The sequence below is a fragment of the Apteryx rowi genome, unplaced genomic scaffold (assembly GCF_003343035.1).
Source record: "Apteryx rowi isolate R43461 unplaced genomic scaffold, aptRow1 scaffold_731, whole genome shotgun sequence".
Lineage (NCBI taxonomy): Eukaryota > Metazoa > Chordata > Aves > Apterygiformes > Apterygidae > Apteryx > Apteryx rowi.
This window is the reverse complement of record NW_020451018.1, coordinates 307377-379465: the sequence shown is the minus strand read 5'-3', so window position 1 is coordinate 379465 and position 72089 is coordinate 307377. Positions and strand designations below refer to the sequence as shown.

General features: G+C 42.6%; 2 protein-coding genes across 2 annotated transcripts; one reads left to right on the top strand and one right to left on the bottom strand.

The window, feature by feature from the left end:
- The first annotated feature begins 20887 nt into the window (after window positions 1-20887).
- On the top strand, window positions 20888-28473 carry PDK4 (pyruvate dehydrogenase kinase 4). The gene is made up of 11 exons (XM_026087782.1): window positions 20888-21038; window positions 21804-21945; window positions 22975-23046; window positions 23621-23805; window positions 24230-24319; window positions 24872-24949; window positions 25630-25706; window positions 26430-26528; window positions 26807-26917; window positions 27631-27744; window positions 28317-28473. The coding sequence occupies exons 1-11, from the start codon at window positions 20888-20890 to the stop codon at window positions 28458-28460; spliced, it is 1263 nt and encodes a 420-aa protein (XP_025943567.1). The 3' UTR covers window positions 28461-28473.
- Window positions 28474-48000: 19527 nt separating this feature from the next.
- Window positions 48001-58961, bottom strand: ASB4 (ankyrin repeat and SOCS box containing 4). Its single transcript, XM_026087783.1, has 5 exons — window positions 58685-58961; window positions 54676-54975; window positions 51394-51884; window positions 49427-49540; window positions 48001-48189 (listed from the first exon to the last, which is right to left on the bottom strand). Exons 1-5 carry the CDS (start codon window positions 58956-58958, stop codon window positions 48001-48003), a joined length of 1368 nt encoding a protein of 455 aa, XP_025943568.1. The 5' UTR covers window positions 58959-58961.
- Window positions 58962-72089: the final 13128 nt, after the last annotated feature.

Genomic DNA, 72089 nt, shown 5'->3' with positions numbered 1-72089 from the left:
AAGACAAGCTGAGTTAGGTACCAAGTGACTTATGTGCTGGGAGATCAGCCTGGCAGGGCCACTCACATATCAAGAGTGAGGCCTGCATTTCGGGCCTCATAAACTGATCATTAGACTCATACCATTGATATGTATCTTGTGGTCCGTTACCCAAAGCTGCAGCCTCTCTCATGTTTCGTGGTCTCTCCCCAGACAGATTCCCAATGTAAATATTCCACTGTAAGTGGTTTTGCTACTTCTTTATGAGCAGCACATTGTCCTCTTCCTCAGAAAAATCAGGATCAATCAAGTCAATCATGGTTAAAGGATGGAAAGTGGTTGGATGTTCAAGATAAAGTGTCTGGGATCTTCCAGAGCAGTGAGCTGATCCACAGCACCAGCTTCCTAAAAGCCAGCTGGCCAGTCAGTTGATGAATCTGCTTTCCATCCTCCAAACCACAGATACTGTCCATGTGTACTTAAATTATGAATATTTCTTCAATCCATGTATACACACCCTTCTCTTACAATAATTCTTATGGGAGAAATTGCTTCACTACCCATTGTATCACTAACCATCACACTTTTCAGGAAGACATCCTCAGTGGATGACAGACTGTGGGTATAGTCCAGGGTAGAATATATACAAGATGTAGGTGAGTGATTGGAACAATCACTGTTCATTTCTTAACTTTTTTCCATTTAAATTCTTGTTTAAGCACTGAGTTTTATGTATAATTTAGGAGATAAGAAAACCAGCCCTAAATGACTTATTATAAAACCAATATTATTTTCTTCTTTCTCACCTTCCTATTTTGACTTTGTTCAAATGCTGTTTTTTTTGATGTGTTTGATACAGTGCTAATACAATAAAGTTATTCAGTATTCTTGGCCCTCCTATTTATTCAGGCTTCTCACTACATATAAGGCTCTGACATTGATTGATGCTTGCGCTTCTATTACTACAAAGGGGGTTTACTACCTACAAAAGAAAAATGAACTCTAGATATCCTTATTAAAATTACTATCCAAGTATTCCTCTTTGCCAGTTCATTAAATTCCATGCACTTCTGTTTTGATAATAAAGACAATAATACTGCCTTATTCTTACATCGAAATGTGAGAATCATAATAGAACTCATACACTAAATATACTCAATTATTACTATATTGTGACACATTACCACTAGGTGGCAGGGCAACAATTCATTCTACTAGGGCAACAGGTTAACAACCTTAATTCCTACTAAAGCCTTCCAAGGATTTAGTGATATACTATCCAACGTCTTACACCTCTCAGCTAAAACGCTTTTAACAACAGCAGTGGGACTGTCAACAATTCTTCAAGTAACTGTACAACTGTTAATACCAGTTATATCCGGGAATTCCTACGAAGTGCTGCAGATGCTCTGACAAGTCACTTTTTTGAAAACTCTGCATACTGGTACACTTCACTCTGCCACACTGGCAACCACAGTGAGGGAGTCACAAAGAGAAATTAGAAGCAAAGCATAAGGAAAGCAACATTGATTAATAATGAGCTAAGGAAAAAAAGGCAAGCTGAGATAAAGAAGAGGAAGGAGTTAAGACATGAAACAATGTCTGAAAAACACAGAAATGAGGAAGTGGATTTGCTTTGTCCATCTAACAGCAAGATTTTGCTAGTGAACACTGAATTATGTTGCTGTTTCTTCCTGGTTATGACATTAGATATTTTTTGAAGTGTATGAAGGTAACCTTAGTTCCACAACAGCATACTCTTCCAACAGATAAAATAAGTGGAAGCTTTGAAGAGTGTAACTGCAAGTATTCTTGTAAAGCTGCAGTACATTATTTCATTGTGTAATAAATTTTCTTGTGTTCACCTGTACTCCCACCCGTCAATGATGGCTTTCTGTCAGAGCTTTCCAAATCCAGCTCACTGCTCTGTCACTGTTACTTTTTGCTGCATGATGTTGCAAGGCTGCTTCAGTATTTGATTTCGCTTTTGAAGATATCCAAAATCTTTGTGGTTAGCCTTGAAACAGCTGAACAGAGAGAGCAGGAACAGTATGCAATGATACATATGTTAATGCAACTATTCTCGTCTGTATCCTTTGAAGTTTTATATACTTTGAACCTATATTGAGATCTGTTTTAACAGTCTCTTTGATGTGATATATCATGATTACTAGAAAAAATTATAGGCAGGTATTCTGTCTGGTGCTTCATTATTCTTCCAGGAATTCTGACGATTCTGCACAATTGACCAGATTCGTCATAGGTAATTTTCAGGCTTGTAACTTTTCAAAAGTGTATTTGAAGTATTTTGATAAAAGATCTACCTATTTCTATGTCAATACAGCAGCAAAGAACACCTTGAATACACTGGAGTTTATGTGATGTGACCACTGACATAAAAATCTTATTTGAGATTATGCACTAGATTGTTTTAATTCCTTGAAAAGCAAGTGGTAACTGGTCAGAATCAATGGTAAATGCCCCCCTAAAAATTTCCCACTTACTTTTCATGTATGTAAATAACCCCACTGAGTGCAGAACAGTGGCAAATCAGGACTGTGTATGGCATAGCAGTGGAGTAACCTTCCCAGTAAGTAAAATGATGTAAACTTTACTGTAACTGTGGAGTTTAAAAGATGTTTTTTATAAAAGAGTTTTTAATATATTAGCCATCTAATACCATTATTATTTTGCAGATGTTACCTTCTAAATTTTGCCTTTATATACCTGTTGTGTAATGTGTTTTAGTCTGCTACCACCACTCGAGTAAGTTTAGCAGTCATTTGTGTAGGATCCACAGAACTACGCCAGATTCCTATTGCCAAGTCATCTGAGGGTTAACACCTTTTTGTGTGAAGGTGAAGGGACTGGGAATGAACCCATTCTATTATATTTTTAATATTATGTGTGTTGTAGCTAAGGATTCCTGTTTTATTTTAAACTCTCACCACCCCCACCAGAAACATGAGTTGGCGTACAATTACCAAGGCAAACACTGGACAAAATGTTGAGGAAAAAGATTCTTTTACTAGGATTGGCAGCAAAAAAGAATCCCATCCCAAGTAATTACAGCCTCTCCACACTCTGTAGGAGTACCTGTTAGTCATACATAACAGTGCTATGATAGGCTGGTTTTTACGACACACAGTGCAGGAATGTAAAAGGCAAAAAATAAGGGACTGTTGAAACAGCTTAAAGACTTTTTCTGAAAATATATTATTTCTGCTCAGAAATCTGCAATTATGATTCAAAGAAACTTCAAAATACTGTTTCTGTAGTGAACACCAAAGGACACTCAAATGACCAAATATAAACACTGAAAACAAGTAAAACTAAAAACGAGAAATTAGAGTCCTAAGTATGACTGAAAGCAACCAGGCAAATAAAGGATCAGCATTATAAGAAGAAAACACTTCAGCATCTCAGCAAAAACCTCCTTGAGCTCAGCCTGTTCCACACAGGCATAGCTAACCCAGGCAGGATTAACTGTCGGTGACAATTTACACAGCCACAGAAATCTGCCAGTGTGGGATGCCTTGATGACTCACTGTAATTATGTCTACTGACTATTTCAAAAGCTTTCAATCTCTAGACAAAATAACACTGATTTTACAAAATTTTGCTTCCTGCTCATTTATTACAATACAATTATTTTAAATGAAGAAGTTAACAGCCAAATTCCAAGTCTTCTCTCTGACTTTTAATTTACTCAGTATTATTTATCAAGAACAGCAACAACATACATTTCTTCTAACAGCCACATACATAAATGATACTGGCAGAGTGCACAACAAGATTTTCCCCATTTTGGAAGTAACCTCTAGTTAAAAAAGCTTAGCAGAGACTTAGTTTTCTTGGCCAAGGGAAGCAATCCTTTTATCTTTTGCAGCAGCTTCCCCAGCAAACATTTTCACTATGCCAAAAATTAGGCATACGGTAGCGTCTGGTTGCTCAGTGTAATTCTGGAAGTCAGCTTTCAGAAAGAAAGTCTATCTGTTCATGTAAGATTTTTTGAGTTGCACTTCCAGAAACTTGGGCATTTTAAATGCATTTGTCGGTTCTAAAATCTTTGGCTTCCATTTTTGCATGAAGAGCCTACATGGAGATTTAGTGGCAATACTATCCCGTATAATTTCTTAGCTGATATTGATTTAAACAAAGGGATAGACTTCCAGTTAGTGTGAACTGGCACTGCTTTGAAAATTTTAGATACAAATCTTGAATGCACAGTATAAGTTCTGAATAAAAATATTGGAATACAATAATGGAACTTGGAATGGAATGGAAAATAAAAATAATGGAAGTTTGTTAATTTTCAAATGTGTAGCATTTTCCCACAAAATGTTACAGAATTTCTCCACATTAAAACAGAAAACAAGTATAGCCTGACCAGAGGCCTAGATTAGATCTGACAACTAGTCTGGAATCTGAAATACATAATCTATTTGTGTGCATGTATATCATGTTTTCCCTTAACATCTCTGCTCAAATGCCCAAACATGAATCATGCTGCATGTGGATACTTTGTCATGCGTACACACACAAAGCTCTCAAACAAACACAGAAGAATCCAGAGTCTCAAGGAACTGCTGCTTTCCAAGTTGGGAGAACAGTTATGGGTTATGGGAATGGTGACACACTGTCAGTAAGAAAAACAATGCATCTTCAAGGGTTTCAGACGTGGGGAGGGGGAGAAGTAGATGGAATTGTAATTAGATATTTCTTTTATTGTATTCAGTTGCAGGGTGATATTTAAATACTCTCTCCCAAGTAAAATAGGAATATCATGCAATTGTATTGCTGCATAGCTTTCATAAATAGGGTATTTCTAAGGAATCAACACCTGTAACTCGCATGCTTCTGACACAAATTATTTTGTTTGAGTTATGTTTATACCTCTTCCATACCTTTCTTACACTGAATATTTTCCATTTCTGTGAGACAATAGCTTTGGTTTTCTTATGTCATGCAGCAGATGTAATACAGGCCCTATACAGGTTCTTATTATGTCTATATTTAGTTCAAATGCTCACAGTCTGTTTTCTTGGAAACTAGATAATAATATACTATCTTGCTCATTGTGCTACCCACATTGTATCTTTAGTGCAGAACTACACCGAAGTTCCTTGCAGAACTGTGGTCAGCACTCACCATTATTCTGTCAAGGAAAGGAAGTCATTTGAGTTTAGTACATATGGCAAATTGCTATCCTCAAAAATCTTACTGTCCTCAGAACAGACAGATAGAAGTGGTATATCTTTGCCTAGTAGCAGTTCAGAGCTTGAACTGAAGGGACCATACTGTCATACCAAAGGTATGTTCATAACTCATAGTAGTTCAATCTTTATAGATTTGTTTCTAACATTATTCTTCTAGGTGCTGCTTGTTATGTTAAATGATATGATGTTCATACAATGGAGTCTACCAGTGTGTTTTGTAAAACTTGTCAGACATCTAATCTTTACCCAGGTAGTTCCAATCTGACCTCATTTCTGAAGATAGGTTACTTCTAGCTAGTCATCTTCCCTCCACAAAAACTTCTAATCATAAAGCTTTCCAGATGAGAAAGATGGAGTTTCCCTGCCCATCAGAAGAATATGACACACCAGAAGAGCCAGCCTCAAACAGTACATAAAGAGTGCAGAGTTTTTGGGGTTGATTTGCTGGGTTGGCTGGTTTGGGGTTGACTGGTCTGGGTTTTTTTTCAGAGGTAAAGTATAATGATCATTACTAAGTACTCAATAAAACAAAAAATGACTGAAAAAATGTCAAAAACATTGAGAAAGAACTGTAAATCTTTCTGTGAAAGTCATGATCAAACAGGCTGGTAGTTGCTGGTGTGAAATACCAGGGCTTCTTGGAAACTTCAGACTGATAAACTAGCCCTTCTATTTTTGTGGATAGCTGGACAAATAGATTACATACGGAGAATTTTTTTTTTCCTTCCATAGTAGGACTTCTTTTCCATTTCACACACTGTAACACTACTCTACTAGGTGATGGGAAATTATCTCTGTGAGCCAAGGTTTAAAAAAGGTCTGGAACTGCTGGAGAATGAATGGTCATAGGTGGCAGCACTGCCTCACTCTGGAGGTTACCTATCACCTTCCCCCAGCATTGTCTATGTCGGCAACATTTCAAATAGATATTTTTGTTCCAAACTGGAGACAGAGAAGAATCTTAAAATATACTGCACCTTGAGACAAGCAAGTATTCTTTGTGGAATAAAGTGAAACAAGTATTATTAACAAGCATTTTAAAATAAGGTATTCCTGATGTTCTGGAAATATTTTTGCAAGTAAAGATGAAAATGAACATGAATTACCCTTCTCTCTCTCTTTTTTTTTTTTTTCCAGAATTGCATCTCTTCTAGCAAAACCCTCCAAAATACAACAAATGAAAATATTTTTGAAGTTCTAGAAGGTTTTGAATTTTAGGGTCTCAGAGCATTCAAAAGGATCTTGGCCACTGGACCTGAATTTTTCAACTTATAAAAATCATTGTACCAAGAGAACATTGAGGTCACTAACAGTGAATGACAACAGAGAAATGAAAAAGATGGAATAAGGTAAATGTATAAGGGCAGTTAAATGAAAAGAATGTAAGGGAGGGGACTTATTTCCACTTATTTTTTTCCATTTCCTTTCTTTCACACAAATATTTTTTCTTTACCATCACTTCTTTTTTTTCCTCAGGCACTCCCCCTCAGAGCTCTCCAACATTTAAACAGAAATGGAGCCCACAGGCATAAGTCTTCCATTTCCTTGTTTCTTATCAGAAATGAAGGCAAAACTTAATCCGTAATTCATATGTTGTCAATAAAGGTTTAACAGAGAGCTTGTTTCATAGACATATTATTTTCAGAGACAATTCCACCATTTTCAAAGCAGGTTAGAAGCTTCTTTGTGATAATATCTACAGAAGCTTCTCTGTAATAATCCACCGAGCTGGATGATCATCCTTACATAAGGAAAAAGTAAGATGGAAAGTCTACACTGAAGCAATGAGTGAAAGTAAGTAAAATAGTCAAATGTCTCTAAAAGATACATTGTAACAGGAAACTCCGGGCAGGCTGATGGACCAACTCCAAACTCAGATTAATTCAGAACTTCTTAATGACTTGCTCCCTTTCCTAACCCTAATCTTCACCCTAATCCTGATAATCTGCACTGGTCAGTGAATAAATTAGAGCTAAAATAAACAACTGGCAGCTACTGCTCATTACTTATCCCAGCCTCTAGGCAACAAAACATCCACATGGGCTCTTCCTCTTTTCCTTTTCCAAACACTCAAAGAAACCCAGAACCTAACTCCATATTTTACATAATTAAAGGATAAAGCTGTAGCTAAGGTGAAGTAACAGCACTGCCAGCACAAGACTCATCCCAGCCTCAGGGAGCACTCAAGATCCACAGATGACCTGCAGTCTCATTTTCTTTCTTTTCATCAACTTCAATCCCACACTCACCCCAACTGTAACTCCCAGTCTAACAATATGGAAAAGACAGTAAAAATGGACTGAAATAAGATATTAGGATATGGCTTATGCTGCTGGCCCTCTGTGGGCTATTCAATACTATGAATAGAGCCTACAGTGTGGGCTATTTGTTAGTATTCACAATAATAATAATAGCAATAATATCAAATTAAAAAAAAAAACACAAAAATACTGGACAACTCAACTGGTCTATTTCTAAGCCCCTCCTGAACCCTAAAGCACAGTAGTTATAGTCCATACTTACTCTAGTATTATAGATTAATAGTGTTTGTGATAGGATTAAGGGTTGAATTTCAGAAAACAAATTGCTGGAAGAGCCTAGAGTATAGGTACAGAAGAGGTTATGAAGATAACAGCTGGGCTTAGAAGTGGCCAATCGACAATGCTTACCATTTGTAAAACTAGCAAAGCTAACTAGCAAAGTGGAGTTGGTGTTGTGTTAAAAAGCAGGAATACCACACAGAGGTGATGGAACCTGCACTGGTTATTGCCCTGGATTAAAATTTACCACACCGCACAGTCAGGCCAAATCCTCTCTTCTGCCACTGTGGCCTTCTCAGACCTGTGCAGAGTGGGATGGCAAGGGTACTGCTTAGGCTGAGGTTTAGGGAAAAGAAGAGGAAAGACAGTTCACGCTGAAGTGCCAAACACTCCCTACAGGCACTGGGGGCTAGGACTGAAGATTTAGTGTGCGACCCAGACCCACAATCCTTGCATGCTTCCCAGCCCAGCTCCACCCCAATCTCCAAAAGCCCCTGACACAGAGGTTCATACAAAAACATGGCCCATGGTGCCTGCCTGGTGCCAGCCCTTACCTCAGCTCTGCCCATTATTCTCTCTCCTCTGTTGAGCAGGGCTTCCCACCTCTCTTGATCCTCTGTGCCAAACAGTAGGCATGTATGGGCAGTTGACTCAAAAACAACTCCTGTAAAAGGGTATGGGGCCTTTCAAGTCCAGGATACTCATCCAGGGCTCCTCCCCTCTTCCCAAAACTAACCCTACCTCCTACCCTACTCAGAAGTGCACAGAGGTGATACGCCTCAAGCAAAACTCAAGTTACAGGCATTAACCTCTGTGGACACCAATTCTCATCATCTCCCAGGGACCATTCCTAAGCCAATGCAAAGAGGGGGATGACTGTATTGCCTTCTTACAATCTTTGCCCTCTCCCCAACCTGCTCCCTTCCAATCTACCTCAAGGACACATGACCCAGCTGAAGTTCACCTCAAGGACAGGTGCTTGGCCCTTTCCAGGACCAGCTCTCAACTGTAGCCCTACAGGTCCTTTCATGTCACCCAATAAGTGAGGTTCCTCCACTCTCCTCTTGTCCACCCTTCGCTCAATTGCAAAGCCACCCTACTGCCAAGTAGTCAAACAGAAATGACCTATTTGTCCATTGCTCCCTCTGATTGTGGCCCACCTCCTCCTCACCCTATGGGCTACCCAGAGCCAACAATTTTCTGGCTGCTTCTACTCTTCTTTGTCAGCTCCCAGCTCAGATTTCTTCTCCCTCTGGGGTGGACTAGGTAGGTTAGAATTGAGTTTAGGATTAGGGTTCAGAGAATGATGAATAGAAAAGCCCTTATTTGGGAAAGGTGGTTGAAGGGTTCCCAGGCCTAAGAGGAAGGCTGGGCTGAGAAGCGACCAACCACATGTTGGATTCCCTCCTGCTTCACTGCAGAGGTGTTCATAAAGCATCCATACAGCAGCATCTCCAGCCTACCTCTGAGATTTGGGTGAAGGATGAAATGCATACATGGCTGTATTAGACCTGGAGCTGCAGTGGGAAAGAGCAGAAGGGGAATCTTCACATACGGTTTGATAATCACAAACATGCTGGCTCATACTTTCACAATTAGTACTTCAGGGTGGGCACCCRGTGACTGCAGAGGCTAATGAGACAGCAGAAAGGGTAGTGAGTATTCGCTTGGTAAGGAGCCCCAGCATTTTTCTATCCATAAACTTTTGTCTCCTCTCCCTCTACTCTACTCTTCTCAAAGAGGCAATCAGGCCATCTCCCAGAGTCATTCTTTGTGACAATCTGCCCAGACTCCTTTGACTCCCCCCTTTTTTTTTTTTTTTGAAAACCCTTAGGCTTCTGATCATTTTGGATACCATTACACAAGGAAAGATGCCTTCATTGACTTGGATCTTCAGTTGGATCTTCAGACTAAATGTCTACAGGCAATAGCAAATGATAGCTTTAGGTTGAATTGTGATGTTCTCTCCAGATGCTGACTAATTGGGCAGAGAGCTTTCAATCTTGATTTAGGAGCTAACACAAAGGCCAGAGTGGGGTCTGACAAACTTTGAAGGAATTTTGTGTAGCTTAGGGTTAGAGACTGTTGCTATGTGACACATAAATTCAGGGATTCTTTGAAAGGCCATTAGGACAGAAACTTCTTGTGACTTTGCCCTGTCTTAGTCTTGGATAGACATGCAAGTCTTAGTGTTTGGATTCAGGTGGCCTGTAGCTGATTCCTTGAGGAGCCAGTTTCAGAGTTTAAGGTGAGGCAGGCAGCAGAGTTATGTCTGTAAAATGTCTAGGGAGATTTCTAAACAACTACATGGCACTGAGGCATGGAAAAAACTGTTGTTTGTGCTGATAGCAAGAGACTTTACCCAAAGTGTATGGGAGTAAGGAAAGTAAAGATATTTTGACTTGAACAATACAGTAGGCTTGTGTCTCTTGCTAGGAATAAAGTGTGCAGCACTTATGATCCATGTCTTGTCTTCCGACTAGTCTTGTTTTGAGTAAGGGTCTTAAGTCCACATTCTCATCCAGTTCCTCCTCCTCCCCAGTGCAAAAAACCCAGTAAGATCATCTCTTCTCAGCCACTAGCTATGAGGCTCTGAAGCATAATAGTAACAGCTAATCAGAGCAAAACATTTTTCTGAGTATAGTTAAAAATGATTGAAAAATATAAAGCCTAAAACTGACTTTTCTTTTCGCTACGCATTTTGCCCTCACCTATCTCACAGAAGCCTGATTCAATTCCCACAGCTGAAATGACTAGAAACATTTAACTGATTGTAGTAGACTTCAGATTAGGACTTTATTCATAATCATTCACACACTATCCAGCAACTGGAAATAACACATATACAGCTTCCTTCTTGCTGAGAAGTTAGCCCACCATTTCAGGGATGTCCCGGTGATCCCCTCTGATTTCTCACATTGCAATAGCTAGACATAATACTTTACACTGTTTGCAGCTAGCAAGATTTCATACCATCCTGCTGAAAATTGTAGACTTTATTAATGCCTAAGCTCATCAGTTCTTTGTGAACTTTCACTAGTACAGAACATTACGGCACAGCTCTTCAGCGGTGCAGTAAATAGTGAGCATATAAAGTCAGTCCTTTCTTGTAAACAACTTATCCTATTTTCAGACACTCAGTTGTCAGATCCCCAAATACTTAAAAGATCACTTGAAATGCTGGGTTGAACACTGCTGGTGACAGCTCAGTTTCCCAGTCATAGCATAGAATAGATCTCTCCTACAAGCATACAAAAACTTTCTCTGAGGCCAAGCCAAGGCAATATAGCAAATACCTACAGCAATTAGGATCTATTACACACACCCTACACTTCTATTGCAAGTGGAAATCACATTCTTTTGGCCATGCTGTAAACTGTAAATCAGACATAAATTAATTTTAAACAATGTAAAAATGAATAGCTTTCCCAATGGAAAAAATACAAAGAAGATGGCAATCTCATATTTCATATACTCACCATGTTGCTCAGTGCACTTCTGGAAAACATCTATTTATTATAATGGTAACAGTAAGGATAGGATAGGATAGGATAGGATAGGATGGGATGGGATGGGATAGGATGGGATGGGATAGGACAGGACAGGACAGGACAGGACAGGACAGGACAGGAGTTCCAGAAAAAATAACTCAACTGACATGATTACAGGGGAATTGTTAGGGGGCTATTTAAATAATGAAAAGCAATGCTTTTTCTGGCTCTGACCTGGATCCCCATCAGCATTTCCAGTTTCTAGCACACACAGGCAATGTCTCAGGCAACATCTGTGTCGTGGGACATAACCAGTGGCATGCTATTGCATTTTTGGTCCCTAATCAAGATGATGAGTGACACTTAAAATGTCAGCCTCAAACTGCTGTGGTAATCAGCATGCTGACTCTGTAGTCTTGTGGGAGAAGATCTCAAGGAGAATCAAAAGGTCACTTGCGTAGTTAATGCATTTGAAATGTTACCTGCTATATATTGATATAATGCTGGGAACTGTGATGCTGGAGCATTGACCATGTCCTGCAAGCTGATCAATACAAGTATAAATTTCACAATACTGACAAGAGTTTAGATTAGGTTGATACAAACCCTAAAGTGCACCCATAAAAATACTCAAAAGTAGAAAAGATAGCGAGGCACACAGTTCTTATCAAGACACTGAAAAAAGAATCAGGAGTAAAAACATTAAATGATCTGTATCTACCTATGCCTTTACCTATTCCTTTAAAATGATGAAATACATTTCTTCACAATAGAGGGGAAAGTTAATGATAAATAATGATAAAGGTAGTGAACAGATGGAAAAAATCTGTGGTGATTTATGTTCAGATAAGAGTAGTAAGTCATGACTCCCTCGATTTAGAGCATTTAGTCTCTAAGGTATATAAATAACATATTTGGAAAACTGTAAGTTGCAGGTGGTAGCCTTATTTTATTTGGCAGTCCTAACTTTTAACTGGGGTTCAATAGATCCAATTTTTCAATTTCAGACCATTAAACATAAGAAGAAAAGGAAGTTGTAATTTTTTTGTCTTGACTACCTCATGATCTTTTCAGCACATAAAGGTCACCTACAGCAGATATCAATAATCACACTCTTCAGAGTTTCCTTAAAGTTCATCATTTCAGTGAACCACTTCACAGATTACTAAACCAAACCAAATTATTGCTCAGCAAGAGTGAATTGGTGCCTTTCCTCTATAATTTTATATGTTCCCTCTGGGTCTTCTCTACTTCAAGGACTTCAAGCATTAGGCACAAGATTTGAAATATGAACTGACTATAAAGGGCTAGAATTATTTGGATGCTTCAGATGTACAATTTTAGATAGATTTCTCCAAGAATGGTTAAACATGGTACACACACCCTTTGCATTTGAAAGAGAGGATGATGGGAGTCAGAATACCGTAATTCATCTCTTTGAGTGACTTGGGGTAAGAAATTTATACCATATTTTCAAAACTACAATTAAATTCAGGATGTCGGTCAGACCTAGCACTTAATTTTCCAAGGTGATGAACGTTTACAAATCTGACTCAAGTCTCTAAGAACTGCAAGGTCTCATGGCCTCTCTTAGGAAGCCAAAACTGAGTCACACAAAATTACAGACTGCTTTCAAAGTGCAGCCAACCACCCTTTTGAGTTTTTCCATACATAAAGTGCAGATGCCAAATCCATACACTATATTTCACAGGAAGAGTCAGAAATATAATAAAAGTTTGACTAAGAATTTTTCTATGGGAAATGTTATAGAAGTGCTTTTATTAGTTCACTTTCACAGAATCTCTGATTTTTCCCAAGTCATCAAAGATCAGCTTCAGTAAAGTCATGTCCCAGCTAGGATTCTTGGCATTGATGTGAATCCAGCAAGGACTTTACCTTTTGATGTAAATACCTACAATTTAAAGACTCTATTTTTCTATATATGAGAGGATTTTAGCATATGTGTCACTTCCATTTGCAGGTTTTATTTTAAGACAGCCCAACATACCTGTAGAAATAAATACAGACATCCTTGTTGTTCACTTAAGTGTGGCAATACCCATAAAATATCAGCTTAAGTAGCTTATTCAAATTACTACTGTATTCTCGTTGGAACTATGTACGTGTTTCTGAATACTAACTTTCCATGCTTTTTTGATAGCCTTCTTATTACAGTTCCTTAAGCTTTAGCATACAGAGAGTTGCAAATAATGTACAGGTTTTCAGGCTTTCACACAGCATATCTGGAATGAGAAGCAGAGAGAAAACTGGTGCTATAGCAGCTACCTTAGCGGAAAACACTGCCCTCCCTTTGCGCACTTGCTGAAAGCTAGCAAGGCCTCTTGTGGTCTTTACCAAGTCTGCTCTTGGCTAGGATATCTTCTAGTAGTTTACAGTAGACTTATTATTTGATTTGAACATTAAAATATTGTAACATTTCTCCAGTACTTTACGAACCACACAGCAAGCTTTCATTTCCTTCTGGGGATGAGGAACTCTCCAAAGATTCAAACCTGCTTAAACATTTATTAATAATTACTAGTCATGAAATGTAAGTCTTGAAAATTCACACTTCTCCAACAGTAGTTGCGTGACTGTATAAGAAAAAATTACGTTTCCTATCAATCAAGTGTAAATGGAGATTTAATACATTTCAAATGAATCTGTTTCTTGCAGTGAAAAGCTGTATTGTTAATAACAGATTTATGTCCATTTAAACTTACAATTCAATTGGTCTCAAAGGAGGCAAAGACATTTTTCATCTCTATTTTGAAGACTGTACCCTAGTGTTAGCATGTTAAAATATGTTTTTTCAAAGAAGGCTTTGTGAAACCAATGCCTGCAAACTTATTATTGTTTGTACTAAGGTATTATGTCATCGGTAGTATGGAATCAAGATTTGTATTTACACACATTTTGAGCTTTTCTGAAACAGGTAAATATGTTAGTTAAAAAAACCCTGCTTCTTTCATTCAATGTTTTTGCATGTCTAGAGTTTTCTCCCATATAGAAACTAAATAAAACATGTTTTTGTGAATGCATGCATATAAACACTACAATGCATTTAGAATGTTGGCATCACTTAAATCAGAGAAATGAACAAAAATTAAACTAAACTGTGTGGGGTTTTATGCCACTTTAAGTAAACTGAAATCCTGTAATCCAAGTACCTGCATAGCTCTGACTATTTTACTTTTCAGTTCAGAGAACAGTTAGATGAGTGCAACATTGAAAAATTAATTTGAAAATGCCAATGTGGATAAAGAATGTTAAAGGAATTCTAGTAAAAAAAAAAAAAAGCCAGTGAATAGTCAGACTCCATATACTCTACTAAAGTAGAGTCTAGTACACCACAAGATTAAAACAGTTCCACAATTAATGGAACATTTTCCTTGTTTAAGCTGTTATTAGTGCTTTAGCAACACTGCAGTTGATGATGATTTACCCATAATTAGATACCTTTTAGTCATGTGATACAAAAATATTGCTGTACCTATCCAGATCCAATGGCAAACAACTTTAATGGTTCACTGGCAATATTTTAATTGTACTGGTTCTTTACCAGAACTATTTTGATACATAGACACGTTCATTTTCATATTTAACTGCAGCTATTATGGCTTAGCCTGCAGTTATAAATTTCACTAAATAACAAAATACTCATAGGCTTACTGTGTGGATATCTTTTGTGGAGCACATAGTGGCAATCGTTTAGATCAGCTTAAGAATATCTGTGAGTTCACACTCCAGTAATAATAGTCACAATGCTGCAAACCGGAAACAAGCTCCCTTTGGGCAATCTGAACCCCTGGGAGCAACCAGCATTCCAGTAACACCTGTAAACTGTTCAGCTCTTTTCAAAAGGGGGGCAGACAGCACCATAGCAAGTTTTCTCCTAGGTGATGCCTCTCACCTTTTTTCACAATATCCTAGACTAAAATTTTCATTCAAGTTCTTATGTCAGACATGAGAAGAAAATTATACGCTTCTGCATTTGAGGAGAGAAATCCTGCGAAGAAACAAGAGGGCAGACAAAATGCTTTCTAAGATTAGTCTCAGACAAAATAACCTGGCATAATGATTCAGTGCTATCATTCTCAGCAGAAATAATGCGGACATTCAAGCCATCACATCCAAGCCATCACATCCACTTTACCAAGCCTCTTACTACAGTCAACAGTATCAAGGGTAGTTGACATATAAAAGAATTAGCAAAAAAAACCTCATCTTTATCCTTGATGGTCCAATGCGAAAGAGCAAAGCAATATGCATACCAATTCAAAGCCCATGACTAGAATAAGGGTTAGAGTCATGCTGGAGATCCTTCTTCCCAGGGTGTTGTGTTTCTTAGATTTCTAACCCGAAACTTTTAAACTGATCCATCTTGTTTTACTAACTCCCTTCCCAAATTCCTATAAGAAAATATAACTGCTTTCTGATTCTGCTGAAACATATTTGGGCCTTAAATGACATATTCTCCTGATAATATTCACTTATATTCTGACTTTTCTCAAGTTGTCCACCTTTTCCCGGGAGCTCTTCTTCAAAGCAGGGCGGCTTAGGGCGAGGGCAGCTGCTGGGCAGAGCAGCTTTTCCGATGATCCACTTCTGCCATTCCTCTGCTGCAGCAGCTCTCACAGAGGACAGCTCATGCTCTCCCACAACTGCTGAGGCAGCCAGCTGAGGCTAGAGGACATTTTTTGTCTATCTCTGTACTTCAGATCAGCTCCAGCCCACACTGACAGTTCATCTCTATTTTCTCTGCAATGGTGTTCTTAGCTGAAGATTACCGTCCTCCGGCATAGTAAGCAGCTTCCTGAATTCAACATGCTACAGTGACAGCCTTTTCATCAAATACACTTTGAGTGAGGCATATTTGTTTCACAGTTTGAGTCCTAGCTTTTTTCTTCCAGGGTAGAGTTATACTCCAAATAGCTTTCCCTCTCTTTCTGCTTGTCTCTAAGCTCCAGTTTGAAACACCTGGAGTTTATCTCATGCAAGTCTCTAGCTATTTTTTGAAATAGCAATATTTTAAAACCAGTAATCTGTTGTGCTTTGCCCTACCTAAATTGTGATTTTAAAGCAGTTAACAGAAAACATCAGACTATCTGAATAACAAAGGCAGGGAATCAGAAAAAAAGGGTGTCTCCTGTTTACGACTGCTCAGTTGGCAGGTACAGCCTGAAGGATGTTTATAGTTCCAAGCAGATTACAGGCCAGAACGCCAGCAGTAAAATGATCCAACTACTGTACTCTGACTTTTGCAAAATATGGGAGCACGGAGGATATTGCGCAAGCGCTGGAGCAGCTGCACGACCTTTCACTCACTAAACTTTGCTCAGCCAGGCCTGACCCAGAGCGTGTTTGTGTGGAGCCGGCAACCTTTCACCCACTTTGACTATTTTCGCTGCACTGGGAGCCCTCTCGGCAGTGTGACAACTTCTGCAGCTGCGTAACGTTGGGTGGCAGAAAGATGAGCACAGAAAGATGTGACCCTGGATTTAATGCTATTTCTGTCGTTTTTTTCCACACGACGGGCTGAGTATATATTTAGAAATAAATCTCATGACATGTTGGTGAAATAAAGTATTGATCCAGATGGATAAATGCAGACCTTTACACAGACAGAGATTGAGGGCTTTGCCCATGGTACTGCTAGAAATTTGACCAAGTGCTGCAAACAGAGCTAACGCCTTTCAGTCACGAGATCGCTCCTTCCTTTACATTCAAAACCAGTCTACCAAACCCTCCCTGATAACTGTTAACCAATTTCAACCAAGTTTGAAAGATAATCCATTTTCTACAAACTTTGTGCAAACCAGAAGCTGCATTAGAAGAGATTCAAATTTTGGTCCACATGAGGACAAGGCAGGGGAAGCTCAGCCAAGATGCACCCTACTAGACAGCAGCAACCCTGCCAAGTGTCACACATATTTCCGCTGGGCCGGAGAGGAGCTCCAACCCCAGCACAGCACATTGCATCTCCAGCACCCGTTGGCAGGTGGTTTAGGAGGGAGAGCCTTAAATTTGCGTCCCCACTGAGAAAACGGCAGGGCAAAGTCAGGCAGAACACCTTCTACTAGACAAGTGCAACACAGCCAATTGTCACGTATCCTGGCTCGCCAGCAGCACAGCTCTGCCCTAAGCACAGCACGTTATGTCTCTGGCACCCAGGATGACATCAGGAACATCGGGGGGGGGGGGACAGGACGGGACAGCTGATTTTAATGGATAGCATTTAGTCCTATGAATAGGACTGTGGTCTCATTCGTTCTGCTGTTTTGGACCTAGCTGCTGTGCAAAACGGAATGTTAACACAACTCCACTTTCTTAAGGATAGTCAGCAAAACATTACTGCGACTGAAACAACTGAAGAAACAACAACTGAAAGTGTTGTTACTCCCTTTTCAAAACTTGCCTTAGGGCATTGCAGAAGAGAAAATTAAAATATTAAAATAGCAACAATGAGAAAACATTTGATGAATACTACAGTTCAGAATCTGACACTGTTTTTCACTATCAAAGCTGTTTTCTAATACCAATACCTGTAATTGTCACGTGCACTAGGGCTTCAAGAGGAGGGGGAAAATGGTGATTTAGAGAGGAGAGAAAGGGAGAACAAACAGTACTGTAGTTAGGAGAGATTGTGGAATTATTTGAAGTGGTTACAATATTCACAGCCTAGTTTTTTATTCACATGCAGCTTGTCTGACAGGGAATCCAGGTAAGTTGTTAATTTGTGCATAAAAAATTAGCTGCTGGGTCAATATTCAGAACATTCCTAACAGTTATTGTCTAACTATATCATTCATTTTTTCAGATTGCTCAAAACATTCTGTAATGTGTAAACCAACATATGAAGAGTTATAGAGGCAAATTTGCATTATGAAGGAGACATGCTTCCTTCCAGAAGCAGTCATTAGGGTAACAAAACTGTTAGTTGTTGGAATAATACTTGTGGGCTGCTGGTATGTAAAATTCTTATAGAAGTTTGGTTTGTTTTGAAAAGTGTCCAGGTTTTGAATTACTGGAGCCTTATTCTCTTGATACTTGGGAAAGGCAACACTTTCCCTACATTTCCTACAACTACTATTGTACTGTTTGTTAAGAGCTAAACAGAACCTTTAAGACTTTTGTTCATCCCCTCACTGCACATAACTATCAGGAAAATTATGAGAAAACAAATTTCTGTAAAGGTAAAGAATGCAAATAACAAGAATTATTCCTAGTAGACTTTTTCCTGTTCAGAATGGAATATGTAATATGACTACTCACAAAGTTTATACAAGTTCTTTATATTTAGCAGGGTCAGCAAACAAGCAGATTAAAATGGAGGATCTCAGTGGGAATCAAATAGTGAACTAAAATAACTGTCCAGTGCAGATGACTTTGTTTACAGAAAAATGTTAATCTTGAGATTCTTATGTTTCCCATTGATTATTTGCTTCAGGAAGAAAACAAAAAGAAAACAAAAAATAATTTATACATGCTCCATAATTTAAACAAATTTGTTGGATTTTTTTTTTTTACCTCAATGAGTGATCTGCAACTTGCAGGAAAACAAAGTTAAATCAGTCAAAATGAAACCCCAGCATCTATTCCCAAATTGTAATCTTCTGGCAAGAGCAGGAAATACCAAAAAGGTTACATTTGCTATTACTAGATGTCTTTATTTTGCTTCATTTTGCATTTCATATGCCAACACTTCTATCACCGTGATCAAGCCTAATATATCTGATGGAACAATAAAAGAGTAACTCATCCATGGTGAGAGATAAAATAATAAAACAGCAAGTATTGTGGAAGTGGAACAGTAAGCAAGGATAGCAGATATAAAGACTAGGAAGGCAAAAATAAGATAAAGCTTCATAAAAAAAACTAAGAACAAGCTAGTGGTCTTCTCTGTATATTAAACTAAGTATGTGAATTTCTTGTTCGAATGTATCTTCCTCCCCATCAAAAAAGTACGCATATACAGATATTTGTGTGTTTATATATGTATATAAATTGGACTGGGAAGTTATATGTGGGTAATAAGACTAGATTCTTTTGTATTGTTGTTTTATTGTCACATGGTCCTGCTGTTAGTGACTAAGATTTAGGATGTCAGGAACTCCTTTGCTGAAACTAACTCCATTCTTCAACACATTATGCAAACACTGCCTTTAGTGAAGTAGACTTGAGGACTTGGTAAAATGCCAGACAGCACTGGAGAGCAAAGTTCTCTCTCCACAAAAGAGGAAGGGCGTGCAGACTTTTCCCAGCTCATCTCTGACCCTGGAAGATTAGCTAGTAGTGAGAGAGCAGTTCAGTCAATCAATTCTTAGGTCAGCTGTAGAGAGAGTAAATACGGTCACTCAGGCATTTGGAGCCAGTGTGTCACCAAAGCAGCTGTCTTTTAAATATTTGGTCACTGTTAATCCAGGTCACCATGGTGACCTACATGTCAAAAACTCTGAGCGTCTAGGATCCAATCTGTGCCCCTTGCACTCCCATGTACTCTCTGCACAGACTCTGGGCTTTCAGTAATTCCCTCACTAGCATCCCCTGCACTTAATGCAAAGAAGGAGGCTGCAAACCTCTAGGTATTTTCCCTCCTCTGTATCAGGACCCCGCTCAGTGTTAGCGGTACAACTGGAGCTACAGCTGCCAGCACCCAATGGCAGCTGCTATCCTGCCGAACAGCAGCGTCTCCCTCTACCYGTCGCTTCCCCAGGCCTGAGCACCACAGGCAGCACCACCATCTTGACACAGGCAACAGCAACTTCACACAGAAAGCTGTCACCCGGGACGAGCCAGGCTGCTGATGGGTCACACATCTAGCAGCCGGCCAGGAGCTGTGCGCCTCCCTAGTAGGGGTGTTTCGTCCTCCTCACAGGGCTACACAAGGCTTGAGGGCTGCCATCTGTGTTCACTACGTGCCACCCACCATTCAGAGAGTGTGAAATTAAAGAGTAAGCGTGTTAGAAGCCTTTGCATTCCCCTGGCGGTGAAGCCCTGACGCGGTCTCTGCGACCCCCCGGGCTGCGACATGGCGACGCAGGCCCCAACGCCGAAGCCCCCTGCGCCGCCGCCCAACCGGGCGGCCCGCGGGCCGCCGCCCATTGGCTCGCTCTCGCTCCGAGCAGCCAATGAGGAGCAGCGGGAGCGAAAAGCCCTCGGTTCGTGTCCAGGCTGCCCGGCGGCGGGAGCGCTGACTTTGCCCTGCACCTAGCGCGTAAACAAGGTCACTGGGGGGCGGCGCAGCGGGCAGCGCCTCCGCCGCCGCCCTGAGGCCCCCCCGCCGCCGCCGCCGCCTCGGTGCCCCGGTGCAGCTGGCGGCGCGCCCGCGGCGCTGGCGGGGCTCCCTGTCCCCAACGGCCGTCACGCGCCCCCCGCCCGTCAGCGCTACCCGCGAGGAGAAAGCTCCGTTAGGGGGCGTGGCCCGCCGGGAGCCCCGCCCCGTGGAGGCTGTAAATAGAGGCGGCACGTGGCGGCGCCCAGCCACGGAGCGCTGGTGGCGCGCAGGGACAGCTGCAGCCCTGCCGGCACCTACCGCCCGACCACCTATCTGCCTGCCTGCCTGCCTGCCTGCCTGCCTGCCTGCCTGCCTTCCTACCGGCCGCCCCCTCGCTGCCACAGACCTGCGAGCCAGCGCCCCGCTGCCGCCTCGGGAGCGATGAAGGCCGCCCGGATCGCGCTGCGCAGCGCCGCGCCGCTGGCAGGGGCCAGCAGCGGCAGCAGCCGCGGCAGCCGGCTGCCGCAGGAGGTGGAGACCTTCTCCCGCTTCTCCCCCTCGCCGCTCTCCATCAAGCAGCTGCTGGATTTCGGTGAGAGCCGCGGCGGCGGCCGGAGCCCGTGTCTCCGCGGCGCGTTTCCTCGCTGAGGGGGGGTAGCGGGCGGGGTGGGGGCGATGCGCCCCGGGCCGCAGGGGGACATCTCCTCCCTAGCGGGGAGACCGCCCTCCTGCGCCGCCGGGGGCCCGCAGCGGCCGCCCTTCGCCCCGGCACCCTCCGTGCGCTTAGTCCCCCGGCCCGGTTGCCGGGCGATGCTGATCCTGTGACTGCCCCGGCTAAAGCTGCAGATACGTTAAAGCGCTATTTCGGTGTTGTTAATAGGATGGGGGGGTGGTAATAGTCAAATCGACTAATGGATGTTTTCGTGTTCCGTGCGAAACGTTATCAGGGAGGGGTCATTAGTCTTTACTTGACGGAGCGGACGTACTGTTCCCATACCCAGTTATCGCTTTGGCAGCGGTGAAATCTGTGTTCCCATGGCACTTTCAGACGTCACCCTTAAGTAGCCTATGTTGTTTACAATGGCTGGGGTGGCTGGCTCTCCTAGAGGATTGCGAATAAGTTCTGTGTCTAAATGGGAAATGTACAAGTATGCCCCCAAGGAATGGGCTGTCACATAACAGCATTCAGCACGAGCATATACAGGTATTTAGGAGAACTGCCCAGTAATAGCATGGTGGTGGCAAATGCAAAGGAATATGGTCCTGAAGCCTGTAGTGAACTGCAAGGCAGTAATTCATACTTGTATGTTAAAACTTTTTTTCTTACTTTTTTTTAAATATTGGGTTTATTTTATAGGCTCAACTAATGGATGTGAGAGAACATCTTTTGCATTTCTGCGACAAGAGCTTCCTGTGAGGTTTGCAAATATACTGAAAGAAATTGATCTTCTTCCTGATAAATTACTAAGCACTCCATCAGTACAACTAGTAAAGAGCTGGTAAGTAAGAACCATTAAATTCTACCTGCAAAATGACATAACATTAACAACCCTCTTGTCCTAGCCTTTATATGAATAATAGACAACACAGCAAAATACACTAGAAATTCAGTCCATTCATCAGAGCTGAACTGCAAGCTGTTATATATTGCTCTTGTCTAGCATACTAAAGTTAAATGGAAAAACAACATGGATATTTTTTTAAATTGCATTTTTTGACCTAATAGTTTGAAATAGCTCATAGAGCAAATCTAATTTCTTACTTTTAAGAAGGGAGAGAGGAAAAGGTGTCTGTTGTTTTCATCTAGTACTTACAGATCTGCAAAGCTGACACAAGAATGGGAGAGCAGGCTACATGCTTGTTTGATTCTCTCACTGATGAAGTTATTAATAAAGTTTCAGTTCTGCAGCAAATTGCCTTGGCATGTGCACTGAGTTTTTGGAATTCAGTTTACATGATCTCTGTGGTTACTGACAGTGTTGAATCTGAGTTAACCTTGCTTTACTGGCACAACTGTAGTGTTTGAGAGGATGGCTGACATAAAGGATGAAAAGTATTTGAGTGAGATCCAGAAGCTGTTCTTAATCTAGCAAGCTATAGTTGTGCCTTTGCAGAATGCGTCTAGGCTGTCAGAGGTTGTCCTGGCTTGATTGGCCAAAGAAGCTCAAGTGCTTAGCTTGTGCCAAGCTGATCAAGATCAGGAAAACTTTTACTTAGGTGGCTTCCTGATCAGTACTTCTGAAACACCTCACTTTTCCCAAGAACTGTACAGGGAGCTTAGGTCCCTAAAGTGAGGTTTTAGATTCCAAACTGGGTGGCAGGCACGAGAAAGAAGTAGTAATTTAAAACTTCCAGTGCTCAGGTGTTCAAGAAGTGAATATCTGTGATTCCATACTTCAGTGGGACTTTGATACTTCAAGCTTTTAGCTGACTTGTTAAGAGTAATGATTAGGACAAGACATTTTCCAGCTCCTAGACTAATAACAATCAAATGAATAGCATGCATTTCTTGTATTCTTTTTCAATAGGTACATCCAAAGCCTAATGGAGCTGGTTGAATTCCATCAGAAAAGCCCAGATGATCAAAAAGTCTTACACGAGTAAGCTTTTCCTTTGTTTTCATTGAGCTTTTCATCTTACTTTTCATTTTTCAAAATGTAGTCAGTTTAGAATGACAGCACTGTCACTAGCTCAATTTGATCATCTGTCATGAAATGTTGCACTTAGAGCAAACTAGTTTAAATCTTTGATCATGCTGTAGTATTATTGCAAATAAGTATGACCTCTTGTGGCTTGCTTTTGGAGGCAGTACCTTAAGCTGTCACGACAGAAATATCAACAAAAATTATATGTGATGTCACATCCCTGCTTTTCTCTAAGGTGTGAACTGGAGGTCTTTTTCCTTCCCCACATTCTCCTCTGCTCAGGCTATGATGAGTGAATAAATGGATAGTGAATTTGGCATGGCTAATAAACACACCTTTTAATATAAAAATATCAAACTCTTCTGCCTTAGGCCAGTGAGGAGTTACAGTTTGGGGTTTTTTTTTGTTTTGGGTTTTTTTTTTAGTGTTTTAATATTAAGGTTACTCTGCACAATTACCTCTGTTGCTGGAGTATATAATCTTGCCTTGTCTTAGAATAATGTTCTAAAGAGATCTCTTTTGTATCTAGCTTTATAGATACATTAATTAGAGTCCGAAACAGACATCATGATGTGGTTCCTACAATGGCACAAGGAGTAATAGAGTACAAAGATACTTTTAAAGTAGATCCTGTCACCAATCAAAATATCCAGTACTTTTTGGATCGTTTTTACATGAGCCGTATTTCTACCCGGATGCTAATGAACCAACACAGTAAGTAGAAATTCTTATCTGAGGAAAATTTCATCCTAATGAGAAGCATGTTAGTGTAAATTTCTCCTAAAACTGTTGGAGATCTGCTTCAGATGATTTCATATGACAGTGAAAAGTTAGAAACAGAATGTATGAATTTTAAAAATAATGGAATACTGGTTATCTAGACTAAATACTAACTCTGGTAAGTCTTGCATGGAAAACTTAGATCTTTCTTTGCCTCTGAAAAGCCTTTAGATGTTGAACCAGAGAAGCCAGCATAGCTTGCTGGCAGCAGGTAGCGTTTGTAACTTGAAAAAGGCATAAACAATACTCAGTATCTCTTGTCGTTATGTGCTGTGATCATGCCATGTTAGTTTGAACTTAAAGTTTTTTATAATATAGTATTTGGAATTAAATACAGTATTGTTTTCATCTCAAACAGCCCTTCTTTTTGATGATAATGCCAGCTCAGGGCACCCAAGGCACATTGGAAGTATTGATCCATGCTGTGATGTTGTTGAAGTAGTGAACGGTATGTATATTTTCAGATCATAAAAAAACTGTCTGCATGATCAGTGTTTGTTCTTCCTTGCAAGTAATTAACAGGCAACCAACATGTTTGTATAGGGTGCTGACAGTTTTTTTGTTTTGCTTTGTTTTTTTTAATGAAGTGGCTAAAAACAGTCAGCTGAAATGTGTGCTTCTGTAGAACAGAAAATTTAAAATATAAAGTAGCAGTGAAATGTGTCTGAATAGCAAGTGATAAATAAGGTGGGAGTTAAAGTTGTCAGTGATGACATCAGCAACATCTACTGTTAGATAATTATACCCCAGATGCATCTGTCTTACAGAATTATTAGATTGTACTGAAGATTTGCCCATGCTGCTGTGATTGCCTATTTAGTCTCAGTTCTTAATACGTACAGTGGCTGCAACATTATCGTCCCCTGTGAAACACATGCTTACAGTCTGTAACACCCTAGCGGCTAATGCAGTTAAAAATTGTATTTTGCTAAGTGTTAGAATGAATTGCTATAATGTTTGATATTTCATTTCACATACTTTATTTAAACAAATATTTCAGATGCTTTTGAAAGTTCCAAGATGCTGTGTGACCAATATTACTTAACATCTCCAGAACTGAAGCTTACCCAAGTGAATGGTAAGATAGGGGCTTTTATGTCTTTCTTCCTACTGGTAACCAGATTGCCTTCTCTACTCTGAAGGCTTCCATTTCTGCAGCCATAATGGTATATACATGTACTATAATGGTACATAGAAGTGTATCTCTGTTGTGCTAGTTCTCTTCATTTGCTTTTACATGCACCTCATTTAATCTCCCCTGTTAGAACTCAGATGTCATTGCATCTTAAATACCAGATTTTCTGAGGTAATTTATGTGAATTTGAGGAAGGAAGGCTACTAGTCTATACTTAAGTTGCCAGAGAGGAGCTCTGTATTTGGGGTGGAAGTGGGGCTACTGACTGAGAAACATTGGTTCTAGTCCAAGCTGCCTCCATGTTCTCTGGTCTTGGGCAGTCTGCTTAACCACTAAAATCCTTCACTTATGAAATGGAATTAATATTTGTCATCTGCATAGAAATGCAAAAAATAAAAGATTTTCAGTTTATTTGAAAATAAACTATGATTAAGCAAATGGTAATTACAATACAAACACTATATGAGTATATAAAATTGTTTGTTCATTTAGAACCCACTAAGACTTGATATATTTTCTTGTTTGTTTAAACATATAACTTGCTTACTATAAAATTCAGAAACAAAACAGTTCCATCTCTCCTTTAAATTTTACCTGGTTTTTGTTTCTTTCCCTTCCTCTAGGAAAATTTCCAGGAAAGCCAATTAACATTGTATATGTTCCATCTCATCTTTTTCACATGCTTTTTGAGCTCTTTAAGGTATGTAAATACAAGCTGTTTCCTCCCTCAGCATTCTGAGCAAGAGCTTAAATATTTAAATTCCCTAGATAGGTCTGAGTGGATTAAAGTTTTTTATAGGATGGTGAGTTTTCTAAGAAGTTGTTACATGGGGAAATAGCTTTGGCAGTTGGGAAAGGAATGATTGCAGCTAGTAGGAAAATATTTGGACTTTCTCATGTGGTTATAACTGGGGCAGGGTAAAGGAGAGAGAGAAAGAGTAGGGCCTTCTAGTTGTTTAACATGGGGTTGTGACCACTGGTATCCCTCTGCTCTTAAAAATTAGTCCTTAGTGCATTTTTGACCTAGTGCCTTGCCTGTGGGTTAAGGTATCTTGAGAGGTAGTGAATGGGGCTGAACTCATGTGCAGCCAACATGGGGTGCGGAATTCTGCGAATTGTTAGCAGCTGCTGAACTTGACTCTTGCCCAGAATTCTGCTGACTTTAATGAAGTTACTTTATTTTATTTACATTGGTGGGCAAGAACAATGTAATCTTTCAAACACAGAAGAGGCTGCACTGTTTAGTCATTTTTAGGTGCACAGCCTCCTGTGCTTGTGTTACCTGAAATTGCTCAGTGTGTTCTTGGAAGCTAGACACTGATAGGAAAGGATGGTAACTGAGCTCAACCTCTGCATAACACAGATTTGATTTTAAGTGCATATATCCAGTACTTTCTGATAATGATAACCTTAATTTCTATAGAATTCAATGAGGGCAACAGTTGAATTTCAAGAAAACAGTCCTTCCCTTTCTCCAGTTGAAGTGACGGTCGTTCTTGGACACGAAGACCTCGCAATTAAGGTAATTTATTGGCCAAAACCAGTATGGGCTTAACGTAATCTTTACGATTTCATATGCTACAACAAATACTGCTAAAGAACTTGATGCCTCCAGCAACAGGTCAAAGATACTATGCATGAGCCTTCTGTTGATAGCCTCCATCTAGAGCAATTATCTAGCTGAAAAAGAATACACTACAAAAAAAGTCTACATTTATGGGAGGGTTTGCTCATATACTAGCATTTTAAATAGTATTTTTAGTATATGGTTGCAATTAACTTTATTCTCTCTTAAATCAGATCTCTGACAGAGGAGGTGGTGTTCCAGTGAGGAAAATTGAGCAGCTGTTTAGCTACATGTATTCTACAGCACCAAGGCCAAGGATGGATGATGCTCGACAAACTCCTCTTGTAAGATAATTTCAATATCTGTATTGCTAACAAGGTATTATAAGTATTGTGTAGAGTAATAGATTCATCTTAAATAACGAAACATTATGTCTGCCTTTCTGCTTTGTAGAGTATACAGAAATTATTGAGTCTCAGAGATATGAATTAACACTTTCTGGAATAGCTTTTAAGTATCTAGTTTAGCTAACAAAACCATCTCCTTTAAAGGTATAAACAAAGAAGAACATTAGTACCTGAATCTACCTCTTCTCCCCCCTCTTTTACTCCAATGACGGTAATCTAATTGGTCCTCACTCCCACTCAGTGCTCAAACATGTTATAAATATTTTTATTGAGGCAAACACGACTGAGATAGACTTAGAATACTGTTTTTTTATCACTAGTAGCAATCAACTTCTACTAAACAAGCCTCAGTAGAAAAAAAAGGAAGGGGAAATAAAGAAATTTAATGCATTAAAGTAAGACATATATATAGCTTTTCCTCCTCCATGGAGATTTGATTTAAAAGCTCTTTCAGAATCTAAGATGATCTGTTCAATATTCTGTATGAAACTGGTCAGAATTTTATTTTCTTTAAAAGGAAGAGAAAATGCAGAGACTTTCTGACAGTTTAAAATCTCTGAACACTTTCCAATTATCTAATTTTATATCATAAGAGCTAGTGGGGGAAGAAAAAAGAAAATCTTAATTTTCTGTTGTACTTTATTTTTTAGGCTGGCTTTGGCTATGGCTTGCCGATTTCTCGTCTGTATGCTAAATACTTTCAAGGAGACCTAAATCTCTACTCCATATGTGGTTATGGAACAGATGCTGTTATCTACTTGAAGGTATGTGTTTTGATAACCAGCAATAATGCAATGAGATAACTACTTTGGTATCATTTTAAGGAAAACAAATTCTCTGCTCATGAGTTGAAAAGCTCTCATTTTGACTATGAAATGTCAGAAAGGATTGACTGGTACTTAGAAGTAAAAAGTCACTCACTGTTCCACTATATACATGTTGCATTTCTGTCTAACTGTTCCCCAGCACAATATGAAATAATTTTTTTAATTGCAAAATATAAAGGAGGAGGGGAACACATTTTAAAGTTTTTCTGTACTTCTGTAAATGGAGTTCTGTTCCACTATTTCCAGGATTATCTTGAAAACAAGTTACAGAATACTTTTAAGGCCTATAAAGTACATAAATATGATCCGATATTGCATTTGTCCTGGCAAGTTATCCATGACAAACCTAGATACTAAAACACATCTTAATTATTGCATCTATTCTAGAAATATTTGCATAATTTTTCTCTATTTTTTGAGGCTTAATACTTGAAACATACTGCATGAATTTTTGCAAAATGGCATTATTGAGAGGCAGAAGCAATAACTTTTCTCCTTCTTGATTTTAGGCACTGTCAACGGACTCAGTAGAAAAACTTCCAGTTTTTAACAAATCTGCCTATAAGCATTATCAAGCTACCTCAGAGGCAGATGACTGGTGTGTGCCAAGTAAAGACCCAAAGAATTTATCAAGGCAGAGTGCAGCTCTCTGAAGGGAAGTTGGTATCCAAGGCATGCAAGGGGATCAAGCTGTCTTCTCAACAAGGACTAGTGTTTGGAAGTATTCGTTTGCTTTCAAACAGGCAAATTTTTCAGTTTTGTGACTGACAGAAGAGAAGGAAGATCAGGTGTTTATAACCTAGGCTGTATGCATTGAATATGAAATCTTGCTGTGGACTTCAGGATAAGGAAAATATAAGTGCATGGAGGGATGTGTGCATCTTTCCCTATGTCTTTAAAAAAGAGCAGTGTAAAGAGGAAATTCAGTCTATTTTTTATCTTATGATCAAAGACTTGATGCGGTAGAAGTGTGCATTTTTTGAGTCCTGTCTAATGCTTGAATTCTGAATACTGATAAATGTCAGTTACAGTGGTATATGTTTTTCTCCTAGACTAGTTATGAGCACCTCGTCTTATTATAGAACTCCTCAGATAGATAGGTGCACCTGTACTTTAAAACTGTATTTATAACATTGGGAAAAGATCCTCTTAACATGGCGGGCTGGTAGCAAGATATGAAGAGCATACAAATGGATCCTGACTGAAGGGAGGGAGACCTTGCCAGGAAGGGAGACAGTGTCTTCCCTATAAAAGGAAATCCCACTTAAAAAACAAAACAAAACAAACAACCCCCCCTGTATTTCAGTAGTAGTTCTTATGCGATGCCTTGCTCTGAGTTATATTGCTTGAATTTTCTTTTTAAGCTGTTCATGGAAAAAGTAGCAAGGTAAGGCTCCTGTGCATAAGATCCTAAGAAGGAAATCAGGATACTTTAGGGAAGAAGTGAAATGGTACTTGGTTGTAACAGCAAGTGGAACTGAAAGGTTTTGATATGTTTTGTGTAAAAATGGCATGGGAAACAGTGTTTAAAAAATGATTTTGTGATTCTTTTTTGTTGTGCTGTTAGAGGATTAGTGGATCAGTAAACTAAAACAAAATCCAAAAATTGGGACATGTGGTTCAGGTTTTGCTTCTATGTAAAATCCAAGAACCTATCCACAGCTTTGTCAAATTTGTATTGGACCATATTTTAGCTCGAAGGTGTACATGGGGGTTCCAAAACTTGAAAGCTGTAATGAGCACTAAACCTCTGTTTAAAGGGTTTTCAGGAAGAGTGGTGGTGAAATAGCATTTTCTTGTAAGAACTATTCCTTGCAATGGAAAGGGTTTAGGAAATGAGAAGATTTAAGATACGAACAGTAATGAAAACTCTAAAATAACTTTTATGAACAGCAAAATAAGGGGGAATGGCCACAGGAACTGTTGCCAGTAGGAAAGAGAGCTGTTGGGAAAATACTCCATTCTCCATGAGCTTCTTCCTTTCCCATCATCTTTGTGCATTTTTCCCCTCATAAGTGAGGTAAACTTAACAGAGTAGAAGTTAAGTACTATTTGGAATTGCCAAGCTGGCCAGTCAAAGTTCATCAGAGCTGTATATTATTACTTGAAAACTTTTTGACTTATTAGCATCATTATATTAAGCATGCATGATCCTTGGCAAAAGACTGCAAATACAGTATTTAAAGCATCCTGCCCAGTTGTATGATAGCTTTCTAAAGCGGAGCTGTGTTGGATAGAAAGCCACTCCATACTCTACTGTGAATATCAAATGTATTTCTTAATAGCAATAAGAGAAAGCTAGAATTACCTTTGTGTTCTAGCAGTCTTGTTGAGGTAGATTTTTTTTTCAGTCAAAAACCCCCCCTAAAATAGCATTCTGATATGCTTCACTTGTTTTAGAAACTAAGTTTGGACACATTTTTGATAATTACTGAGCATAATGGCTTAAGTACTGCATGGAGGCCCATTTATCCCAGTGAATAACTTGCAGTCACCAAAAGTCACCAGATTATTTATCTTTGAGCTCAGCTTAGTGAATGAAATGGATAATAAAAATGAAATATCTCTGTCTAGAAAATACAGGTGTGAAAAAATTGCCTTCACTGCCATAATATACTTGAATACTTTGTTGATTTTGTATTGAATACGAGGTCACAAAAACATACCTAGGTAGTCATTGTTGTTAAGTAAACACAAATTATACCTCTTTCTTTGTGCCCAATTATGCTTGAACATGAGTTGTGATCTCATGACATACTGTATATCTGTAATATAGTTGCAGCTGCTCCAGGTGGGAGCTGTAACTTGTATTTCAAAGCAGTTGAAGCACACAGGTGCTGTAAACAAGTGTCTGTAATAGTGCTTGCAGATAGAAGCTTTCTGGATAAGTGTAATTTTTTGAAGTTGTGTGTTCAGAACACTTTCACAATGCAGACATTGGGACGTGCATAGCACTTAAGAAACCCATGTGGAATGTCTTTTAATGTTAAAAAGTTACTTAAGGGCTATCTACCTAGATAACACAGTGCCTTTTTCAGCAGTTACTATTTTTTTTTATTATTCCTGAAAATAAAGCTCCAGTTTTAGGCTTTTTACTTGTATGTAGGTGTTTAAATAATTTTGTAATAAAAATCTTGTAAATGGCTGACTAGTGTCTTTGCTTCTGTCTTCTAAGAAGTATACTGCAAGCATGGACTCTTCCACTGACCTTTTTTTTTTTTTTTTAGACTTCAAATGGAGTTCAGCAGAGCAACTTTCATATTGTGTCAAATAGATGTTGCAGAGGAGAGAAACATGGAAGCATTGGTCAGCATGTGCTAATGTTAGATCTGCTGAGAGTTTACTTGGTAGCTAAAGTCTGTGTATTGCCTCACACCATCAATTTAGTCTTCCTTCAAGGAAGAGAAATTGAGAATCCTTCATCAGTGCAGACTCTACCCTCTTTAGTATCTATTTACTGTTCTTCTGTAAACTCAGAAAATGAAAATTGACCATCAATTTTAGTTTTATACAAAAATATATTTTTCTGGCATTTATTTACATAAGCCATTACTTTTAATGCAAACATTATGTATTCTATTGAGATATTTCTGTAGGTCTCACATTTGAATTTTAAATTCTGTGGTTTGGTTTGTATAACCTGATTTTAAATCCTGAAATCACAAATGATTTTTCAACCTCCCAGGCTGCACTTTTCTCTAGCCTTGGTCCTTTATTTTCAAGACTTTCTAGCTGTTGTGAGAACTAGTACTCAGAACCTAGATGTTGGCCGAGATGAGTACAGTAAAAAGCAAAGGGTGTTTTGAATGATCTTAATATAGTTTTCAGAAGAAACATGTTTTTATTATTGTATACTATTTAAAAGAAGCAGTTCTGGTCTTTACTAGACATTGGTGAGGTGTTTTGGGGGGGGAGGGGAGTGGAGGGCAGGGGTGGGAAAGGAGTGTTATTTTAGTAGATCATTTTTGATACTGGCTATCTTCCTGATAATGTCCACTGATTTCAGTCACTTCCAAGTATCAAAAATAACCTGGAACTGGGAGCAAAGAAGAATTCAGTAAATATTATTAAAGGGGAGTTTTTCCAAAGTACAAACAGAGCTGGGCAACTTGTTTTTCTTGGCTTTGAGCCAAGAGAATTGTGCCATGTCTTATCTCTTCTGATTAAAAGCTTCAATGACCAAGTTACTTGACTTCAACCTTTAAGTTTTCAAAGTGCTGAAGGGAATTCATTGCCCTTCTGTATAGCGTACAAAGACCCTAGGAAGTGGCAGAAGTTTCGAGAGCTGTCAGATGCAGTCATAACTGATGGGGTTTCTAGTCGCTAAGAAATCTGACTCTACGAAAACTGACCATAAGTCTCATTCTTCTCACCAGAAAGATTTGCCTTCGGTTTTACTGTTGAGGAACAAACACAGCTTAGTAGTTTGTTTAAACCATTCTTTTCAATGCAGTCATTATATTGATATATTTCCATTTGTTTTGCGTTTGACTTTAAATTCTGAGGCTTGGCTTATATGATCTGATTGTTTGATAATATCTGTTTAAATATTAATTCCACGAGCCTTCTCTAGCCTCCTAAATTGCATCTTGTCCCTGCAGAGTCCTACTTGCAGAATAGGGATAAACTGATTTTCTAAATTCCTAAGGGGGAACATAAACATATATATCTTGTATAATATAAATCAGTAGGCAGTCCCCAAAAGATCCATCTTCCCTGGCTGCTGCTGTATAACTGTTGTGGTTAGGATGAAACAATTCCACTGCCAGTGCAAGATTCTTGACACTTGCACTGAGTTTAACCAGTCAGACTTCAAGTCTGGATGCAGCCCTTAACAAATAACTTTTTCCACATGCTAAATAAAAATATCCTTTTCAGCTCTGAAACAATACCACAGCTGCTTTCAATACCTGCTCTGTATTAGGACTATAGGTATTGGACAGAATAGACTGTGCCATAACAAAATATTCCTCTACAAGTGGCAGTTTAACAGACTTTTATTTTCCCAGGAATATCTTGCGTTTCTCTCAATTTATGAAGACAAAGTAACTGTAAAAAAAAAAATATATATATATATATATATATATAAAAGTACTTTGTGTGGAGGATCAAAGGCAAAAGATAGCCAAACTGAGGGTGTGTGGCACTAAATCTACAAATTACAGCATTGTTTACTGAGTTTCCCTTTCTTAGCACTGTTTTTTCACCCATAACACCAGTGAAGCAGATATTGCAAGCTGAAAGCTTTAAGTGCTTTGCAATCACACAACTGTATCACTCTGGCACATACCAATACGGGTGTCTTGGGAGAAACAACCCATTACTTCAGTACACCAGGGACTTTAGTAAGCTGCTAGAGCAAAAAAAATACCCCAGTGTTTTCTTCTCCCCAACTTTTCTGTCTTCTTGTCCCTGGAGACAGATCTACTGTTATTTCCCCTCTGTTTTTTCCAAGCAGAAATACACATTCATGCATTGCATACTTCAGCCATGGCAAGGCCAGGAGGTGCACATGGGACCTGGACGTGTTGCACTGGTGGCACATTTGCTGCAGCCCATTTCCGCAGTGGGCCAGCAGAGCCCCAACAGATTGGGGATGTACCAGGCTCGCTGCATGGGCCCTGCAGAGAGACCACGACCACCAAGGGAAGCACAGCCTCCCTCGCAGCACACTGTGCTTGCAGGCCTTCACTACCTGCCAAGCTCCTACAGGTACAGACGGCTCCAGAAACTGTTCTTTTTTTTTTCCCTGCACAAAATCCAATGAGGAAAAAGGGCCGTGCAGCCAACTGCTGATTCAGCAAAACACCGGAGGTACCGCCATTGACCAACTGAACAAGCAGTTGTTCATTATCATCACCTTCCTATCGCTTAACCAAGCTTTCAAACCTGCCAGACTTTGCCCTCAGTGTGTGATAATGCCCTTCCTGTAGCATTATTACAAAAGCTCTTTGAATAGCCTTTGTTACCTTTGATAAGAAATACTACTGGAGTCGAAAACAACTTTTTTCTCCCTTACAGTAGGGATGATGACTTAAGAGTATCAGGTTATAACCCCCAAGAACTCTCTGCCCTCAATTTCTTGAGCAATTTTGGCCAATAGAAGTGAGAAATTAGCAGTTTATGATTTTCCAGGCTCAGCTAATTGGGGGTGGGGAGGGGAAGCAGGGGAGGAATGGTGAACAGGAAGGGGCATTTTTCTGTGTTAACACCTTTGGGTTTGCTTTCCCCAAAAGCTTACAACACAATTTTAAATGACCTGTATTCAGATCCTGGATTACAGGACCTCAGATGGCTTTGTATACCTGCTGTGGCATGCATATTCAGGATGGAAAGACCTCTTTGGTATCTGGCCAGATGCTGCTCCTCTGTTCAGTCAATCAAGAGAAAGCAGGACACCCTTTGTAGGCAGTCTCAGTTGGCTCTACTTCTCTCACTCACCTTACAGGAAGGCCATGTAGACACTCTGAATTGTTCCATGCCATCCTAAATATTGAATGGGAGCAAAAGGTCAGAACACAGTCCTATGTCTTTTGACATTAATGCAATTTTTTTTGTGTAGGTGTTCTACAGAAGAAAAATATGCATAGGATATCAGGAGCTTCTCCTCACCAACTCTCCTCTAAATTGCTTCTACAACTAAGTCACGTCCAGCTAAAACCCAGACAGACCTGCAGTGCTGGGAAATGCAGCAAGATGAGTGACCACCTTTCAGGGCTGCGGAGCAGCCTCTTGGGAGTTGAAAGAGAGATCATAATTTAGGGCAGCCACTTTTTAAATTATGTTGTGATGTATCCAGGTAAGCCTGCTCTCTGGAAGGCTCGAATAAGAATGGCCAGTAAAAAAAAGATAGTTGTTTCTGTCTTGTAAATTGGACTTTCTGTACTGTGTCCCCTGAGAAAGCAGAGCCTCAAAACTGAGAAGCCTGGCAGGGGATTCAGCTCGCAAAGTATGACACCTAACATGACACTACCTAAGTATCTGTATGTCTGTGCCTACATATGAGTTGGGTCTTTAGGTTCCCACTATAGTGACGAGAGTATCCTGAAGTAGACACCTACCTTTGATTAGCTGAAGTTCTCCTGTCTTTGGTGACCAGAGTTCAACTGAGCTGTAGTGGGACCTTAGACACCTAGCTCACATGTAGGCACCTACATTTAGATGCCTTCAGCTGCCTCCCAGCTGATTCAGTTAACTAAACACAGCACCCGATGCCATGTGAGAAGCTCTGGAGTATCCTGCTCATCTCCCATCTGTCGGCCCAGAAGAACAGAAGACTTTGGTAGGTCCTTGGTTACGCCTGCCAGTCCCATGCAAGTATCATGTATGGCAGCTCTAGGCTTCCTCAAGTATCAGCGAACATGGACGTTTAGGCAAATGACTCAAGCCCCCTTACTAATCCCAGGGGGTTGTGGGAGGCTGGAAACACATAGAGTTCAACCAGCATCACTGTCATTGCTGGCACAGTGGATAGGTAATGGAAAATTATCTTCTGGATAATGCAGCCCTATGCAGCTCCTCGCCACTGCTCTGCCTTTCCCAGCACGGTGGGTCTGTCTGTGTTTCTGACCAGCCATGGTGCCCCATGACTGCAGGAGGTGGCATGAGGCCCCTTCCCTGGAGATCTGCACCCCACACGCAGCAACGCAAGCACCCGAGGCCAGAGACCTCTCTCTGAGCTAATATGCCCTGCCACAGCCCAAGCTTACACAGTGTGGGACACCCAAATGCCAATTATTTGCCAACTGGATGATATTTTAAGAGAAAATTAGGGCTGACTGTAACTGATACTGAATATTGTTAAATAGCATTAGGCATATTGAGAAATTGGGTGCACTGAACAACTTTTTGTGAGCATTTTTGCTTGTGGCTTTCCCTTTTCTAGCAACATTACAGTCCACAGCACTGCTGGTTGATTTTTAACAAATTAACTGGGAATCAGGGTGGAATACCTGGCAGGGATACTTGTCCTTTCCTCCAATCAGTGTGGCATGCACAATTAGTGATATGCTTTGCAATGGGTATTGGCAACATGCAGTCACTCCCATGCTGACGAAGGCTATCACTGGAGGAATTCAACCTTCGTGCAGAGGTGGACCAGATGGTTTCTCCGACTGTGCATATTAACAGGTACATGTTGCTGCATCACAGATGTGAGGAATCTGTTTGCACAAGCATAAAACTCAATTTGTGTTGACACAAAAGAACCTGCTTCTGTTTAGCCAGAACCTGATATAAAATCCTCTGAAGTTGCTGGACAGCTTTCCACTGTTTCTAATCAAGTTTGCCTCAGGCCTTACATAACTACAAAATGAAAAAAGCTTCATTTTGAAAATCCGACCTGGGAGACTCTTGGGGTTTTCATTGTTCATATTATTTGAGGAGATGCCCAGAAGCCATCTACTGGTCTAATTCACTTCATGAGCTTTGCCTCTGTGCCCTTGTCCTCCTGGTCCTCTGCTCTTCCTATTCCTGCTGCTGGTGCCAGTCAGTACACACCTTCATAGCTATCTGATGGGAACTATGCTTCAGAGGCATATCACACTTCCAAAAGCTTTTGATGATTTTTCAAGGCCATTTGAGCCTTGTGGCACATTTGATCAGTTCACTTAAGCAAAAAAATCTTTGCACTTTCTGCATATTCCCAGGCTTCTGTCTCTTGAATGACAACATCCATGTCAAAATAGCTGGAGAAATGGCAAAACTATTCACTGAAGTACCATAAATTGATTCAGCCAGACCTTGGAAATTATATTATAGAGATTAGTATTCAGGGCTGACTCAAAGAGACGTTTTTATCCTTCTCCAAAGAGTTGTCCTTGCCTTCTCCTTTGCTCTGCAGCAGAATGACATTCTCCACCTGAGAGTATTTCTGTTAAGGGAGAGGATGTGTCTCAACTTTAAATCTGTACCATTGCAGTCAAACAGAGCAGAAAAGAACTGAAGATCCTCCCATTTCTTCACAGGAATGAGCACATACATTGCTAGAGGAAATGGGAGTTTTCAGGGACAAGTTCTATCCTAAACAGCATGTACTTTCAGAGGGGGGTAGCTTCATTTCAGAAGATCAGAAAGGAGATTCGAGCAAAGCTGTTGGCCATGAAAGGCTAAAATAAAAGCTGCTAAAACAAAGGCTGCTTTTCTTTAAAATATGTTAGCACTGGAAGGTTTCTTTGCCTTTTTCTTTTTAAGGTAAACATTTCTAGCAAAATAGAAGTATATTAGTACATCGATGGACATTGTGCTAAGCTTTCACTTATAAAAGTTTTTTATAAGATAATTGTTTTCAGAAGCAGTTATTCAACTGTTTTCAATTTTTATAGAATATGGATCAACTTCAAAGGTAATAGATGAGTAGGTTGCCTATAGGCATGCATGAGAACTTCAGCTGATGTAATTACACTTCCTGTAGCAAACACTGTTCTTGTCTGTAACATGCTTTTAACATGTGCTAACCCTTTATTTTCTCTTTTTCAAGCTATACAGGAAGTGTAATATAATGTGTGATCAACATACTAATGAATATAAATGAAAATATTAGAGTAATAATAATTCTTCTTTATACCTCACACCATGTGCACTGAAATCTAGGAAAAGCTTCCCATTGAAACCAGTGAATTCTGGACAGAGCCAAAATGGTTTCATCTGCCAGTCAGCAGAGGAGAAATACGCACTTCTGAAGGTCTCAGGAAGACAACAGCCATACTAATTTTCAACCCCTTAAGAGCGTAAGATCAGGATAAGGACTGTATTACCTGCCCCATGGCATACAAGATAGTACGTATTGCGATGGAGGAATTTACAATAAAGAGACATAGCTGGGGAGGATGAAGAGTATGTGACATGCATTTAGGTAGTCTAGAATCCAAATATATTGAACAGAAAGATGTGTATATGCACACATGGACAATTTAAAAGTACCGAACTACTTGACAGCGCTCATCTCAGCTCAGTCGCCCCTCCCCAGTGTGGCACGACCAGTGTGTCAGAAAAGCCTGACCCCAAGCACCCAAACCGAGGGGGGTGAGCTCGCAGCCTTCCTGAGGGAGCTGGGTGAGCCCAAAGCCCAGGCCGCGCTGGGACGTGTGGGTGCAGGACTGGCGGGTGCGGAGGTGTCAGCGTGTCCCTGTCCGCCTGTCCTTGTGCCGAGCGCCCAGCCGGGAGAGGGGCTTCGCTGCTCGTGGGGCAGACGGACAGACCCTTCGACAGTGCACAGCGGTGCCCAGCCACAGCTTGTGCTCGTCTCGTGCAGTCGAGGCTTTCTAAAATAGAGGATTAAGAGTGTCCAGACGCCTGGCAATGTGAGGGACTATTTCAGCCAGGCTGGAAGATCAGTCCAGCTGTTTGGGGCTGGGAGGCTGGGAAAGCTAAGCTTGCCCCCGTCGGCAGCGCAGCCCCCCACGCCCGGGAGCGAATATGCTGGTTCAAGCAGAAGGCAGATCTGCAGCCTGCGCTAGGCAAAAGGACACAAAGCAGGGCTGTAAATAAGGAGCGAATGATTATAACCAGAAAAATGACCTTCAGGAAATGCTTGGCTGCTGTTGCGTTGCTGGCTGCTGACTCTTCTGTTCTGCTCACAGCTTTCCATCTTTTCCCCCCCCCCCTTTCCCTGAGGACAAACACTGGATGAATCCTGAGCACAGCCGCCGGCAGCAGCAGGGCCTTTCCTGGCGCTGGTCTCGCCTGCCCCCGAGCGAGCGCGAGACAGCGAAACAAAGGGACAGCGTGTTGCCGGTTGCCTGCGCCACGAACGCAAAAACATGGTTATGACGAGCCAGCGAGAGGCCGCCGAGGCCGGTCCCGCCGGGCCCCCCCCCGGCAAAGCTGCTCCAAGGAGCGGTGACAAGGTGCGAGCCCACGGTCGCCTCCGCGGCAGGCTTCACATCCCAGCCGCGGCGGGGCTCACTACATATCGGTGGAGCTGCCAGCACAGCCGAGAGTTGGGTTACAGCGCACCCCGGCTCCGCCGGAGGCTCGCAGATGCCCGGCATCTGCCTCGGATGGGTCTGTTTGCCCGTGTGTTTGTCTGCTTGCTGTTAAGATCCCAGCTGAGTGCTTTCAGCTGCTCCTGAGAATGAGCAAAGGAGCAGGTGTCCCAGTTTTTGCCCACGTCTAAAATGTCTCGCAGTTGCCGCAGAGAGAAGCTGGAGTCGGTAGAAGGTCTGAAGCCAAACACCAGTGGTCGGCAAGCGCTCCTTGTGCCAGGGATAGGGCTTTGGGGGTTCTCAGGGGGCAAATTACACAAAAACATTAGCTGTGACCAAATGGAGAGTCTTTGGAAACTCTCTTTTTGTTCAAAACAATATTGTCAGCTTCAACTGGTGTCAAAACTCATGGTTTGCACCTCTCAAAGTGCCAAGATTGTTGTTAAATAAACAATATTTAACCTTTCTGTTCGACATGGGATTTGTTTTTTCCTCCTTTGTTTTTGGACTTCAGCCCCAGGTGTGCACAACCACTCTCCCAAATTTACTGGAAGATTCAGCTTCCACCGTGTGTGAATCCATAATGTCACCTCCAGTTTCTAAGGCTGATTCTCCCATTGCTCCCTTGGTTCTCCCCCCTCCCTGGCCCCRGCCGCCGGAGCTCCTGCGTCTCCCCAGGGCCTGCCCCGCGCCCTGCCGGATCTGCCCCTCTGCCCCCATTCCCCGCTCAGCCACACTGCCGCCAGCTACACGCGCTGCGAGCGGGGACTGGCTCCGGTTGCCCGCCGGGCTCCGCCGGCCAGCGGGGCAGATGGCACCAGGACATCCATGCAAAAGGAGACAGAGCTAGAGGGGGGACGGCGACGCGGGTGCAGAGGCTGAGCAACTGGAGGGAAATCAGCTGGGGCTGGGAAGAGTGGGTGAACATGGGGGTAAAACTAAGCAGAGGAGATGGAGGGGCCAGGCTGGGGAGGGAGGCAAGGAAGAGAGGGGCAATCACCAAAACAACCTCAGGGAAAACCCAGCGCTGATCCCACATTGCTGAGTTTGCTCTGGCTAGTGACAGATCCAGCTGAAGGAGGATGACCTGCAGCCCCACCAGCCCGCAGACCTGAGGGCTCAGCCCTGCCACTCACCCTCAGGAGCATCAGCGTGATGCCACATGAAGCCATTTCTCTTAACAATTCTTTTGAGCCCACCTTCTAAATAAAGCTGGCATTCTGCATTCCTGCATATTAGAACATAAAGTTGCAATTAAAAAAAAACAAAATCCCACACCAGAATTAAGATTATCTATACACATTTAGTTCATCTGCGTGTGTGCTATTCAGATTTTCACGATGGGATCACTTGCTCTCTTTTCCCACAACCAGTGTGTTGAATGAACAAGATGCCAAGGTCGTGTAGGAAAAGACTTCTCTGAGGGATCCCTGCTTTGTTTATGGCAGGGACTGAGAGATGTGTGGGAACTAAGCAGGAGATAAGAGAAGCTGAGCCCATGAAGAAGGCAATTTAATCCTGTCCTGGGTAAATGCTGAGTCCTGCAAGGATCCTGTGTGCTGCTAAATCAGTCTCTTGCACGGGACACTGCAGAGAGACCAGTTGTTGCGTGCCCCTTCGGTGGCACCATGAGGAGGGGCGGACTGGGCATGACAACAAGCTCTTCACCAAAACCTGCAGGATGAGCAGCAGGATCCCTGAGGAATGTGAAACCCAGCTGGGCTTCAGCAGTGAAATAAGTTGAGTGAGAAGCTACTAAGGCAGCCAGCAGGAACATAGGTCCCTGGGTTGTACTCACTCCCACACCATGGAAGGATCCAGAATTTGAATTTGGGGAAAGCTGGCAGGCCAGGGAGTCTCTGCCATGTTTCTGCTTGTAGGGTGGGAGCCTTCCACTATGCTGGCAGATGAAATGTGTGAGCACAGTTTGCTTCAGTTGGTGCTAAGTTAGGCCATGCACAGCTGCCTGCCCCCCAAAATCCGTTTGGTGCTTGCTCTCCATCCCCCTGCCACAGGAGCACCATGCCTGGAATAGGTAAAAGCTATCCAGGCACCATTTCAAGAGGGAGAAAAAAAAAAAAAACCAATGCAGAAGTGTTTTTCAAACTTTGGCAAGAAAACACAGAGATTTAAAAACATGAGTGAAGGTCAGCACAATGACACCAGCCATTGAACTGGGAAATGCTTTTCTTAGCTCAAAGACTGCAAGCCCTCAGACTGGTTCTCCAAAGCAAAGTGCCTGGTACAGAGCTGTGTCCCCCTTCCGCAGGCATTGCGCTGCCTGGTGTGTGCCAGGCAGCCGCGGTGGGGACCTGTGGACGCACACCCCTGGGTGCCACCTTGCTGAGGCTCGAAGTCTAGTTGAGGAGCCTCATGAATGCATGAAGTGAGGGATATTTGACTGAAGACTTTTAGCAGAGTGGCTAAATGAGTTGTTGTTGGTTACTGGTAAGGAAATCTAGATGCAATGTTGGGTGGAAGAAATCCTGAAAATTTGAAGGGGAGCACAGAGATGTAAGACTTAGCACCCAGCAGTGCCCTGCAGACTGTGCTTGCTCAGAAGAGGGTGCAGGAACGGAGTTGTAGGGGAGGTCAGGCACCGTCTGACATGCCATAGGCTTAAAAGCTTACACTGTGCTTAGGTCTATTGATTTTCACACTGAGAAAAACAGAAAGATCTCATTAATAACAAACTCATAATACAATAAAGTAAAATATAAAATAAAATAAACATAAGGCACGTGGCCCCCGGCTGGCATGCCTCCTGCAGGCCCTCTCAGATGCCCAGGCAGGCTCAGCCTCCAGCGCAGAGGGCCTGGGGGCAAGCGGGAGCTTTACAGCATTGCTAGGGGAGGGCTGAGGGACGCTGGAACTCGCTAACAAAGTTCAAAAAGAGGAGTTTTAAACATTTGGAAGCAACCACAAACTCCCCCTCGCTTTCGTGGCAGCGCGTGTGGCCTGAGAAGCTGCACTGCCGCGAGCTCAGTGCTCTGCGCTCCCGCTGGAGGAGCAGGGGCTGCCCGGGCGCGATCGCCGGCTGCCCTCTGCTGCCCCAAAACACGTATTTCTGGCACACCGGGGCTCTCTRTGCTGGGGTAGTAAACACAGTGCAGCTGCAGAATACATTTTTTAAAGCAATTAATACCAAATGACACACCAAAATGCGTAGCAGCCCTCACGTCCGGGGATGGGGATGAGCCCCACGCTGGTCTCTCCGTTTGGGGTCCTTGACATGATTTAGCAGTTCAGCATGGCACAAAATCAAAGCTCTCCCCATGCTGGTGCTTACCAGCTTTGCTAGCTACTTCACCCCCCCTTAAGCTGAGAACACATTCGGAAAAACATTGAAATAATATACAAATATTATGCTAAAGAGCAGGACTGTGAAGAACTAAATGCTCATCTGTTAAACCCTCCAAATAATTTCTCAGTTACTCCAGCAAAAATAACAAGGCAGCGGATGTCAGAGCGAGCCTGGAAAGCCGCGTATCCTGCTGGCCGCACCAGGCTCCGTTGCATTGGAAACCTTGGAGGCAGGGGCAATGGTACGGTACATACCGTTCCCCATCCACTCAACGGCTGCAAATGACACYGTCTGGGTACCACTGCGGGATACGTGTTCAAAGCCCAATGTAAGCATAAACATTTATCGCTTCTGTTCCTTCCAGCTGGTAGAGGCACCTTTAGTTTAGAGAAGTTTGACTTTGTTTATGTCTTGTTACTCTCTGGGTGTGCATGTGCCTGTGCAATTCCTTTCAGATTATTTTTAGCTGGAATAAATCCCCTTCAGTGTACCAAAGAAATTGCCTCAAACAAAAACTGCCAAAAAGGTTTGAGGTGGGGGGGAAAGAAACCATTGTAATCCTGTGGATTAATGTTGGAGGAAATGTCAGGGCCGTGGGAGCAGTAGGCCCAGATCAGAGACCCAGCTCTCCCACGAGGTATGGTTCAGCGCTGCTGGCGCCAGGAGGTGTGTTCACCGCGGACCTACGCAGACAGCATGCCCTTGAGCTCGCGGGCACCACGCGCGCTTCCCTCCGCACCCAACGTGGAAACAGCAGGTTCAGCTTGCGGAGAGGTTGGCTCAGCTTTGGTAGATAGATGTAATTCAGCAGCCTTCGCCGCAGCTGGGTCTCTCAGGTCAGTTTTACTCTGCATGGATGTTCAAATACCTGTGCAATGTCTTGTCAGGAAATGGCTTTGCCCTGAGCACAGCATTTTCTCTTCCCCTGTGCTCTGCTGCGTGCTGCGTGCTTGCACTTTGCCTGGGCGCTGCCCTGCCCTTCAGCAATGCCTGCATTTCAGTGCTGCATGAACCGAGCCCATATATTTATGRGTCACACAAGTCTGTTCCCTCCTTTAGAAGCACTATTACACAGTAAGCTTTCTGCAGGTATTGCTACTCTGCTGCTGCTGCTCGTTTTTCCTCAGTCATGCCCTTACTCTTAGTCCCTGGCTAAGCAGTAGCTTTTGTTGGGTTATGAGGAATAGGTAAAGGTCCCTTTTCTTGATCAAAGTTATCTGCATTGAAAAAAACAAAAAAATAGCCAGCAAGCTTACTGCTGTGCTCAGGCAACACAGCTCCCCATTACAGTTACTACTGAAATAATCTAACTCTGTCCTAATTGCGGTACAAATAGTCTCTGCAGCCAGCGCAGTTACACCGTTACAAAGATAAATTGCAGTGGTATTCTGGCACTAAGCAAAGGGCTAATATCAGCATCCAGAGCCAGCTCTAGCATGAAATAATAGAACAGAACAGTTCATCAGTGATATAAAAACCACCACGTGTCCTGCTGTCCCTGTCTCAGATGCCTTAATTGTAATTTAGCAGCACGCCACAGGGTGCCTGTGCAAGGTAAAGGACAACAACACAGCTGCCGAGAGCTAAGAAAACGTAAACCATGTATTAAAATCAAACAGGTCATTGGAATACATAATATACATTGTCACCTTTCCACTTTGTGTGTTACAAAGCTTGAGATGCATTTGGAGAAATAGTCGGAAACAAATTTCTGAGCAGCCAACCAATTTCCACCGGACAGTTGCTGCACATAGCAATCTTTTACGACCCACTCGTCTGCTGTAGCAGAAGTCCCTGCCGTTCCACAAATAGAGGCTGTGGTAGATCTTTCCAGTACCTTAATATAATTCTTAGGGAGGTTAAGGTGTCAGACGCTAGCTAGGCTTTGGTATCTCTCCTAATAGCATGCTCTGCACTGTCATTTAGTAGAAGAGCAAACCCTGGGGAGTACGGGGAAATTCTACTTCCATATCCTGAAAGTAAATGGAAATATTGCTGTGTTCAGCCCATCTATATCTTGTAGCATTTCAGAAAAGCAGCAGCATCCCACCAAGAGCCCTGCAAACCTTCGAACACATTGAAAAGCTAGCGTGCCTCTTTGGCTTCTCAGAGTTTAATAAAGGTATGTAATAACATTGGCCACCCCAGACTGTTTCAATCTTCCTTCCAATCTTAAATACTGAATTCTTACATGTTTGATTTACAGGCATTTGTCCCAAGAGCAGAATTTCTTGCCAAAGGCAGCACATTTTGAAAGGATGTTCTTAAAATGTGAATGAGCCAAGCCAAGCCTCTGTGACCATTTTAATTGGTCCAGCAGTGCTGTACAGCTAAAAGTAAAGCTGCCACCTTTCACGGCAGGCCAGACCCTATCCCCATCCCCTAATATTTGTGTCCCTAACATTTATTAATTTACCAACATTTTACCAATGTTCATCTTGCTCTGTTTGAGAGACTTACATAAATTCATGATCACATCAGTTAACTCAGCTCTGCCAAAGCTGGTGTAAAGGCTGTAACAGACTGCCCTTTGGGAAGAGACCTGCTCTTTCAAGATGGCACCAGTGGTTCTGAATAAATGAATTTTCACTGATGCCAAAACACTTACTCATAAAGGAAGCTGTGGTATCGGTTGCTAGTGGGGAAGGACCCACTAGAAAAGGATAGTTCATTCTTTGTGCCTATCTATGCTTTCAATATTCTAATAGACCATGAATTGCAGTGGAAATTTCTCAAATATGGCTACATCTGTGCTGAGAAGCCAAATGGCAAAAAGCAACTCATTTCACAGAAGACACCAAGCAACCTTGAAAACAATTTTCTAGTCATTATAGAGCATGACCAGGTTCAGACTTGCAGCTCAGGGGTGACAACTCAGTCTCTTATTACTTCCACCTGCAACCATCCAATCTGTGGCAGCTTTGAAAATACAGAAGCATGATCAAGAGTTACATGACGGTGTGAAATTTCTAGGAATCTGTCAGAATAATAAAACTGTGCAACCTGTAAATAAAATAAATGATGACCTTATTATTAAGTACCCCCAGGACTCACATGGGCAACTCCATCCAGCATGTGGGAAGAGAATAGACTATGAGAAAAAAAGAAAGTAATGTTAAAAGGTAGCAAATAACAAGGCTCGCTTACTGTTGGTCTTTCTAACTCCAACAACAGAAGCAATTAATTTGCATCAATCAGGTCTTTCTCTTTTCTGTGATAGGGATGTTCTCCAGTGTTTTTAACAGCTTGCAAATTCCTATGACTATAATCAGCCTGATCCCACTGTGCTCCCTGTCAGATCCCACAATGGCTATAATCTGGCACCTGCTTGGTACAAAGCTTGCAAGTGAGGCTGGGTGCCCACAGAATAAAAATTAAGTGTGTGCGCTGCAAAGGGGGAGGATCCAAGGGAATTTAGGAGCACTGGTGACAGCCTTTTTTCTTCTCTCTCAGCAAGAGAGTCCTGTCTGCGACAGGTCAAAAAAATCCCCGCTATTGTTCTGCCTTAAACCTCCCTCTTGCTGATGCAGAATTTGACTTGCAGACCCAGAGAGTACAGGGACGCGTTCCAAATAAAATCAGCTACTTCCATCTGTCCCTTTTGGACTACCCAGCTCGCCCCATTGTCAGACTGCTCAGAAAGCAACAAATATTTTCTTGCCTTGTCTAGTTTGCAAATCCTCTCCCTCATCCCTAATTTACATAGATACATTGCCTAGAAAAGCTTTCATTTTAGACAGATAACCTAAGCTCCTCACTCCTTATTCCTAATCCATGGACTCTCCTCACTGCAGAATTCACTGGATCCCACTACCCTGGTGCTGCCTCAAGGAGATGATTCTTTGTGTAGCAGTTTATTCTATAAACTGCTCCAGATACTGCATGTAAACTACTGCAGTGTCTCAGACAGAGATATTAAAGGCTTTAACCTTTGCAACTTTTCAAGAATCTTTGGTCACTTCAGGCAAGGAAGGGACCCTATACTACAATGGACTCCCTTTTACTCATACGGGAAAACATTTTGTCATGGTTTAGGTTGTCTTTGGAACTGTGTGTTAGAACTGGAAACTACTGAATAACAATCAACATTGCTGTCCAGCTAAACATGAACAAACCTATGAACGAGGATCCTCTCCTATCACTGTGCACAAGCTTTGATTCATGAAAACTGAGATGAAAAGAACGCAATTCATATAAAAGCTTGTTTAAAAAAATTGGGCTACGTTAAAAGTAAGTTTTATCTCAGGAATCAAGAGGATGGGTTTAATGGTAGGACAGCTTTTGATATTGGTATAACACTTGTTAGGCCTGTTATTAATTATAATGGCACTTATCACTGTGCTTTCTGTCAGCAAAATGATTTATAGTACTAAATAATCTGCACATTCCTTCAAGTGCTGTTAGTGCCACTTGGCAATTGCAGACACCAAGACACCAAACAGCTTGATCTCTCCTGTACGGCTGGGAAGAGCCTAGCATGCTGTGGGCTCTCTCCCAAAGACATAATAATAATGATGGGGACCGAAGGCGCCACGCTCAGAGATGCAACCAGAAGTCAGGAGTTACTGGCTCCCAGCACTGGGCTCCACTCACGGCTCTTTTAACAAAGCCCTGAGTAGAGTCCAGGAGAGGTGGACCAACCCAGATGGATGACATCAAATGAAAAAAGGGAAGAAGAACAGGCTGTATCTGCAGGTCAAATCCCACCATTGCCCGTGCTGTAGGACACTCAGTTGCACATTCCCTCTGCCCTGCATTGCATCCACCTGAGCAGGAGACAACCAGCTCAGCCAGGAAAAAACATTTCCTGCCCAGAAGGGAAACCAACATCGGCAGGTCCAAGAGCGCAGGGCCTGCAAATCAGAAGAACTGGCAGATTGGTAACAACACAGCCAGCGCATCATCTTGCAAACACTTTCCATTTAAGGTGGGAGTCATCTCACCTGAGCTTAGCTGTCAAAAAATGGGGTGTATAGTCCATGCTAGTGGGCTGGGTTCCTTTGATAGTCAATAGAGAAAAATGTTCATATTCTTCACAAATCCCACTGAATACCACCCTGAGGAATGTATAGAGATGGGTATACGCACAGCTGTGCATATTGCATAGGTAAGTCCACTCTGTCTGTGTTTCTTGACACCAGAAAGTGAATTTATCACTGGTCACAGTGAGAGCTGAGGCAGAGACTATGTCTACTGCCTCATGGCTCAGCCCACTCATGTTAGGGAACACCACAAGCCACCCAAGCATGAACAGCAATGCACAGAAATGTCAGTGCTGCTGATTTCAATCCTGTTCACATACTATGAGTAATAATGGAAAAAATTCTTGCAATTAAAATGATAGCTTTATATCATACAGACGGGTGTACTGAACAATGAACTAACATTGCATTCAGAGTCAATCCATAGGAAAATAGGGAAATGACTGAAATCTTGTCTGTGGTCAGGATTCAAAGCAGTTCACCCATTTCTTTCTAGGAAAGTGTTTCTCTGGATCTAATGAGTATACTGGTTTTTGATAGTAGCCTTGCTTTTACTCCTGAAATGACAGGTGAAGAAAATAAGTGAACAGTATCAAAAGTTGTTTGCATTGACTCTAATGATATCTAGTGGGCAGTGGAATAGTTACCAAAAGAAATAGAAGCATCATTGCTGGGGTCATTTAAACCAGACTGAAGAAAGCATGAAAGTTTGGAGTCCTGCGTTTGTGCCTTCCCGCGCTCCACCGGGAGACTGCAGATCCCATTCCCGGTGCAGTGAACCCAGAAAGACAACAACTCCTGGAGCAGCCGGCAAATCCCACCCCAGCTTCTAGCTGGCCTGGGAGCGTATGAAAGCAAAGGTCTGTGCAAGAGTTGTGCCAGGTCCCCTGCAGGAGGGAGCGCAGGGACAGCCCTGCACGGGGCACGGAGCTGGGACGGCGGCACGGCGGGATGCGTGGAGCGGCGCCCTCCCTGCTGCCGCTCAGTAGACAATTCCCTCCGGCTCCAGCAGCAGGTACTTCTTCATGGCGAGTGGGATGGCGAGTGAGGGGACGCCCCGGTGGCACCTTTCCAACAGTGTCTCCCGAATAGCGCATCTGCATAAGTGCATGAGTGACCGCGGTGAATTGCTGCACACGGCAAACAGAGAGTCATAGAAATCCCGGTATCGCTGCAAGAAAAAACAGTGTTTTAGAGCAATAAGGCTTTCTTCCACCCATCTCTGCCCCCCAACATGTGTGCCACGGCAGAATGAGGTAAAAACGCATGCATAGCCATCCCGTGCCTTAGAGCCTCGTCCAGCAGCCGGGGCTTACTTGGTTTAGCCAATGCCTGCATGAAATTCTTATACTTGTCTCAAATATTTATCATTACTGAAGTTAAAGAGTGCCTGGCCAGGTCTTTAGGTTTGATATGCCTTCTGTCCATCAGTCTGAGGTAGGGTTCCTCTGCTAACTTCTGCTAGTCGTCCTAATTTGAGAAGAACTTCAGCCAGCTCAGGGTCAGTGCAAATTAACTAGTTAATCATCTAAACCTCACTGCAGGGCAGCTAGGCAATAAATGACCAGTGCTACTGATGAATTAGCTAAAGCTGAAAAAAATAAAGCACCTCTGGTTTTGGTCATTGCCCTACTATCCTTTGAGAATAAATAGAATTATGTCTCCACAAAAGAAAAATGCAGGTATTACAAATTAATAATGTTGAAATAAAAGTAGCAAATTGTAAATATGTGAGAATAATTAACATTCCTCCAGTGACTTGACCTTATTTGATATTCTTGTTACCTGACAGACCTGGATAAACATTTTTTCAGATGGTATTTTATTTATCAATAAGTACAGGTTTGTGTCAACAAAACATTTTCTCCAATTTCATGTCAAATTTGGCAAATGACTTTGACAACAAAAACAGCACTGGCAACAAAAAATAGAATAACTATAGACTTTTGCAAAACAGAATGTTTCAATATTTTAGATTAAAATTTTTGTTTGAAAATGAAATTAGTTACCTCCTTTCTAATCACACTTTTAACTCACACAATGCTTTTCTTTTTTGTTTTGGTGAAAAAGACTTTTAACATTTAATTTTGTGTTCACCCAAATGCATTTATGCTTTCTGAACAAAGCTGACCTGAAAAAGCAGTTAGTCTCAGCTCCTCTGGCTCTATAATTCTTAATTAGAATATAAATCTGGTTCCCTAAACGCCACTGATAATGCACAGCGTATATTGTTGCACCTCTCCTCAGCACTGATTTGTAAATTTTGGCACAGCCCAGGATGAGTCAAAAAATAGGTGTAAGGTGGAACGCTGGAACTATGCAGATTTCTGAAGTAAAGGGAAGATAATAAAGGGATAAAAAAACATGATAATTATAATCAAGGCAGTTGCAAGGCATTAAGGGCTTACCTCGAAGACGTCGTCAGGTATGGCTGCTTTCCACTTGGATGTCGATTTGATATGCTCGTAAGAATTGATGACAATCTCCACAGCCCTCGGGTGGGAATGACAGGCCTGTAACACCTGCGGGCAGGACGCAGACCAGGAATATTTCAGCTGTGCAGCCCCTGGGGGCTGGAGCCAGCCAGCCCTGCCTACGTGGCTCCGCACAGCATGGTGCAACCAGCCAGCGCCCCACGGAGCTGCACGAACCCTGGTTAGTGCCACACAGGAATGCTGGCTTYGGTCCCCAGGGAGATGTGGCTTGCTGATGGGGGAGTTTTATCACCTGAGCCTGGAGATAACATGTTTAATAGCTAGGCTGAGTGTCTCGCYACCAGCCAAAGTCATGCTTGCTCCAGGCCATGCAGCACAGGGAACAGGCGCATGTCTCYCCACTCTACAGCACTTCCCGTCAAGCTTAGACTCTGCTTTTCAGAGTGGTGATCTTGTCCCTGCTGGGCTGTCAAGGCTGCCTGTCCCCAGTACACGAACAACTCCCTCTCTCCGCATGGGCAGAGCTTTCATGAGGGTCAGGAAGAGCCTCATGCTTGAAAGCTTGTCTATTTTTTCTCTTATATCAGTATATTAAATCATCCCTCCCTACCTTGCTTCCATCCTGACACCATCACAACTACAACAGCACAGCTACTACAAATAACAGGAGTTTCACCTATACATTATGGGGAGAACAAATCTCCTCATCTGAATCAAAACTACATGGCTACTGGAAAAGACTGGGAGATGGCACGACTCAGAGGTAAGGCTTGCAACCATGTGAGGCCCCTGAAGCCCATGCTCTGCCCAGTCACCCTAGCTCAGCAGGGAAGGGCCACAGTCTGCTGTCACCCATACGCGTGGAGTAACGCTTTGTGTTCGCGCTGTCCTGGGTACATTTTTGTACAGGATGCAGAACATCCCTCTAGGATAAACTTCACCCTAAATATTTTACCGACAGCAAAAGACAGTTTGGAAGTGAGACCCAGTCCATGCAGCACGTCAAAGGTGGAGGCAGATAGAGGAGACCCCTGGCCCGACTCTCAAATTCACTCTAGGAAAATGAGTGTTATTGGTTATGAGTTGAAAATAGCTTGACCCAGACTGTGCTCCTGCACTTGTTGTAGATACAGCCAGCCCAGGTACCACATAAGATCTGGCATTTTATTCAAAGATTTCTGGTCGCTTGGCCTGTTGAAATTTTGCAAATATAGTAGAGGAGCTGCAAAATGTTGTTTAGGACTGAGAATTAGAGAGAATGAGTCCTGATTACAATAAGCTTACTTAGCTGCCTGATATAAGTCAATCAGCTATTTCTGTCTGGGCTTTGGGCTTTGCAGAACTTGAGAAATTCCTTAGGAGGGATCCTGCAATTGTTTTTTTTTCCATCAACTTTGAAACCAGGTCCAACCTTTCCCCTTAATTTCTCACATTTTTCCTGGGAGTGAGCCAAAGCTTTACTGAGATCCATTCCAGTTTGAATAAATTTATATATTTTTAAAGGTTAAAAGTGGCAAACTGAATTGTCTAGTCTGATCTTCAATATTTGGTACAAGCCATGAAATATGATTCCACTCAGTTAAGCCTGAATGAAACCGGGTTTGACAAAGGCGTATAGGTTTTCTGAAATGAAGAAAGTGAATCAGCTCTGAAATGTTAGCTTGAACTAGCACATAGAGTTGGGTTTCAAGTTGRTTAAGAATGAAAATGGGGTCTGTGTCTGGGTTCTGGAATTAGCAAATGTAATTTTGCTTCCGTTAAATGATGTCAATCATACAAAAGCTGGTCTCACAAAATTTTGGGCATTCTGGGTCCACAGTTAGCAAGACTCCAGCAAATCCAGACACCATCGAACCCTGCAGTTCGGATCTCTCATCCTATTCCTGTTCAAGGCATCACCTCTCTCCACTATCTATACACCACACAAAGCAGTCCTTAACCTTGTGAAATTGCAGAGGATATATCCTAGCGGCTCCATGATTCAGTAGCAGCTGGTAGCAAATATCAGGCTGGGCAGCTGGCCGCACAGATGTCACTTTTAAGATATACTGTAAGGGTGCACAGCCGTTGACATCCATGATGTTGGCCTCTGCCCCTGCCTCCAGCAGCATGTGTAGCAGCACGTGGTCACAGTTCCAGGCAGCTTTGTGGAGCGGCGATTTGAAATCCTCATCACGAGTGTTCACTTCAGCTTTATAGTCTAAGAGCATCCGACAAATGAGGTGGTGGTCTGGGCTGTATATCTGATCCTTATAGTGAAGGGCCCAATAGACGGCACAGGCCAGGGGAGTCTCCATGTGGGCGTTGACAGCATCAACTTGTGCTCCTTGTTCCACGTAAAAGGCCACAAGCTCAGGGATACCCAAGCGCGCAACTGTGTGCAGGGGMGTTTCCTCATCTTGGTTGTTCGTTTTTATGTTCACATTTGCTCCTGCGAAAGAAAGATGATGGGAAAAAATCAACACAACAAAATCCTGGCTCAGACATCTCTCTGCTTGAGCCCTGCTATCCAAGGACAGGGTGAGGATGGACAGCTGGCTTGAAAGATGCTTGTGGAAATGCAAACAGCTAGAAGCACAGATTCTGCATTTTGTAGGCCTCCAGAGAAAACCTCAGAAACTTTTGAGATTCTTGGATCTGGCTTCAGATGTGATAGCTTGGCCCTAAGCAGATAGAGGACCTTATCTAAGCTGATAGAAGACCTTATCTGAACACTCCATTTTGAACAGCATTCAGGTCCAAATCAATGTGTGAAGTGCCTTTTCCTATAAATTAGGAACTGAAGGCAAAAGGAGAGCTCTATTTCTAACCCAGAGAATAGTTCTGCTCAAATCTATACCCTGAGAATGCTTCCAGTAGCACCTCATTAACTGGGAGTTGGAAAAAAAGGACATGTTATGCTAGATCCATAGATGATATATATATAAAAAAAGCATAGCTAAAGTCACCAGCTGAAGGTCTGGATCCTGCTTTCAAGCTGCTAGCAGGCTTGGTAAAAATCACTGAATTTGTGCAGAATTTATATTTCAGCTGAAACAACAGCACCATCTTCTGGGCCATAAAGCAGAGCTTCTGCACAGCTGCAGGGGAAAAGGACCATAAATTCTGCCTTGCTCTTTGCATTGCTTCTGCCAAAATAGTGACAGGCGTCCCTAGCTCCTGCTTGCTGCAGCATGGCTTTCTAACTGCTGTGCTACTTTCCAGCTACCAGTAATTTGTCCTAAAGAATACAAATTACTACAGGAATAATCCTGAACACTGTTTGTTAAAAAAGAAAAGAAAAAAGGTTGATGAGATCCCATTCCCCAGAGCAAAGTGGAACCACAGGCAATATAAAACCACACAGAGGCCAGCAGGCCGGGGGGCAAGGGGTTTCGTCCAGAGGTGGAAGGTGTTGAAGCTGGATGACCCCAGCAGCTGGGTGACTCACACCTCCATTTCTTTCCTTGAACCAGGGACCCTGGCAAACTGGCGATGAAGTACTTGTGCAAGAGCAAGCGCAAGCTGTGTGGCCATCCCACATCTCTCCAGTCTCATGAAAATTCCTACATGGCCTTACTTACATGAAGACTGAGATCTAAGGACTGTGGAGGAGGAAGGGGAGTCAAAAATTACCTCTGGGCTGGAAAACCTGAGTGCTAGCTGCAGTGCCTGCAAGGCACGTGGAGTCATGCTGACTTCCAGGACAGTGTCAGCAACCTACGTTTGAAGGTGGCAAACAAAAGTGGGATTGGTTTTGCCTGCTTGGTAAGTTGCCCAAACTAGAAGCGATTAAGCTGCATTCGCCTGAATGGACCCGATGTGACACCACAGAGCAGGGATAGCAGGGGGGTAAATACGCCTGGGAAACTTTGGTGTAGTGATATTAACTGAAATCCACTCTCTGGCTATTGAGTAGCGAGAACATGTGTGTAAACACCAGCCCTATTTTGCTCCAAAACCTGCCCCATTTTGTTTGGAGCTGTTACATTTAGCTCACATGGGGATTTGAGTTTACAGAGTGCTTTGGGATGAAAGGCAGCTTGTGAAGCAGTATAATTCTGTTACTGATGGTGGGGAGGAGAAAGCCTTCAGAATATGAACTTTCGTTTGCATTCATCCTATGCTACATTTTGTAAGAGTACATTGGACTTTCTAAGCTTTTCCATGGCAGCAAATCTAACTCCTGCTGTCAGTACTGTTTGCTTTGGGCAGGATACAACTGGCAGCATCTGTTTTCCTTTCTACTAAACAAAATAATATGCATCTTTCCAGCAGAAGAAAAGCAATGTGGTTATTCATTTGGGACTGCAGATTGCCTTGCCCACGAAGCATACTTAGGTCTCTGCGTTTCAAGAAAAGCCTGCAATAAWAACATGTGTAGCAAAAAACCAAAAGCATTTGTACTTGCCTTGGCACAGCGTGATAATTAGGGGAATCTGTCTATTTGCATTTATGACTCTTGAAGGTCTGACTTTGCTGTACACTTTATGACTGTCTCTTATTGTGGCCTGAGTCAGCTTCTTTGTGTTAGGGAACCAGCATGTGGCACCAATATATTTATCCAGGGAATTATGTCTATTCATAGGTTCATTGTTGCAGATGGTGAGCAACAAAATTAATCTTACTTTGGGAAAGCATAATCTTATATGATAGCCTTTTTCCCCCAATCCCTGTAGAGGTGCAGGAGTCTGGCTGCCGACAAATTAACAGAGATCATGAAAAACTGCACCCAGTTTTTCAAGGCCRGGTCTTAAAAAGACAAATGGTTGGAAGAATTTTGCCAAGATCAAGGAAGTCTGAACACAAAAGAAGAGTGGAGGGGCACACTTTAATGTGAAAACATTTTAATAGTAAACCCAGATGAGGAAGAGAGAAAAAAAATAGAGGCTCCCTGACTGCGGGGAGCCTTCCCACAGAGCCGGTGGGAGCAGGCAGGGGGGCGAGACAGGCGGGTGGGAGCAGCTGGGATGGGTACCGGGCTGGCAGCAGTGAAAGGGGACATGAGCCTGGAGYAGGGCAGGGGCAGGCAGAGGGAAACACAGGGGCAAGGAATTGGATGGGAGAAACCTCAGCTGCTCAAGGAGGTGGGGGAAAGATGTGAGCCAGCTGTGGATGGACGGGTAAATATACCCCTACTTTGACAACTTTTCTCTTAAGAGAAACCGCAGATACACACCCCATCACTGGGAAGGCTGTGGGAGCCTCTCCAGAGCTCGCGATGACCTTTTGCTCTACCTTACCTCTCCAAACCAGCTGCTGGGCGCACGGCATAGAGGTGAGCGTTGTGCAGAAGTGCAAGGGCGCCTGTCCGCTCATGGAGAAGCAGTTCAGCTTAGCGCCGTGATTGCAAAGGATCTTGAGACACTCAACGTTTGCCATTTCGCACGCCACGTGGATCGCGGCTTTCCCGTTGGGCCGGCAGTTGATGGAAGCTTTGTGATTGAGCAGGATCGAAAGACACTCCAGATGCCCGTACATGACAGCGAGATGAAGTCCAGTTGCCCAGGATATTTTTAATTTGTAGCTAGGCAGCCAATAACCTGTACAAAGTGAAACTGTATTACCGTCCTTGGCTAAGACTTTGCTTTGGATCACCCATCTACTGAGAATAATTGACAGGGAAGGAAGGGTTGGAGTTTTGCTTTAATTTGCTGTATTTTCACTAGGTAGAGTTTAATGTACACAAAGTTCTCTCAAGCATAACTTCATTTTCATTAAGCACGTTTATTGCATGTGCTGAACAGCCTGGCTTTTGAGTAGATAATTCCCATGTAGCCAGACTCTGAGGGCAGCTTGCTTGCTTTCTCGTGACTTCTGTAGACTGAATTAAAAAAAATCTCAGAGCATTTGAAATGCCACCAACTAAAAAATATGGGGGAAATGGGTTCTCTAGCCTGCTGACAGCTGAACAAAAGTGACATTAGAACAAGAAGGCAGCATTTACTTAGGCCAGTGACTCAACAGCAACACATCATGCTGCTCATGCATGGGAGAGATCAGGCTCTTTCTTGCGTGTCAGGAGCTGGGCTTGAACTTGCAGTGCTGCACTGCACACAGACAGCCCCTGGCAGCGTGGCTGCGGCTGGTCGGGCCTCTGGCCACCAACACCCCTCAGCAGCAGCGAGCTAGGGGTCTCGAGGCTGACGCAAAGTACCTTGAAGAGCCAAGGGGAAGCGGTGACACTTCAGCGTGAAATTTAATTCCAAATATTTGGATTTTTCTCTGCAAATTTCACAATGATCTCTCTCTGTCTCTCTCTCTCTCTCTCTCTCTCTTTTTTTTTTTTTTGCTTACAAACAGGTGTAAGACCAAATAACACTTAATTTTCTGTTCCCAAGATAGGACTACATGCTTAATGACTGCACAGAGACAGTCTTAGAAGTGATTACTATAATCATTTGTTTAAAAAAAGTAAAACAAAATAATCATCAGTAGAAGAGCAGCACGATTCTAGAACTTTTTTTTTTTTTTTTTTTTTACATACAGCAGCTGCATCTTAGCTAGAATATGCACATATAACATTTTCTGGGTTTGATTTATTTATTTCTCCTTGGACAACTGCCTGGTTAAATACTCTTATCATGTAAAAGACAGAAAAACACTAAAGATGCACAATGAGGTCAAATTAATTCAAATCTTTATTTTTGAATCTCTAGTTATATATAGCTTTTTGTTCTTAATGTCACATGGACACAGTTTTTACAGTAATCAGATGTATTGAGTTAGACAGAAAGAGAGATGGGGAGGAAGGAAAGAGGTAGGTAGAAACAAAGAGCTGGTGACAGGGAGAAACTTGGATTAAAGTTTCTCTTCCCCTCCTTGTTAAATTGCAAGTATGTCTCTTAAAATAGACATCAGTAATGAAGTTCTTGTAAGCTTCTGAAAAATGCTAGATTTCAATTTAAAGGGTACAGTTATAAAATTGACAGTCAAGACAGCAGCTGCACCTGCTCTGGCATGTCTTCAGTGGCATTTTGCTGAAAAATATAAGCATTTATTACTGCCAGCACATGAGATCTCAGGGGTGAGAAACAGTCTACAAGTCTGTGAGAGACCTGTCTACAATCCATGGCACCCACTTTAGGTCTACATTTTTGGGGACTATCAAACCCTTTGCTAAAGTAACCCCACTCAGTCAGTGGAAAGAGCAGGTAGCCCTGAGGCCACCCGCATGCCTAAGCGGGGGACAGGCTTGCCAGTGGAGGTGCTCAAAACCTCTCTCGAGCCATTGACTATAGAGGTAACTGGCACTTTCTGTAAGAAACCTGCTCCATTAGATTCTCCCGAACTGGGCACGCATGAAGTRGGCTATATCCTGGGACCTATGCGTATAGCAGAGCAAGTCTCCTAAACCAGCTCCCTGCCTAAATTCCCATTCCTTTTCATCAGCAATGAGCTGACTTATCCCACATGGAGACAGACCTGATGGCTTGAATTCTAGAAAATGTATAAATGTGAGCTGTAAATGGCAACAAACAGCACAAGAGCAATCCTAAAGAGCCAAGTTACCACTCTGTATAGCCATGATTTTCCTTCCTGAGACCACTGTTGATTTCATTTGCCTGTGCTGCCATGGGCGAGCTCCCTCATTGGTGTCAGGAGCATCTCCCCGCTCTCTGCCCAAACCCCAGGCATCCCTGAGCCCAGCAGGATGGCCACCGAGATGCAGAGCCGGATGTGGCGTGGGCTTCACAGGAGCCTCTTTKTGCTTGCCTGGGGTGGACACATGAAAAAGCAACAGTGCACACAAGGTCAGGGGCCTCGGGAGCCTGCAGCCTTCTCGGCAGAGGGGCAGCAGAGCAGCTCTCCCACCCATGGCATCACCTTTCCACCTCACAGCTTCAGGCCTGGCAAAGCTCAGGTTGTCTGGATGGTGCGTAACTGGGGCGTGAGTTTTCTCACCTCTCCCTGCTCCAGGAAGTCCTCCTCTCAAACCATGGTTAGCTGGGCTTCAGAATAATGGTAAGATTTGTGCAAGAGTTAGTAGAGTGCCTTCTGCCTTTTGAAGAACGAAAGTGAATCACTGATGTGATTTGGGCCATTGGGTGCATTTACCTCAGCAGAAGGCAGGGCGGTCTCCAAAAGAGACAGGTTAATGCTTGCAGTCAAATGATCTACAATTAAAAATCTGTGCATTAGTTCTGTGGCCTAAGACTGCAATAAGAATGCATTTTAACTTGCTGAAGACAGAAGAAAGAGTATTTTAAGATATTTTATCACTGAGTGGGTTAGTTCTGACCCACTCGCCAAGGAAAACAAGCCAGGACTGCATCATCCTCACCCTTATGAAATCAAAAGAGCAGAAGCTAATTGTTAAATGAGAGGTAAACACAGCAAATGAGAAGAGGTGGGACAGTTGTCCCTTCTTTAGGGCACAGAAAAAAAGTGTATTTGTTGTGCTGCTGGGACTGGAGGTGTTTATCTCCATGTGTGCCTAATTTCTGGCAAAGGTTGATGGTTAGGGCTTTTTTAGACTCACATGAAGAATCTGTTGGCAAGTAAATAATGAAGTGTGCTGATTTTAATGGAGACCAAACTTATTTTATCACTTTGAGTTGTAAGTTATTAGAAACTCAGCCAGTATCTGGCTGAGAACAGGTTTGTTTTTCTATACTCTGGAAAAGCTGAGATGTCTTTCCTGGTTGTGTCCCTCCATGGTGTTTTTACAGATGGTTTGTTCTGATTTGATAGATACAATAGCACACCTCACTTTGAAAACTGAATCTCCCATTCAGCAACATTCCACTTCCGCAGGACTTCCTGAGGATTGAGCTAAGGACAAGTCACTGTAGTACTATTGTAAACTGAAAATGGAAGACACTGAACATTTTATGTTTCTCAGTGGTCTGTTTATGTGACATACCAGGTATGTGTCAGAAATTTATATATTTTGTTTAGCTGCATGGTCTATTCTGGGCTTCGCGCTTGAGTTCATGTGAGGAAAGGACTCCTTTTCCTAGCCTTCCCCAAACTGGCAACAYGGAGGCTCAGCTGGGTCTCTGGCCTGTCCTTGGCTGAGCCCACGGATCTGGCTGGCAACCTCCCCTCCAGCGGTGCCTGCGCAGTGTGGGGTGCAGTCCCAGCCACCACCTCCTCCGCAGAGGCTCCTTCTCAGCTCTCAGCTGTCGTATAAACCTACTACAATTTTACAGCCTGCCAATCGACAAGCATGGTAGGGTCTGAAGGGACAAATGGCCACAGTTTCTTCTAAATTACTCAAACCCACCTGAATCCTGCTGTTGTGTTTACCTTGTTTGTAGGAGGCCAGAATCAAGTTGTCGTCTTCCACTTCAAACACTGTGTCCACATCTATTTTCTTCTGGCTCAAGAGCTTTTCCAGTGTTCCATAGTCATTTGATTTCAGGGCTTCAAGAAAAGCTTTTTTCACCAACCTGGCAGCTGCTGCTTGAGTCATTCTCCCCTCCACATTCTCCCCTTCTTTGTATGTCTTCTCCAGCTCCATTTCCAAACGTATTTGTTGGTGCAGTGATGGGTGCAGTGAGGTCCTAGAGCAGAGTTGCATGCTGAAGTTTCTGGAGACCAGAAGGTAATTTTATCACTAAGTCATGCTGATCTGCTTGTTCTATTTATATAAGGAGCATTTCAGGCATTGAAATGTCACTCTTGGATATCATCACACTCTTTTCATGAAAGCGAGGACAGACACACTAGCAATAACACCAAAATAACAATGATCTTCATGGGCTTTATATACCTTAAGCTTCATTAAGCACGTGGTTACCCTCTGCTCCTGCCATACACTCATATTAAAAGATGCTAGTCCTGGGCATTGTTTCTCAGGTGGAGAAACACTCATGTTTATTTCATAGTTACCATTGCTGATTAATTGACTGCAGTGAGAGGTGATGGTCTCTCTGCAGATGCCTTTTAACTAGTGCATTTAACAAAAAGGTGCTCTTCCTGTGGGAGGCTGCTCACTCTTTCCCAAGACAGTGTTCACCATGTCAGTCCTGGTTACATTCCAGCAGCCATCAGGGAGGCCTCCAGAGCAGCACCCCTGCCATGCAGGTCTCACAGATGCCCTGACCTGCAAAGCCTCGAGGGATCACCCTATCTAGCCCAAGTTCCTGTATAACATCCCAAGCGACAGGATTTCCCTAGACCTCACAGGTGCCAGGAGGCTGTGCAGCTCCATTGGCTCTCCTCACTCCCTTCCCATCGTCTAAATTACCCTTCATCTAACTTGAGAGCCCTTCTCTCTCCCTCACAACCSCATCACCCACTGAATGTTTCCCCCACCTCCGTTTTCATTCTCCTGCATGCCCTGCCAGCCCTGTCCCTGTCCATGGGCCAGCAGCAGCATGTGAGGATGGATGAAAATCCAAACCTGGCCACCGTGAGCTGCTGCCATGCACCATGCACAAGTGGTTCATGCAGCACCGATGGCACCTGCACCCACTTGGACTCCTGGTGAGACCACAGCTGGTAGGAGACTTCCCACCCTTAATTTAAATGGGCTGGCATTGCAACCATTAAGATGACATTTTTGTGCTTACTCTTCCTGATCTCCCACAAGTTCCTGCTGAATGGGCTGATGAGGAGATGTGAGCTGGGTGATATCAGAAGTCGTGGCAGCCCCTGTGCAACTTGGGTTTCCAGGGGCCAGTCTTCTCAGCCAGCCTTGCAAGGACTTGCAAGGTGTCTGTCCATGGCAATGCTCCCCAGGTCCATGCTAGGGCAAGTGTGCCATAGAAATGTTACAGAACAATTCATGAAGAACTGTGAAATTTGTGAGTACCTCATACCTAACTGCTTTTGAATAAAGAACACTTTATAAAATAAAGTGCTTTCCTGAGGTATTGTGTTCAGACTTGTAATAAAGTCGAGGGAAGGAAAAAGACCAGCCCCAATGCTCCAGGCTTCAAGTTTGCATCTTTTTAGCCTTACTATGAAGTTCAGTGCCAAGCTCTTAGTACCTTTACTTTCCCTCCTGCACGACTGCCTCCCTCTTTCTTTGTTACTCTCAGTAGTGGATGACTCCACTCCATGCTTTAAAAAACATGTTAATGCTTATCTGCCATGAGCAGAAGGATAAGATGAGAACTGTAGATTTTATGGAGTTTTTGTTACTTGCACCTTTTTTTTTAACCACTATATCTGAAAAGTCATATATGCACAAAGCACTGATATGTGGCTACAATCAATAGGTCACCTTGCTATGCTTTTCTTAATGAAATGGACTAGTTTTTTGTCTGTCTTTGACAGCCTTAGATTAATAGAAGGCCATTCTGTCTAGCTGTGTGTTGAACAGTTCACGCCAGTACATCTTCATGCTGCTCTGCCATCTGAAGTTTCAGATGCACAAACAGATTACTGTAACGAATTACTGCCTGTCTGCTGATCCATCGGGCTTGCTCTCAGTTGACAACCGATGTGAAGCAATTTGCAATAGCTTGGCCCACAGTCAAAGAGAAAGTTAATTAAAATCACCTCACATTTGTCAAGATCCAAGAGGGACACACAGGGACAGTGCCTCAGACCAGTCGATACACTAGAACTTGCTCACCTGCATCAATTTGTGTGGCCTTGCTCCGATTCTCACAGAAATCTTTCTTAACACTAATGAACCTTAAAGACAGAAAGGAAACAAGTATAGATACCTGCCTCCTTTGCAGTTAGTGCTTTTCTGTACAATGCATTTGGGCCTAATCTTGAGAAACCTACCCATATGAATACACTACCGCTTTCAGTAGGATTATGTACAAGAATAAGGAAATGTCCGTATGTTTTACATTGACAAATAATCACATAAAACTTCATTGTTTTTTTAAGGAAACACATAAGAAGTTTTATTAATTTACTTACAGGGYTGTGAAATTTATTTAACAATATGTAAGTACTGAAAATCATTGGTGGGACAAAGTGACTGATTTTTCCCATATATCCATATTTTTATATTATTTTTATTTTTATCCCCCACCATACCACAAGGTGGCATTTTTGAAAGTCAAAACTGATGGCATCCGAGCCTCAAAGCTGCCAAGTATTCTGAACATTTTGCTGTGAAACAACAGTACATCACTGGTTTAGTACAAACAACATTTACGATGGCTATTTATAGGTTAGACTTGTAGCTGCTGTGATGGGCACTGCACAGCACTCACACATTGTATCCACTAAGAAAATCTAGTTTCCACATTGATGAGCGAGTGAAGAGTTAACAGGATTAAAGAAGTTTGCCAATTGATATGAGCAAGGCCATGGAATAGAAGAGTTAGCAGGATTAAAGAAATCTGCCACCTGATAAGGCTGTGGAATCGCAGCTGCATGGACCCCCGGGGGGGAGGAAGCCATACAGAGGTGTTGCAGTCTTGCCTCSCTAGCAGGGTCTTTCCAAGCAGAAGAACAAACAGTCTTGTGACTGTGAAACTCACAGAGGTCAGCAAAAGCAGTGTTTGCCCAGAGCCCCAGCCATATAAAAAGAGACTTGGCAGCTAAGAGAGTTTGAGCAGGGGATGGGAACATGACCAGACCATCCTCTCCGGCTGGACCATGAGTATTCCCACCCCCCCACACCTTTTCCTGGGATGCTGGGTTAAGGTAACTCCTYGAGGTTGAGAGTCCTCTCACTAAGAGAGTGAATAAGAAAGCTTTCAAGCTGGGATAAGCAGTGTTTCCAATTAACAGCGCAGTAGCCGATGGTTTTGGGTTATCCTTTCTAAATTAGTAATCGCATTATTTTAATGGGTGTTACTAATCYGAGAGCTTGCGTGAGGAAATAAACATATGTTTATTACATTACTGTCTCAGTTGTTACTAGCGAACCTTCATAGCGTGACACACACTCAAAAGCAATTGTCTAAATTAGACAGCTAGTGCAAAGACACAATTTTGCTGGGGACATGAAATCCTGCCCTCCTGGTCCCAACATTTCCTTGTGCTCCGCACAACACACTTGTGTCCACAGGCACACAAACACCTATGCCTTGCTGGGATGGGCYGGATCAGCCCCTCACAAGTCATGATGAAGAAGCAGGTGAGAAGGGCTGCAGCAAGCTGGAGAAGAGCAGGCAAAGCCCTTCAGTGTGCACTGATTTTCRCTTTAGTCAATGGCAGTCATGTTGGTGACTTCAGATTGGCTGCTGAGGACCTTCTCTGTCAAATAAAGTAGGTTATTGTGGACATGATCCAAGGTCCATTGAAGTCAAGGGAAGCATTTCCACTTAGGGGGACGTGTCCTTTATTAGGTGGGTACCAAGCAGCAGAACTGGGCTGGGGAAAGCTGCCTTGAGGTGGGTGCACGAAGGGAATTTCAGCTGAGGGGAGGATGGTCTGATGAGAAGGATGGCTTGGTGGCACAGGGGTTTGTAGGAAAGTCAGAGGCAATAGGAGGCAAAGACAACTTTAGGGAGAAAAGAAAAGGAGAATATGAGAAAAGATGCTGTGCAAAGTGTGTCTCCCGAGGAGACTGGAGGAGCTGGGGACCCTCCGCTGGCACTCGCTGCTGTGGAATGATGATATATTGGCAGCTACGTGGCTCATGTGTCCGTAGCAGAGCTGGGAGCAGCCCTAGTGGAGAGGAGTTTTGGAAGTGAGGAGCGACATCCTGAACTCTTTGCTGGGGCAGGCAGAAAGCCAGAAAAAAGAGAAGGGCTCCAAAAGAGCAGCTGTGATGCAACTGGAGCAGCAGGGGAGTTGTTACTAGCTGCAACATGGAAAACTCTCCTGGTAGAGGCCTGAGGGGCTTGTAGCACCCTGCAAATTGGGCCTGTGCTACAGCTGCACTGCCAAAAAGGTCACACTGGTGGGGTGGGTGTGGAGAACATTCACGGATGCAGTGTCACCCCCCTGCAGCTTCAGTAGGGCTGCTGCCAGTGCCCTCCCCATATGGAGGGGTATCGAAACACTGCATGTGCCCCACAGCTCTCAGTCTTGCAGCCACGTATTGGTGCACTTGGCTAGTTAGATCTCAACTCTGTGAGGCAGGCACCCTTTCCTTCCTCCAGCAGGTCACTGGTGAAAGCAGGTTACCTAAGCAGTAAAAATTCGGCCTCCATGTGAAGCAGTCAGTCCTGCTTAGAAGCCTTTTAAGTTTGGAAATGTGCTGAACATCAGATCTGCCACCCTGAAGCAAGAAGTGGATCCTTGAGTTAATCCCACACTTTCATCTCTTCTGAACAGTGCAAGCTCTTAAAAATACTGTTGCAGTCATGATCACAATTCCCTTATTTTCCTGGGGCCTTTATAGCCTCTGCAGCATCAGCCCAAGTTTCCCACATCACTGCCCAGGCTGCTTACAAATCAGTTGTTTCTTCCTGACCTCTCTCAGTTCCCAAGCCGGACTAAGCACAGTCCTTTTACTTAGCTGTATCACACATCTTTTTGGCAATATTAATGTTACCTTTTTTTATTCTTCTACATCTTTCTGCCTGCTTTAGCCACTGCTATATTTTATCTAATTTTCTTCCAGAATGCTGACTCTGAGTGTAAAAATTGCATAAATCTTTCCTGTTCTTCTTGCTTTATTTCTTAGTGGGGAAAACAATCCTTAGCTGCGCCAGATGCAAACTATTTTTTCCAGGTACTCAGCTCTTCTGAGAAAAGTCTTCTCTGTAAATTAATCCCTGCATCTTGTTCACCTTCTTAGTGTCATCAGTTTGGAATTCTCCTCTTGTTCTTTGTTGTATTGTTTCACTTTTGTTCTCATTTGTTAGGGACAGAAAGGGGAAAAAAGGGGTCCCAGATCCTCAAAAGTATTTAGATATTTATGTCCCAACTCCTTGGAAGTTGAACTCCTAGGAGTTGGCAACCTATGTATCTCTGAGAGACTGGACTTTCTATTTTTGCTTTCAATAAAGCAAATACAGTTTAGAAATGTATACCAAGAGATGCTCAGTCTTGAGGCACATGTGTTATAAAATTAAAGGTTGATGCTAACAATCCTGAACTTCATGGCAAGACTTCACGGCAAAGGCTTAACATGTTCTTCCATGGGTTTCTTTTTGGTTTTGATGTGTGCTATTTCCATCTTCAGCTCCAGGGACCTGKTTTTTTTTTTTTCTGCACATGGTTCCACATCCCTCTATGTATGTATTCATTAGGATGTCCAGAAGCTACTGGGTATTATAGTCGGGGTGTTATATATTGATGTCAGAGTGATAGCGTTGAGTTTAGGATGTCTCAAAAATGTCCGTTAAGATAACATACTGAATATAAAAAGTATACACAGAATATCTTTATTTTGCAAAACAGTTCAAACAAAACATCACCTTTACTCAGATGCAATGCTGTTAGGTTCTTTGGTTCAAAGGCATATATATTTGCAAACAAGATGCCTGTATATATAGGGAAATTAGAATCAGGCAGTCAGTATTTTCAAGGAATGGAAAAAACAAATCTTACCTAGCTATGTTGAGTGGAAAATTCTTCTCATATTTTTGCAGCTTTGTGTCATAGTATCTGGCAGTACTTAAACTTGGGGGATTTTGTAACCACACTTAAAATGTAAATCTGTTACAGTTCTTTCCTCCTGCTGAAGTGAGGCGTAGACTATGGGTTTAAATGAAGCCTGTGGAAAGCAGCTCTTTAGAGACAAGTGTTGCCTCACAGCAGTGAGACAAAAATAATTCACTGCCCATAGAAAGAGCCCTGCAGGAGGCTGTGTCTCTCCTCTCCCCTCCCAGGGCCGCCTGCCCGCTGCTTGGCCGCGCTTCCTGCAGGGCCGCCMGTGCTGAGCTCTGGCAGTCCTTGGCCAGGGAAGAGATGGTCTCATCGGGCCATTCCCAGCAACTTTTGCCTTGCCTGCAAAGTAAAACTTGGGCAAAGCTGTGTGTGGAGCTGAGTTGGTGTATTATGAAATGTTTCCTATATATTAAATACATATCAAATAAAGTGACAGAGGTTTTGGGATAGGCAAGCAGCCAAAGTGTGGAAGGCTCTCCAGTTTTGCAAGGGTGGCAATGCTCCAAAATACCAGTCGTCTTGGATCAAAATACTGACACATACAGGAATATTAACTCATTCAGTAGTAGCAGTACTGTTTGCCAACCTAAGAATATGACTGTTCTTGCTGTAAAGGACTCAGTTTGAAGTGATGCCAAGATAAAACACGTGGAAGAATCTGCCAAGAGGGAGGAATGCGTGCAGAGGGAAGATGAGATATCGCTAAAACAGGCAGTGCGTAATGAACAGGGTTAGGTATGGTGATGAAGCAGATAGGGAATGTGCTGCCCTACAGTGACTCCATAACTGTTGTGCACTCGTGTGACTGTGCCAGGGGTCTGGAYGCCTGTTTTCAACCTCTTCTGTTGCCTGTGTTTCCCACCCTCTCCAGATAAATCAGCCGCTGACAAACAGCACTTCTTGTTTGCTGCATTTCTAAGCAATGTAAGCTGTTAAGCACACTCCTTCCAAGTATTGACATCTACCTTCCCTGAACATGGCAGACCAAATCCTTACTTGCAGAAGTAACAATTTAACCATGTTAGTCTAAAGAATGTGCACACTACATGCTGTTTTGATTGGTATGGCACGGGATAAATCTTGCTTACCCTGCAGGAAAATCAGCCTTGTTGACAGACATCAGAGATCTGCGTGAACGATGCAAGGCAGAGCTAACCTTGATGCCGTTGCGAAGGATGCAGAGCAAAGGGGGTGAGAATCGAATCGTTGTTCTCCCAGCAGCCGTCAGAGCAGAGGCAGTATGAACAAATGCCTATGTTGTACAGGGGAGACCTCAGTACGTTGATCCATCATCCTGAGTCCATTAGTATAAAAGCCAAGAAAACAAGCAAATATTTCTCATTTAAACTCAGAGCTGCCTTGAGTTAGATCAGTTATTAAAAGATTCCTCAAGGCAAGAAAATAACTAATGTTACCGGTTACCTCTTGCACTGAATAATTGAACCATTAATTTGGTTAAAACCTTAGCATCTTATAGCAATTTGTATTTTGATTCTGCTTGTGTTGGTGCTTGTAATATTATAGAATATCTACTGTAAAATCATATTCACTCTAATCAGGTCTGAGTGCATTTACTAAATCTGTATAGAAAAATGTGCTTGCAGTATTAAAAGCTTTTTATTTCCATTTAAAAATCAGTTGCCATAGTGACCAATCACAACTTTCTCAGTAGCTTTATCTAGGAATTAGATGTAGGTTTTATTGTTGCTTTTATAATTTTTTCCTCTGTATTCTGTGGACCAAGTCCTCATTTAAAACATTTTTATTCTATTTATACTCTGTTCTTTTTCAACCATATTCTCAGTTCTCAGTGAGTTTAAAATAAAGAGCATGACTTTGGCTCTTCAATAATTATGGAAGACTTGGAAAAATATAATGCAGCGCACTGTGTGCTTTCTTTACCATTAACAGATCACCAAGAGCTAATGTACAAAAGAGTTCTGAAGTCTCAAAAGCCTTGAAAGGCTGATGCCTTTTAGTATCAATATAAGAGTAATATGTCAAAGATATGGTGAATTGCATCTAAAATTGAAAAGCACTCATAGAAAAGCCTTCTTATTTCAAGAAGGTTTTTTTTTTATAACCAAGCCTTTTAAAAAATCAACCTCCTTATCACTTGGTTGGAGCCCTAATCCCATCAATAATGCACTCTCTTTTGAGAAATGGTAACTTAAAGTGGTGTTTTTACTTCTCCTTGAAGTATGTATCTTATTCAAGGGAGAAACAGGGAATCAAGAGCCTGCCCACCACTGTACCTTCTTTGAGGCTGATGGAAGATTTCTGCACGGAGTGAGGCAGCGAGGATGTTTCTGGAGTGAATAGATAGGGGAAGTAGATAAGGGAAGGTGCTGTTACTCATTTTTGCCACCACCTTTCTCAAGACCAGACTTCTATTTCCTTGGTAGGCACAGAGAAGTGTAAGAAAACTGTGGAAGGATGGATACAGGCTGGAGCAAGATAGCCTGGAAGATGATGTGACCATTGCAGCATGGCAACAATCAGATCAGGCAAGAAGGCTTTCTTTCCCTTTGACCAAACATAGATACCTACAGTGTAGACATCTGCCTCCAAGTTTGACATATCATCTCCTGGGAAGGTCTGAGGTGACCTTGTAGGGCACAATTCCACTTATCCTAAGATGGAGGTCAAAAATGGATCAGACGTACTTTAGAAATACTAATTTTCTTCCATTAACTATAAAGGAAGCCTAATATAATGTAGCTCTGAAAGGGGTATCTTCACTGCAGACATCTAAAGTCAAGAGAGTATCAGGACCCTGAGGGCACTGCCAGCCCTCCCTGTCCCTGTCCACCTCTCTGGGCCTCCCCCACCCTGCCCAGGCCCAGGACTCCATATGAGGCAGAAAAGACAAAGTTCAGCTCCTTTTCTAGAAGCTCCTTCTGGATCCTGCCTTGCAGCCAGAGGGATTTGCATACCACCTGCCCTGAGCTGAAAGCCACCCTCGAGAGCAGGGTGGAYGCTCACTTCCAGCAGGGCTCCCACCAGTACCTTATTAATCTGCCCTTGTATCTCACCTCCTCCAGAAAAGTGGTGTGCATGCGGGTATTTTTGGACTCCCCAAAGGCTCTGGCTCCGTCAAGGCCAGATGCTTTGCTCCCCAGCACATGTTTGCAAAGGACAAGCTATGATGTAGCAGATCTCAATGATTTCAGTGAGCATTGGATTAGGTCCTAGATTCTTTTTGTGCATGTGTTGACAGTTTAGACTTAAAAGATAAGTAAAGTAGTTTATGAATCTATATGAGTTATATCTTTATAAGGATATATATTGTTATAACAGTATTCACCCATATATATAGCCATATACCTTTATACCTGATTGAAAGTATTTTAAAAGCTAAATATTAAGAACATAACCACAATAGGTAAACTGCCTTATATTTTAGCAGTATAACTGCAGGAATCTTTTGGCTTGTTGAGACTTACTGCCAGTGTATGTTAGACAGCCTTTTCTATGAGAATAGTATTGCTTTCAGTTTGCTCTTATAGCTTAAGTCAACCTTAGCTGAAAGATTTTGCACTTTAATTTCATCCTAATTCTAGTGGAGGGTAGGTAATTAAACTTACTATATGTAGTGAACAGGTGTTACCTGCATACTCTGCAATCTTTAGGTGTCTGTCATACCCCGTATACCCTAAGGATTAGACAACAGGGGTTTGGGTTTTTTTGTTTGTTTGTTTAAGTCACAGCTTTATGACAGTTTATTTAGTTTCCACATCAGTTCTACCAATACGGCTTGAAAATTAGGGAAAACTCAAACACAGACAAAAATAAAGCAATACCTGTCTAAAGTGCTTCCCATTGAAAGCAGTGTTAAGAAGGTATCATTGCTCTTGCTAGCACTTAGGCAAGTTCATGGGCTGGGTTTACAATAAACCCGTATAACTGTCAAGCACCTTTTAAGACTACAATTACTTTTGAGTGCCAGAAAATGCGAGGGAAGCTGATTCCATTACTTCTCATGTGCTGATTCTTCTCTCTCCCTAGGACCCCCCAGTCCCTCACAGTACCTGTTGCCCCTCTCCCTATACGTCTTCTGACTACAGCTGAACATGAAGTGACCTACACGGTAGGAGTGTGGCTTGGCCAGCTCAGTGCACAGAGAATGATGGGGCGAAACCGAACTGCCCAACCCCCCATGCCATCTGTCCCAGAGGTGAGGATGTTAATTTGGGTCCCTTGGCTGGTCCTCATTGACTGAAATCCCAAATGCTCCAGCCACACTTTGACTATAGCCCCCTCTGCTTCTATGGTTTCAGGTGGTGGCCACCATCTTTCCTGTCAAGGAGCACCAAGTGCTTCCCGTAACACCAGATTTCTACTGGTTACTCCTTTAGAACAGACTGATTTGAATGTCCACCTTCCTTTGAGTCATGTAAGAGCCTCTGAAGCCAAAATCTACACCCATGTATATTTGAAGTAACTTTAGTAAAGCAAGAGTACCCGTCACATGGAAGTGTGAGACAAGATCAAATGGACCTTGGTGGTGTTATGCTGGGCTCACACTGATGTAAATCTGAAAGTAGACTTGGCTGTAAATGCAGGACAGTCCAAAAAGTGAGCAACCAGGTGTTGTAATCAAAATTCATGAACAGGTGTGGACTACTTCATTCATTCTCCATTTCCATTTCCTCTTGTTTTCTTTGTGCTTCATGGTGTTAACATAATTTAAGAAGCCAACAGTTCGTAAATAAACTGCATATACGAAAACTCTTAACCAGAGAGTATCTGTTTTAGCACAAAACATCGTAGTATAGTATGCATAATAGTTTTTTATGTTTGTTAAAGTATTCGAGTGGCAGGACAATTTCCTTTCTTTCTTTGTGTTAATAAAATATTTTGAAAGCTGTTCAATTTCTTAATCTAACTTGATATCTTTTTACTGAGATATTGTATCCTGAAAATCTAGCTTTTGTGGCTTCTCTTCTGACAAATTTGTCTGATATTTGCAATGCATAAGTAAATAGGGGTAGTGCAGGAGTAGCTCTGCTTAATTATACATTTCCCTCTCATCCTTTTGTGCCACTGGGTTGTTCCACTTCGGTGGCAGGCTTTGATGTCATCAATAGGTTGCAATCTACCATATCAGATGACTGTGAGCCTCCTGTGTGAGACACTAACTCCACACTTGAAAATCAGGATTGGGTGCCTGCTTGGGAGGTTTTGCTGAATGGACTAGATGTCACCTTCTACCACAGACCACAGCCAGGTGCAATGCTTTGCCTGATGCTAGCACCAGTGCTCACACTGGTGTAGCTGAGCCTGCAGGAGTCTTTTGAAGCACTGTCAAATATTAACCACTGCCAATCTCAGTGTTCAGGAGGTCGTCCTGACTTTTTTTTTTACCAGCAAGCGTATGAAAGTCGTACACATAGAATGGGCTGAGATTCTCGGTGTGACAACTGTATATTGTCTGAGGCTCCTAGTGTACACAAGAGTGACGATGATAGGAACATGGCTCATCTTTGCTTGTATTTGAAGTCAGGAGCATCTTTCATTCCAGACACATGGCTTTAATCTTTCAAAAGCTTCACTGGTTTTCTCCCTCCTCTGCGTGACCGTTATCAGTCACAGTGTTCGAGGCAGCTTGCTGCCGAGACAGCAGAATTTCACCTGCAAGACCCAAGTGTTGTATTGCCACAGTCCCCTACTAGCTCAGCACACTTTTGCCTGGAAAAAGGGCAGCATTATTTGCTTTATGCATGTGACCAGGCTGAACCATGGCAGCGCAATCAAAGCCATCAGTAATATTGTGCACATCCAGTGCACTGTCAGCAGCCAAGGGTAGAGTGCCTGGGAGCAGCTCTATGACTTTTGATTTAGCTTGGCATCTCTCCAGTTTAGCAACTCCACCACCTATAAAATAATTAAAGCAGCTCCCTTCMCTGATATTTCCAGATGCAGCAAGAAGCTCCGTAAAAAGCACTGTTTACTATAAAAGAAGGTAAACAAGAGTTGTGCTAGGACACAGCTTTGCTTGGGGCTGTTTTTGACCTTGACAGGTTTTGACGTTCTGTCCTCATGGAAAAGCTTTGCATTACCCCACACCACCACGAAATAAGCAAAAGAGGTTCACAAACTTATTTGGGCATCCAAATTTATGCAGATGGCCAACAGTGCCAGAGGCTCTGGTTGGCTCTACAACAGCCAGGTGGAGACCCTTTCTCTGCTCTCTTTGAACTAAGACTAGGCTGAGAGCCAGACTGTATTTCACCAAGAGTCTTTTCAACGGCCTCACCAACAGATCCACTGGTATCATCTTGGTAGGAATTTTTCTCAGCAGTTGAGAAAATCAGTGCATCTTGGTGTCACTGCAGGAATGTTTACCTTTTTGTGCGCAAAGGGCAGTCAGTCTCTGTATTCTTGAACCTCTTGAGGGACTGTGTCTTTATTAGGCATCATGACAAACACCAGTTTTATAACTAGGTGGTGACTCTTTTCAGGTATTGGTGGGGTGTGAGCAGGGACTTTGCCTTGCCCTGTGGCAGCTGCTGAACTGCTGTAGGAATCTCTGCTCCCTGCTCTTGAATGGGGAGCTGGGAAGCATTTTTAACTCTATCCAAGGTGAAGGATGCAGGGCTTATTGAATTACTGGGATCTTGGAGCGAGCAATCTGCAATTTCCCTTTGATCAGCTAGCAGGGTTAACATTGTTTTAGGGCCACAGCCTTTGCAGAAATTCTTGTAATCTTTAAGGTCTGCAGCTTTTGAAGCACTTTCCCTCATTCTGGCCCTATATCCTGCAGCATGCAAAGCCCAGGCTTTGCCTGTGCTTTCTGCCTGCTTTTTGGTAAGCAGTTTTCTTGCTTGCCAATTTTTATTTTTATTTGAAGGTTGGTGCAGCGCCTGCATGGACGTCAACAGGAATCTGATTGATCTGTCCTTTTCATTTTAACCCAGCCCTAATGGCTGCACTTGGCAAAACTGATGAGTTCAGTTTAAGAACTCAGTACAGCATATTGAGACTTTCCACACTGATTTGACATCTACCATCTGTTTCTGCAGTTGAGTTATGGCAGCATCGAGGTTGGTCTCTAGTTGCTGACTCACATCTGCCTCGTCTTTGTGTCCACGTGTCATCTCCTGTATTTGATTCACTGTTTGCAGAGCAGCTCTTGGACAGTGAGCGCTGTCTGACTCCTCACTCATTGCAGATCAGATCTGTCCTCAGGGCCCTCCCAGCTTGGGCAATTCTGACATTGCAAATGTTC

What these genes read in the sequence shown, in the direction of transcription:
- PDK4 (XM_026087782.1), top strand. Translation starts at nt 20,888, where the DNA reads ATGAAGGCCGCCCGGATCGCGCTGCGCAGCGCCGCGCCGCTGGCAGGG. An exon ending in CAAGCAGCTGCTGGATTTCG is followed by an intron (nt 21,039 to 21,803) that starts GTGAGAGCCGCG and finishes TTTATTTTATAG; the next exon opens with GCTCAACTAATGGATGTGAG. An exon ending in ACGAAGACCTCGCAATTAAG is followed by an intron (nt 26,529 to 26,806) that starts GTAATTTATTGG and finishes CTCTTAAATCAG; the next exon opens with ATCTCTGACAGAGGAGGTGG.